We start from the raw sequence: 69,841 nt of genomic DNA on the forward strand, positions 1-69,841 counted from the left end.
TCCCCATCAACAAAGTAATGGGTTTTATTTTTAGACAAAGAAAAGTTCTGAGCAAATTTGAACTGAACATAAAAATTAAGCTTTTTTTAAATTAAAAAAGTTTTTTGGGGTAGATTTGTTATTATCCCTAACTTTCCTATCCTATGGAGGTTTTATTTTGGAGAATTTCGACAATTTTTATTTTGTTTGATTTGTTATCGAAGTGGCAATGCGACTGTACTGATCGCCCTATTACTTTGCTGATGTGGATTTGTTATGACGTGGAAGTGCCACGTCAAGTTGGGACTAGATCACGAAGGTATATTTTTGAAATAAATTAAAATTTGCTGATTTTTTCTTATATAAAATAAAGTTCGGGGCAGATTTGGGACTGAATGTAAAATTTAGAGTTTTTTTCGAGACAAAAAAAAGTTCATGGCAGATTTGGGACTAAACCTAAAGTTTGGAATTTTTTTCGAGACAAAAAAAATTTGTGACAGATTTGAGATTTGACCTAAAATTTATGATTTTTCGGGGAATTCACCCAAAATTTACCTGCTTTTTTTTATTATTATTGGGGCCCACTCCGCTTCACGGGGAGAGGGGCCCTTTTACTTTTTTAACCCCCCTTCCCAACACAAGATCAGGACCGTCGGATCTTCGACCTCTCTCCCGTCTCCGATTTTCACTGCCGCTTTTACTCCCGTATCCCCGCTCCAACCCCGCGAAATCCCCAATCCGCCCCCGTCGATCCACGCACGTCGCCCGCTTACGCCCCCGCCCCCTCACGTCAGGGGTGGTTTCGTCCTTTCACAGGGGAGAGAGAGAGAGAGAGAGAGAGAGATTCAAAGCGGGGAGGAAAAAATATCCAGTGTCTCCCCTCCCTCCCGAGAGCTGAAACGCCCTTCCTTCTTTCCTTCCAGTTCCATCGACGCCGAGGCTATTGGACTCTTCCCCAAGGAAACCCTAATCGATCGGGACCGCCGATCTCCCCAGATCCAACGGCCTGGATCAGTCGGCGATGTTGCCGTGCTGCTTCGATCGCAGTTTCGTCCCCCATAAACCCTAGCCCCGTAGATAGATAGAGACACCTATACACATCTCTCTCTCTCTCTCTCTCTCTCTCTCTCTCTCTCTCCATCTCGATCTCGACGAGATTTACGTCAATCGCTCTGCGTCGCCGATCTCCAACCCCTCCCTCTCTCTCTCTCTCTTCTCTCTCTGTGTGTGTGTCTCTCTCTCTGTGTCTGGCGTTGTGTAGGTGGGTGGAGGAAGGAGAATAAGGGGGGAAAAGGTTGGATCTTTACTTGTCTGTTTCTTGGGCGATCGCCGTGTTTTTTTTTCGTGGGTCGGGGGATCGATCGGCTCGATTTGGGCGGTTCACTGTGCTCGTTCAGTCGATGTGGGGTCACGTGCCCTTTTCCTTAAAACCGACCGAGGAGGCGTAGTCTCAGTCTCAGTCTCAGTCTCGTCGTCGTGCGATTGACTGTAGTTTTCTTGGGGTGGGGTCTTCTGGTTTTTTTGGCCCGTGCATGGTCCTGACTGGGTGTTGGTCGGAAGGGGGCACCGAGCGTCTCGTTCCGTTAAGTGGGTCGTCGTCGTCCTCGTCGCCGTCGCGGGAGGGATCGGCTTAGTCGACCGGGTGATCCGGCGAACCGGGTGGGGAGCGGGGGCGGGGGGGGGGGGGGGGGGATAGGAGATTGAGCGGTCGGGTGGTGGGGTGTCCGATTTTTTGGGAGCGCGGCGGCGATGCCATCGGTTGGCATGCGACGGACCACGAGGGTGTTCGGAGTGGTGAAGGGCGTCGACGGGGCGCGGGTGTTGCGCTCCGGCCGGCGCCTGTGGCCGGAGTCGGGCGACGGCAAGCTCAGGAAGGGCGGCGAGAGGGATGAGTGGTATAGCATCATAGACAGCAGAGGTGGTAGCGGGAATGGAGCTGTTGGTGGTCTCAAGTCCAAGCAGGTTGGGTTGGCCAAGATTGTGAGTCCAAAGCGCGAGGTTGCTGTTTTTGAAATGGAGGATGATGAATTCGAGAAGCCTGATGTAAAAACTGAGTCTTTGATCGGTAGGGACAATGTGGATAGGATGTCTGGGATTGTCTATAGCAGGAAAAGGAAGAGAGAGGCGGTGCCAAGCTCGGAGATCGGTGATGGTAAGAAGTATGGGATTCACTTCTTTAGGAGACAGAAAAGGAAGAGTGGTGGTGCTCTCCAGGGTTTTCGGGCGCTTTCTGTGGTTTTGGAGCTGCCACATGGAGAAAATTCTGCGGTTGTTGGCCTTTTGTGTTCTGTTCTGCAGTACATGAAGAGGGCCTGCATAAGATTGTCTGCACTTTCAAAGTTTATCATGTCAGAGCCGCTTCAAGGTGTCTATGCATTGCATGGAATTCATTTTTCACGGGTAGGCTTGATTTTCTTTAGTCTGCCAAGCTATTTTCTGATTTGTATCTTCCATTATGTATAGCAAATTGGGGAGATTGGATGTAAGCAGAGGACTTCTTTTTTAGATCGGTGTAGTTCCGTTTAGTATCTGGTGGAATTTTTCTACATAGATGCCCAGTACACAAGCTTTTGATGAAATTAAGGTGTAGAAGAGTTTACAGTTTCTTGTCTGTCATGCTATCGGTGTGTTTTGCCATTAGTGCAAAGGATAGGGTCAGGGGTTTCTGCATAGCTTTCCTTTTTAACAAGTACAATGTCATTTACAATTTAGGTAGCGCCTCCATGATATCTATTTTGATCGGTGAGGCTTCTGGATGGATGGTTATTGTGTGAGGGTATCTGTTCGGGTAGTTTCTTCTCTGCAAGTTATGTTATAGCTAGTGTTGTGGGTGTGTTTTCACTGGATCCTTTTTTCAATGGACTTGCTTCATCCTAGTGTGTTGCTTTCGTTGCTGTATTTGAATGTTCTTTCTTCCTTTTTCCCTTTCAGGAGTGTCCTTCCATTTTCAGCTCCGGGACATGCAAGTTCTTTGGATCTAGGCAGTTTACACCTATTTTTTGTGTGGATTTTTCTGCAGTTCCCTTTTGTTTCATGTACATGCATTTTAGTATGCTTCTCCAACATCGATTTGTGCCATTGGCTCCTGTAAATAATTCAGCGTTGGTGCATACAAACAATGGTTCGGTGACTGCGGAAGAGGAGGAGCTCTCGGACGAAGATTATTCTTTTTTGCCTTCAGAAAGCAAATCAGCAGGTGACGTTGAAGTTCCAGGGAGTGAGTTGCTGCTGCACGTGTCTTCTAGAGGCGCTAAGGTTGATAATCGATCTCCACAACATAGATATGGGTCGAATTCTCGTGGCATAAGGAAAAGGAGGAGTTCACTGAGGTCAAGGAGGAGAGCTAGAAATCCTTCGCTAGCATGTGTGAGGAAATGTAATGGAGCATTAGCCTCAGACTTAGTCAGTGCTAAGAAGAATGGATTCCCATTTTCCTCAATAATATCTGGCAACAAGAGAAGATCTGTTCGGACTAGGTCTGCTGGAAATATTGATGAGATGAGTGCTACTACGACCAGACTTCAACCGGATACAGATATATTATCCTGTAATGCAAATGTACTGATTACTGATTCAGACAAGTGTTTCAGGGAAGAAGGTGGAAATGTTATGTTGGAGCTTTTAGACTCTGGAGAGTGGTCTCTTGTTGTCAAAAGAGGGGGACTGATAAGATATGCCCACAAGGCACAAGAAGCTATGAAGCCTTGTTTCTCCAACCGTTTCACCCATGCAATGGTTTGGGCGGGGGATGGTGATTGGAAACTGGAATTTCCTGACCGAGATGATTGGTTGAAATTTAAGGATCTTTACAAGGAATGTTTTGACCGAAATAAGCAGGTTGTATCTCCTAAGGCTCCTCCTGTTAAGATAATACCTGTTCCGGGGGTATATGAAGTATTAGGATATGAAGAAGAAAATTCTGTACCCTTTACAAGACCAGAATTTTATATTACCTTGAGTGCTGATGAGGTGTCAAGAGCCATGGCCAGTAAGACTGCAAGTTATGACATGGACTGTGAAGATGAGGAGTGGCTTCATAAATTCAATAACGAGTTCTTTGCTGAAAATGATCCACCTGAGCGTGTGTCAGAGGACACCTTCGAGCTTATGATTGATGCATTTGAGAAGGCTTTCTATTGCAATCCTCATGATTTCTTGAATGAGAAACCAGACCCTGATCTTAGACTGGACATAGAGAGAAAGGATGTTGTGGAAGCTGTGTACCGTTATTGGATGAAGAAACGGAAGCAGAGACGAATGGCATTGGTCAGAGTATTTCAGGTAAATTAATGCTTATGGACCTTTGTGCTGCCATATTTTCTTTTGAGTGATGACCAACGCACTGTTAACATGCTTGATAGGGTGGATTGGTATTTTGTGTTCCCCTTTCTGGTAAGGATGTGCACTCATTGAAAGTAAAATGTGTATACTTTCTTTGCAGCTGAGCAGTTTTATTAATCCTTTTATTTGAGAGATGGTCTTTCAGAAAATATTTTCGGATTAATGCTTTTCTTGCCATTAGTCTTTTCCTTCTTGAAATCCTCTTTTCAGAAAATGGGTTACTATCATCTAACTTTATAGTATCACTCTCTTGTATCTCTTAAGTGTTCTTTTTAAGATAATCCACTTCCTACTTGTAGTGATTTTTGCTCTCTGGGTTTGGAATTCTTTTGAAGTATGATTTGGATGTAGAAGAGCTTTGGATCTTACGTTAGCACCTTACTTGTTGTCATTTAAGAAAATGGTCTGGTGTGCATTTATGGTTGAATGAAAAAAGTGCATTCATATTACGCGCTGTGAATGCGAGTGCGAGTTTGATTTTGTGAGGTTCATTTCTTCTGCTTCAAACGGTTCTCCTCAACATAAACAAATGTTGTTACAGGGTCATCAATCGAGAAAAGCTCCCCTGGTTCCCAAGCCTGCCCTGCGTAAGCGGAGATCATTTAAAAGGCAGGGAAGCCAGCACGGACGAGGCAAGCAACCGGGTCTCTTGCAAGGTAAACGTCACCCTCTTAACTGGGTAATTGGAATGATACATGTACAGTTGTAGGTAGATTATAGGTGTGAATGGATGTTCCGTCTGTGCAATGTTTGGTCAGTTTCTATGTGGCATGAACGAAGTTATTTGAAAAATCGACCCTCGGTTTTGGAGTTTTGGCTTATTATCCATCTCTTTTCAGCATTGGCAGCAGAAAGAGATGCGCTGGAGGAACAGAGCGCCTTGCGGAAAGTCGAGGAAGCTCAAGCATCAGCTAACAGATCCTTGGAACTCGCGATGGTGAAACGTCAGAGGGCTCAGTCGCTCATGGGAAACGCTGACTTGGCTGCCTACAGAGCCACCATGGCTCTCAGAATTGCCGAAGCAGCTCAAGTCGTGGAGTCCCCTGATGTAGCGGCTGCCCATTTTCTCGACTAACAATGACAGAGAGTGGGGTATGGTCGTGGCGGGCGAATCGGAACTGCCTGTGTTATTTCTTTTCCTCCTCTCTAAATTCAAGAAGAGTTTTTATCTTCTGGAGTTGTCGGAGGCAATTGTGAGCCACGGTTTTTCCAAGAGCCTTTTGGGGGGATTGTAATTTTTGTACAGTATTGGTTGAATGTGTACATGCTGTATCACTATGACCTCACATCGCAGCAGCAGCAGCAGATGTGTACCCAGGAAATTTCTTTGGAGTTCGTCGGAGGAGCCAAAAAAGAAAAAAAAAAAAAGGAGGGAAATACAGGAAATATTTAAGTCAATATTCTGTGGACTCTTATATTCTTGTACACTATAGTCATAAACCCGTGCGTATGATTATTACATACAAACTTTTTCTAAGATTAATAGTGATGATATAAACAATATTTAGTGAGCAATTAGAAAGGATAAGATGATAGAATTATAATGTATTCCGATTATGTTGTTTTTGTATGGAATATGTTCAATATTTTGTATCATTTATACGTGCTTTTTATGTGTATTAGCCTAGAATTTTAGAATAATTTAGACATTGGCGAAAAGTTAGAGACTACTCATTTAAATTCACAAATTAAATGTCGGACGAAGCTGGTAAAGACTGAAAAAAAGAACACTTTTCTTTATCTGATGAGTTTAGAATACGTCAATGAACATAGGATCAATACATCAGATTTTCATAACATACATATTTTGTTAATTTCACGTCAAGAATGAACAATAAATTGTAATATTAACATGAATCGAAACACGTGACTGGATCAACGTATATTCTCATGTAATGCATTACGTTGTACCATGTTTGCCATGTCAATCATTTCTTTTCAAGCACATATAAAGATTTATTTTTAGGCAACTGCATAAAGCAAGAGAAAAAATTTAACTAAAAGTGATGAAAAAAACCTTGAAAATGGGAATAAAAGAGTAGGTGAACCAATTATTAACCTTCCCATTTTAACATACGGACTAGATGATCACACACGTTATAGCGGACCACGATCTCATGATTGGAGCAATTCAACCTATAAATTTTAGCATAGTCCAATGAATAAATGACTTAATTGGCAAATGATCAGAAAGTATGTCACTAAATTGATAAATAGTCAGAAGGTTTAGGATTGAATTGACAAATTGTCAAAATGCTTAGGATTGAATTGACTAAATTAAAGGTTTAAAGTTAAATTGACACAAGTACAATAAGTTTAGGATTTTTTTTTTAATAATTTTTCCAACTTTGCATCTTTGTCATCATAGACATATACTCTGCCCCATCCTGTTTTAATTTAGGGAAAATTGTCCAAAAAGTCATATTCTTATTGCAGTTTTATCAGTTCAGTTCTAAACATTTCAATTTTGCCAATTAAGTCTATCCGACCAAAATTGGCCGAAAATTACTAATGTGGGCATCAACCATCCTACGCGACATGATTAGCGCTGATGTAGATAATTTTTAATAATATTTTAATACTTTTTCAATTTTTTTATGATTGTTTCTTCTTCTTCCTTTTACTGCCGGGCGGGCTAACCTTGCCTGGGCGAGGGTCACCGTTGCTCACCACAGGTGAGACCTGATCGGGTGAGGGCGAGCCCTAGCGAGGGCTCCCCCAACCAGATCAGGAGAGGGGAGGCGACACCTTGGCCTAGGTGCCGCCCTTGCCAGATTTGGCGACGCAAGTCCTCGCCTAGCTGATGGTGAGTCTCGCTCAGGCGAGCCCAACTCTGGCCATGTCACGTAGGATGGCTGGGGTCCACGTCAGCAATTCCAGCCAAAATTGGTCGGATAGACTCAATTGGCAAAAGCTGAAAATGTTTATGACTCAATTGAAAAAAAATTTTGACAAAAAAAATTAGTAAAATTGAGAGGTTTAAAATTGAATTGATAAATTTGCAGTAAGTTTATGACTTTTTGGATAATTTTCGCCTACAATTTACATCCTTTGCATGCTATATTTTATGTAAAGGGTAGGGCTCATGAAATTTTATTGCACAAAGTGTATATTTAAAATGCTCCAGATGTAAACTATATGATGAGACAAAAAAATTTAGAAGGGCTTATATTATTTTTCAAAATACCCAGATTATTAATAAATAAAAAAAGACAAGTTCACAGACAAATGCGTGATTGGCTGATTGGGAGAAGATTAAAAGTCGAAAAAAAAGAAGAACAAAGATGCTTGAAAGTGAGAGTGCGTGTAGACGAGAGAGTAGCATTGAAAGCCACTCTCTCTCGTGTATAATCAACAGATTGTCAATCTACCCAGTTTAATGTATAGAGATTTGCGTGTAAGCAAATGCGTCGAACTCGAGCGAATGGCGTAGATTCAGCTTGCTAAATAACAAGTTATGAAAAATATGTATGAATTTTGTAGAAACTTTTCTGTTTGACTCCATCTTGGTAGGATGGGGAAATGAAAAGTCTCCTCATTATCAGATTAGAGTTTGCACTTCTGCATCATAAACATTCGCAATCTTTAAAAGAAACCTCTCTGGTTTGTTATCTCGCTGTAGAAGTTTAGCAGAGATCAATGAATACATAATAGGTTAGTTTAAAGGTATTCGGTGGTTTCATCTTTCTGTATGAAACTTCCATTTATTTGCATCATGTTGGTGGCATCTTCTGCGCTAGGTTTTCTATCCCATGACTGCAAAATTTTGCAGTTTGCAGTTCTTTTGATGAGTTTAACAACTGCAAATTGAAACTGAGAGAAGTCGCGGCAGTTCTCATCTCATGGGTTTAAGCTCATGAGATTATTCATTCAATTTGATGGTGTTGGTATTTGATCAGATCAACAAGCCACATGATCTGCGCATCCCCTAAACTCCCCTAGCAACTAGCAGCATTGTGACAAGTTGGATCGCGAGCTGAGGACGATGATTGACGAGTCGGGTCGATTTTTCGAGTAGCTTCTTGTTCGGTTTTTTTTGTTTTCTCGGCATAGGTAATCATATATTAAACTTGGTCAGACCTCAAGTTCCACAAGAAGACTCGGCTCAATTTGGGATGTAATATTTGGATAAAAAACTCCTCTATATTATCAACAACTTGAATACGCTTTTTCGATTTAATCTGCATAATGAAAAAACGGACGATGTTGGAAGTGTTTACCTGAAGATTTAAAATGAATTTGAGTAATTCACAATCTTTTTTAATCTGGGTTCTTCCTAGCAATAGCTCTGCTTTATTACTTTTTAACTGTAGGCTAGGCTTGCATAGTTCAGATTAATATTGGAGTCTGAATTTGATTATTACATCTTTTCAATCTGCGGTGACTACTCGAGTAAGATAAAGTCAAGCTCGGTCCGGTTCATGATCAGACGACGAGTTTCAAATTATTTCAACATCTGCTCATACTCTTTTTTTCTGAAGAAAATTCCTTTTTCCAAATAAACAGATTCCAGTAATGTGGCTGCAGTTTCCTTACAAAGCACTGGCACTCCAATAACGGTGGACTCTGAACTGTTAACTTCTATCGATTCAAAAGTCCAAGAATCCGAATAAACATGTAATTGCATTTTACAAGTGCAAAGACAAACAGTATTGTGATTGCCGATGAATATCTGATGATGCTGATCTTTGTTTCTTGTCCTGTCTGACCATCCTTTGTTCAATGCCTCGTAAAGAACGATCAGGCATTCTTCGAATACTAATAATCTCCAACATGATCATGTAGTTGACAAAAATCAGAATCATCCGTTTAGTCCTTGCTATGACACCACCTCTGCAAATTCTCATTCCTGTCTCTGCTCCCACACTCTTCCTCAATCACAAACCTTATTTATAAACAGCCAATGATGCCACAATACATTCCACAAACATCTCACCATTGAAGAAAATCTCTTCAAATGTCACTTAACTGTATGCACTAACATTAACCCTTCAAGACCGCCATTTCTTCACCAAAGGAAGCGAAACGAATACGTGTTAAGTGACAGGAGTTCACGTGGCAAATGGCGGCGGCATTTGCCGAGAATGACCTTGCGCGGACGACGAGCCAGAGGTCGCTCAGCAGCAGCCGCTCGATGAGCCGGAGGATGAGCCTCTCGGCAAGCGGCAAGAGCTGGGCCTCGGCAAGCATTCGTGAGGTGTGGAACACACAGGGCGACGTGTTCCAGAAGAGCGGGAGGGAGGATGACGAGGAGGAGCTGAAGTGGGCGGCGATCGAGCGGCTCCCAACGTACGACCGGCTGAGGAAGGGGATGCTGAAGCAGGCGTTGGATGACGGGAGAGTCGGGTACGAAGAGGTCGATGTCACGAACCTTGGGACACATGACAAGCAGCATCTCATGGAGAGCATATTGAAGATCGTTGAAGAGGACAATGAGAGGTTCCTTCTCAGGCTGAGAGAGAGGACTGACAGGTCAGTGAGCACAGCACCTTATAATCTCTCCCTCTAGTATCCTGATGATCTCTATGGTATTAGTAGACTCATTCAATGACTAACGTCTTGAAATAAAGGTTCGCTTTGAAGGCGTTTTCGGGTATCATGGAATGGTACCGAGCTGAAGATTTCGAGTTGATTTTCTTATTCTTAGGTTGATTCTGATGTTTATAACAGGGTTGGGATTGAAATCCCCAAAATCGAAGTCCGCTTCGAGCATTTATCAGTGGAAGGAGATGCCTATGTTGGCACCCGGGCACTTCCTACTCTGCTGAATTCTTCCTTGAATGCTATAGAGGTATGCTCATACCATTTCTTTTTCTCCTACCTTCACTTTTTAACTGATTGGGCAAGGATTAAATTTGTTGTTTCCTAGTGTCACTCGATTCATTATTAACTTCCATGTCTCCATCCTTTTTGCCTCCGTTTTTTTCCATAGTTCTCTGCAATTTTGGCCCCACATTCTAAATTTATATCGGTTATCGAACATGCAACGGCCACATTTTAGTGGAAACCTTGTGCTGATATGAAGCTGCACCTTGATGTGATGAACAGGGAGTTCTTAGCATGGTTAAGCTACTCCCATCCAACAAGAGAGAAGTTAAGATACTGCACGACGTGAGCGGGATTGTAAAACCATCAAGGTATAGTTCTCGCAATTTACAAAACTTATTTTAGGTTGGATGCATTCTTTACCCAAAGGAGAACGTAGTATGCGTGTTTCTACATTCAATCTCTAGATGCGACATTATGAATTTATTTTCTTAGGCTCATCCAAAGACACTTGACAAAATGGATGATTTTCATTATGTAAGTTGAGGCTTTTCTCTTGGTTTTTAACCTATGAGAGCTTTCCTATTTCAGAATGACATTGCTCCTGGGACCACCTGGATCGGGGAAAACCACCTTGCTACAAGCACTTTCGGCGAAGCCCGACAAGGACCTAAGGGTGTGTTTATATTGGATGATCACTTTGATATTGTTAACTACCTAGCTAAAGAGAAGTATATATTTCAATTCATCTGATATCTGACAAATAACAAGCAGAGCTTACACCACTTTTGCCGTCATTTAACATTCGCATTAGTCTTAGTTCGGTTAAGGGTACAGATATTATGTCCCATCTCAATTTAACGTACAATTGCTTCCCCTCATGGAGCTTGCTCTTGTTTTGGCAACTATTTACAGTACGTTTCAGAATTCACTGTTGAATATTTTGTTACATAAGTAGTCAAACTCAGAATCTAAAGTTACTTCATCATACTAACATGTTCAGATATCTGGAAAAGTCACTTACTGCGGTCATGAACTGTCAGAATTCGTTCCCCAAAGAACATGCGCTTACATTAGCCAACATGATCTTCACCATGGAGAGATGACGGTGAGAGAGACGCTAGATTTCTCGGGCCGTTGCTTAGGAGTTGGAATGAGATATGAAATGCTTGCCGAGCTGTCGAGAAGAGAGAAGGAATCAGGAATTAAACCAGATCCTGAAATAGATGCCTTCATGAAAGCCACTGCAGTGGCAGGCCAAGAAATGAGTATCGTGACGGATTATGTTCTCAAGGTTTGCGCTCGATCTCGTAGTTGCTATCTGACCTTTTTCGTTATTTAAAGAATTCATACTCATGTTTCAATAAAACCAACAGATTCTCGGATTGGATATCTGTGCTGACATTATGGTGGGTGATGACATGAGAAGAGGCATATCAGGGGGCCAGAAGAAGCGCGTTACCACCGGTATGTGAAACAGAAACCTAAGTGACTAAATTTTCTTTTGGGAAAACTTGGCTCTGGTTTATTCTTGCCATTCTTAACTTAGCTGGGAATAACACATGAGCTTGCAATTGGCAGGGGAAATGCTTGTTGGACCAGCCAAAGCTCTCTTCATGGATGAGATATCAACCGGGCTGGACAGTTCTACTACCTTCCAAATTGTTAGGTTCATGAGACAGATGGTTCACATCATGGATGTCACCATGATAATTTCCCTTCTGCAACCGGCTCCCGAAACATTCGAACTTTTTGATGATATCATCTTACTTTCAGAAGGACAGATTGTTTACCAAGGGCCAAGAGAAAACGTGCTCGAGTTTTTCAAAAGCGTCGGCTTCAGATGCCCAGAAAGGAAAGGCATAGCCGATTTCTTGCAAGAAGTGACTTCCAAGAAAGACCAAGGACAGTATTGGTGCAAGAAGAACGAGCCCCACAGATACGTCAGTGTACCCGATTTTGTCAACCACTTCTGTAACTTTCATATCGGTCAGAAACTCCATCAGGAGATTGCGGTTCCTTTTGATAGGACTAAAGCCCATCCGGCTGCACTAGTGAAGGAAAAGTATGGACTCTCGAATTGGGAACTCTTTAAGGCATGCTTCGCGAGAGAGTGGCTGCTAATGAAGCGCAGCGCTTTCTTGTATATATTCAAGACGGTCCAAATCACCATCATGTCAATAATTGCCATGACAGTGTTCATAAGATCGGAAATGAAGCCCGGTACAGTCAAGGGTGGTGGGAAATTCTACGGTGCACTATTCTTCAGTCTCATTAATGTCATGTTCAATGGGATGGCGGAGCTCGCAATGACCATCTTTAGGCTTCCGGTATTTTTCAAGCAAAGGGATTTCTTGTTTTATCCTGCTTGGGCTTTTGGCTTACCGATTTGGCTTCTTCGGATTCCGATTTCGTTGATGGAGTCCGCAATATGGATAATTCTGACATACTACCCCATTGGTTTTGCCCCATCAGCTAGTAGGTGAGTTTAGTACCCTCTCCTAGTTTTTAAAAGCGATGAGCAATGCTCGAATTCTGAAGTTTCTTGCATGACGTTATCTCAGATGAACCAATTTTTTTACTACATCAATCTTGATTCAAACTTGTTCACAATTTTTCAGGTTTTTCCGTCAACTACTGGCATTCTTTGGTGTGCACCAGATGGCTCTTGCGCTCTTCCGGTTTATTGCTGTGCTTGGAAGGACACAAGTGGTAGCAAATACTCTCGGTACCTTCACATTGCTTCTCGTTTTTGTCCTTGGTGGATTCATCGTCGCCAAAGGTAAGTTATCCGATTTTACCGAACACTTCAGCGTCCACAATACATCTCTGTCGTCTTATTTTTCTCATTCACAAGGAGCATGTTATGACCTCTAGCTGCTAAAACTGGTATACTATTTCCCTCTTGCCCTGTAGATGACATACAGCCATGGATGATATGGGGCTATTATGTTTCTCCGATGATGTACGGGCAGAATGCCTTAGTCATAAATGAATTCCTTGACGAGAGATGGAGCATTGTAAGATACTTTCATAATTTATTCATGTCGGTCTTCTCATCTATTGAACAACAATGCTTCAATTTTCACTTCTCATATCAATTAAATTTGTCCATTTTAGCCCACTACTGAAAAAATTTCTGAACCAACAATCGGGAGAGTTCTTCTGAAGTACAGAGGAATGTTCGTCGAGGACTACTGGTATTGGATTTGCATTGGGGCACTCCTTGGCTTTTCTCTTCTTTTCAACGTTTGCTTCATCCTGGCTCTCACTTACTTGAATCGTAAGCTCCACTGCATTCCTAACATCGACTTCAACTATGCATCCATGATTGTCCAACTCTGAAATTCGCTGTCAAACTGCAATCACGCAGCTCTGGGAGATTCCAAATCAATTACTTTGGATGAAGATGATGAGAACAAGGATAAGAAGCAGTCTACTTCAAAGGGACAGAATAAGATTGTGCCTTCAGATATGACTTCAGCATCTACAACCACCTTCTTTGAAGGTATGAGAACTCACCATACCATGTCCTTATAAATAAGCTCAGACTTTTCCTCAATTAGCAACTATTTTATGTGAGCGTCAAATTGACATGAAGTTAAACTAACACCAGTAGGTGTTTTCTTATGATGCGTAAGCCATATGTGCTCAAACTGTCAGGAAGCAACACGTGATAAAGAGATCACTTTTTCTGCGCTGACCTCTTTAGCAATTTGCAGGCATAGATATGGCCGTGATGAACACTTCGGACGATGCTAAGTCTGGCGTTGGTGCTCCAGCGCAAATGAATGCTAAAAGAGGAATGGTTTTGCCATTTCAGCCCTTGTCGCTGGCATTTAGTCATGTGAATTACTATGTGGATATGCCCGCCGTAAGTCTCTTCCTCGTGCGACTGTAATAATTGTTTTTTTGGCTTTTCTTCATGCAGAAAGATTAATTGAAGTTCAATATTTGTTCATAACCATGCATAGTTGCTAATTATTATTTGGACTAATCAGGAAATGAAGAGCCAAGGAATTGAAGAGAGTCGTCTTCAATTGTTAAGGGATGTTAGTGGGGCATTTAGGCCGGGAGTTTTGACAGCACTAGTTGGTGTTAGCGGTGCTGGGAAGACCACTTTGATGGACGTTTTAGCAGGAAGGAAGACTGGAGGCTATATTGAAGGAAGCATAAGTATATCTGGCTACCCAAAGAACCAAGAAACTTTTGCTCGGGTCAGTGGTTACTGCGAGCAAAACGACATCCATTCACCGAATGTCACAGTCTACGAATCACTGGTGTACTCAGCATGGTTGCGTCTCCCTAAGGATGTGAAGAAGGAAACCCGGCAGGCATGTTTTTCATTCTTGTCATCTGAATTTGCATTGCCTCCTAAGTTCAGTCTATGCCCACATATTGTGATTTCCGAAGCTCCTGAAAGATTTTTGATCTATGTAGCATTCCAAAACCGTAATTTTCTTTTGTTAGAGTTGAATGAATTATATTTCTTACTCCACAATTAAGTTTCTTTCAACACGTACGCTAACATCCTGTAATGCCTTTATTCCCCTTCAGCAATTTGTTGAAGAAATCATGGAATTGGTTGAGCTAAATACTCTTAGGAACTCGCGAGTTGGACTGCCAGGAGTAGATGGCCTCTCAACCGAGCAACGAAAGAGACTCACGATTGCCGTGGAACTTGTGGCCAATCCCTCCATCATCTTCATGGATGAGCCAACATCTGGCCTTGATGCTCGAGCCGCTGCCATCGTGATGCGTACCGTAAGAAACACGGTTGATACAGGGAGAACTGTTGTTTGCACAATTCACCAACCAAGCATAGACATTTTTGAAGCTTTTGATGAGGTACCTCATATATAACTACAATTAGATTAATATCGGATGACCTTTTTCTCCCTTTTCTTAGTGATCTAAGCTTGCTTTGTGTTTTTCCTATTTTCAGTTGTTCTTGATGAAAAGAGGAGGACAAGTTATTTACGCTGGACCCCTTGGTCAACACTCACACAAGCTCGTGGAGTATTTTGAGGTGGGTCTTGATCATACTTCAAGAATTGGATCGGAAGCTTCTGATCATTTTGAGCCTGATGTACCATTGGTCCCAAAGTTGTACATTGATTGCTCAAATCTGTACATAGCTCTAAGATTTATATGATTTTTACAGGCTATCCCAGGTGTTCCCAGGAACAAAATTGGTTATAATCCAGCAACATGGATGCTCGACGTCTCTTCTACGGCTGCCGAAGCTCAACTTGGAGTAGATTTTGCAGAGATTTTTGCCAACTCTGAACTTTACAAGTATGTCACTTTAAAGCAACTACATAGTTCTTTCATGTGACCCTTTTTTTCCCTTAATAACTCTAGATTGAAATATTGGGACTATTCACTAGGAACAATGAGGAACTCATCAAACAGTTGAGCACTCCAGAACCCGGATCCAAAGACCTTTACTTCCCAACTAAGTATTCTCAAACCTTCGTGACGCAATGCAAGGCTTGCTTCTGGAAGCAGCACTGGTCCTACTGGAGGAACCCTCAGTATAATGCAATCCGATACTTCATGACAATGGTTGTTGGGGTCATGTTCGGACTAATCTTTTGGAATAAGGGCAACCAAACGTAAGCTCGCATCTTTTTACTCTCCTTTTCCCTGACACGTTGTTCTACGACATGTTCAATACGCTTCCTAAAGCCAAGGGAATAGATGATTCTTGAGCCAGTTTGAATTTTTCAGATCACGATTCAAAAATAATTTTCTTTTCCTTTCCTTTCCTTTCCATTTACCTTTGTTTTTTCCTTTTGGTTAACAGATATAAAGAGCAAGACTTATTGAATCTTTTGGGAGCTATGTATTCGGCTGTTCTTTTCCTGGGTGCCACCAACACTTCATCAGTTCAGCCAATCGTTGCCATAGAGAGAACAGTTTTTTACCGAGAAAGAGCAGCAGGAATGTACTCAGCTTTGCCTTATGCATTCGCACAGGTATAAGAACTACACATTTTTAACTCGATGGATTGTTAACAAATAAACTATCCCTTAATTTATTTTCATTTGCGTAATATTGTTCCAATGCATTGCAGGTAGCCATAGAGGCAATATACGTGGCTATCCAAACTTTGGTCTACAGTCTCCTCCTTTATTCCATGATCGGATTTCACTGGAGAGTTGACAAGTTCCTGTGGTTCTACTACTACATTCTAATGTGCTTCATCTATTTCACGTTGTATGGTATGATGACTGTTGCCCTCACCCCAAATCACCAAATTGCGGCAATCGTCATGTCCTTCTTTCTTAGCTTCTGGAACCTGTTCTCTGGCTTCCTCATCCCCAGAATGGTATGTATACTCACAGATCGCAAGGGAATTACGCATCATTTATGTATGCTGTATCTGAACACCAACCGAATGCTCCCATTACTAGCATGAAGAAAACAAGAAAAATTGTGGGTGTATATGCATGACATAATTAGCCGGAATGACTTAGAAATATGAATCTGAACAACACTTAGAGCCAACATTTTCATCATTCTTAGATCACTCAATGGGGTACATAATTTGACTTCATGCCAACCAAGTTCTTACTCACAATACATTGAAGTGTTCGAGTTTGCTCATGACTTTTGATAGCTGATGTCTTCTTCTTACTTGATCATTGCAGCTCATTCCGGTGTGGTGGAGGTGGTACTATTGGGCATCGCCAGTGGCCTGGACAATCTATGGACTCGTGACATCTCAAATAGGCGACAAAGAAAATCAAGTCTTGGTTCCTGAAGAAGGAACCATGTCGGTGAAGGACTACCTCAAACAGACCAAAGGTTTCGACTACGATTTCCTTGGAGTTGTTGCGGTGGCTCACATTGGTTGGGTTCTGCTCTTCTTCTTCGTCTTCGCCTATGGCATCAGATACCTCAACTTCCAAAGGAGATGATGAGGACTGTACTGAAAACGAGACTCTGTTCTCTGCAAAGACGAAACATCACAATAAGTGTGAACTTCTGCATTAGAAGGTTCTTTCATTCTTATTGAGACACTCTACTTTGGAAGTTCACTAGTATTGAAAAGAAGGGAAACATCCCAGCTGTGTAGTACATGCTCTACTTTCTTTTGGCAAACATGTTCATGGCAACTTCTTTGAAGAAAAATCGTCTTCGCACCAAAAATGAGATACTTGAATTTGGGTCCCTTGCTCGGGATTTTCAGTAAGATATTTTGAGGAGGGAAAGAAGCAGTGCATGGTTGGAAAAAAAGAAAAAGATATGCTCCGGCCAAAAGGCATCTTCGATTTGCTTTTAGTTTGACGGACGTTATTTGACTCCATGAGAAAAGTTTAGAGACAATTAAAGAGCGACACGGGAAAACGGAAGCACAACTGTACATCGGAGTTTGACAGAAAAACATAACTCCTCTTCCCAATTATCCTTTCCAAGCTTGTCTTAAAAAATCGAATACAGATTGCCAACAGACGAAAATTAAACCATGCTCAAAGAAACTTAGGTTTGATCGGTGGCCACAGCTCGTTAATTGTGGATCACATTGCTAATCGTCGAGCATCGCATTGAGCATTGCATTGCAGTTTTCCTTGAGAAGCTCATCATTGATCATTGAGCATTGAGCATTGAGCATTGCATGGTACTTTTCCTTGAGAAGCTCATCAATGAGCATTGCATTGCACGCATGGTCGGAGAACCAGAGAAGAAGCGAATCCAGGGAAAGGACATCAGAAGCAGCATGTGCACATTGAAGCATAGACCAAAAATCCCTTCTGGTTCATCAACATGTAACAGGTTTTTGCTCTAGCATCTACTGCGTTGACCGCTCTGGAATGATTAGATGATTTCAAGTCTTTATGTCATGATATTATTGGCCATTTTGTCACCTTCTATGTGCTTAAGTTGCCTTGCTGGACAATTCTTATTAAACTCTTATCATTCCCTTCAGTTCTGCATTAACCATCAATACTTACCATTAACAAAATGAATTAGCTTTTTATTTCCTGGCCCCAAATCACTCCCTGGCTCAGTTACCCCCTCCTGTCTAAAACTGATAACTAATGTGCTGAACAGTATCCTGGAGTATCTGGAGAGGCATGCTTTAAATTACATTCAGCCGGAGGCATGCCGCGATGCTTTGAACTCGTCTTCAGTATCAGAGGCAACCGAAGCACATTAGAAAAAGCCTCTCAGATAGTGCCAACCACTTCTGCAAGTTCCAACATCGACTGATGCTGAAGCCATTGCCAAGCACAATTTTGTTTTCGTCATCATCGACATAGTCCATCATTAGTAATTACACAGCAACCAATTCTCGTAGATTCCACCATATCGACCTCCTTTGCTTGACATCATGCAACCACTTGCCTCATCCACCAACCTATCCAAAAACTGCTGCCTCAACTGGCACTGTGACTTGATCAGTGTGTCGGGATAGTGCCTGCAATCAAATTATCTGGAAACACCTAAGCCAGGGCTTCACCGTCACCTCAAATCTCTCCATCGCTCGAAGGAGAAGATGATAAGTCTCAAGTTATCTCACGGTCAGTGAAAAAGGAAAGAAGAAACGAAACGGGTATTCCCAAAGCATTATTAAGGAACTGTAAGATAAAAAAAATTTACTGAGCCAAATTCTGAGGCACTACGACATGCTCGACATAAAAAGGCGTAGCAGAAGACTGAGACCAAAAAGTTAAATCTTACTTAAGCAGCCATTTTTTTTTTGTTTTTTTGACCAGAAGTAGCTGGTGTTGGAAAATGTCTTCAGTACACAACTAATGAACCCATGTATAGGCATTGTAGAACAGTATCAATCCCCTGTAGCTCACACATATCGACTATGCAAACTTTTTTCTTCACAATATGAAGATGGACAAACTCTTTGATGAGCATGCTTGTGAGTAATTTTTTGTCTCGCAAAATCTGCAGATCACGTTCAGCCCGGTAGGAGTTTCTGGTACTCTGCCAGCAATTTTGGAATATCATCCATACGCAACTGAAGGCAACACAAACCATCAAAAAGAGAGATTTAATATAACAAAGTGGATGCTGAAAAGACTAACACTCATAAATTACGTGACTTCTCAGAAATAAACAGTTCCGCAAGTAAAAGCCCTTTGGTAGACAGCTATGTACACAAACAAAATCAAGAAACTAAGCCATATCTAGCAACTGAAAATAGCACGTGAATACACGGAATAAATCAAAAACTATTTCAAGTACATTTGAGGATACAAGTTCATACATCACCAACAGATGCTGAATGTAATTGCTATATACACCATAAATCAAAAACTATTTCGAGTACATTTGAGGATACAAGTTCATACATCACCAACAGATGCTGAATGTAATAGCTATATACACCATGATCTTATTCATTGAATCTGAGAATTGGTTTGCTAATGCTGACCTTTCATTTTCTATAAAAATCCATGAAAGTCGAAACTAGCATCACTTGCTAACCTCTTGAATAAACCAGACAAACGCTTTATTGAAAGAACATACCAAATCTTTAAAACTTTCATGATTTGATTTGCAGAACAGAAAAAACAGAGCTGGAAGGCAAAGCCATGCATCATTAGTACCTGAGTTGCATTCCTCAAATGGTAAAATCGATATGCCTCCTTCCCCAGCAGACCAGTCTCAATCGATTGTACATCAGATCCACTTTTTTCTCTGCAACAGAGAGCCAATTGCCAACAAGAAGACCATTACATGGACAAATAAAAAGAACATGAGAAGATAACAAGAATAATTTGAGAACCCAAATGAAAAACACGATATCTTCACCATTTGGCCAGTAGTGCATTAACCGCTATAATCACAATCCAGAAAACAATATGATACGCCAATCAGCAATGGACAGATAATGGATTCATTATCATTTCTGTGATTGTCTAGATTTCCATGTTAGACTTGGGATGATGGTATTGTGAATGATAAAATCTATTACATCGGTGCAAAACCCAGTATACTTCATTGGAAACTTAGTCTGTAATTTTAAGTCACAAAACTGAAAGCATGCAAATCCTCTTGTTGGATACACTCATTCCATAAGGAAAACCATCATTCATTTATTTGTAGAACAACGAGTAAATGAATTTATCTGATATATGGCAAGACTCATATTGTGATATTGAAATTAAATGGGAAGTCAAAGATGTCATGAAGGCAAAACCAAATCTATGGAGCAACAAAAATGCTTCTAAAAGGTTCCATCAGTTCACAAATTTGTTCATCATAGAAGATTCAACTCAATTTTTTATGCATGCAAGGAGTACATGTATTGGTTTTTGCAAACATTAAATTAAACCTCAAGGAACTGTGTACAACATTTCATTATAGATGATAATCGAGATAAAGGGCCAGTCTTACATATGGTGCGTGATCAAGCGCTGGTAATCATGAAGCAAAGGACCAAGCTCCTTGAGTGTCATGGCCTTGGGGTCCACTGTCTTCCAGTGGTCACGAAGAACCCCAATTGCATCCTTAGGAAATAAGAATAATGTCAATGTTCAATTTCTGCCGGTTGACATGGAATTAAAATGCCGAATGAAATGCTGATGAAGTGTATGGTAGGTATTAGATATGGAAGAAGTTAAACCTTTCCACCACTTGAAATCTTATCTCCAGTGATTCTTGAAGCCAGTTCACAAAATTCCTTGTCCTCTGACACATCTATAATTTCCCGCCCCGCATTAGATAGTGAGACAGAAATCTCTAATCTCTTCTGCAGCTCTGAAATTGAATCTTCTTCCTTCTCCCTTTCCTATTAAAGCAAGGCACAATTCTGAACTACATGCTTACAAGAATAGAATCAAGATACTGAGAGTGAAAGTAAATGAAGAGATTGAATCTATGCTGCTAATTGCAAAACTACAAAATTTTCATCATGCACCATCACACAAATCATTTTTGGATACATTCATACCAACAGAACACAACCAACAATGTGAAGCAGCAGGCCTCAAGATGGAGATGCAAGCATCAAGAGATAATTTCAGAAGCCATATCAGTCTTGCAGAGGAAGCTATATCAGTTCATGACGCCAATACCTCTACTGCTGATAGGTCGCTATCATTTGACACTATGGAACCCTGATCTTCACGAAAATTTCTAGGAGGAGAGGCTGTCAGTCGCTTTGCAATGGGATCCCCTGCAAGGAGAACAAAAGGGAATTAAACCTTAGCGGTTAGTTCCCATTTACAATTTATGTCTCCACTATGATTCTTCAAGTATTGGCAAAAAAGTAAAAGCAGCTCATGCCAGTTCTACATCACGAGATGCAAGTTTTGCAAAATATAAGATGTACTAAATGGTATATTCTACAATAATAGATCTCCAAAATACATCGAAGTCTCTCCACAACTATGATGTCATGATACTAAGGTTTAAATATCCTAGACATTCATACGAGATAATAATTACTCAAAAGAGCAATGATGCACAAGGCAACAGAAGGGAATTAAAATAAAGAAAAACTAAAACAGTGCAGCAGTTCAAAAGACACATTCTCCATAAAGGTTCCTAAGGCTTTGCTGCTACCAGATACACCACTTCAAGGCTACATCCCTGGGGGATCAATGGAGGACCGACCATCCAATATGCGAAGCACTAACCCTATTATAGGCAACCTATTTCCATGACATGACCTTGTGACTTCGACGGCACAATGGAACAACCATTTTTCACCAAGGCTCACCCCATTAGATTGGTGTGAATAGTTAATAGCAATCATATGGCACATTAGGTGGTATGACAATTAAGATTACTGGGCATATGGCTCGCTAACATGTGGAATGCCTTATTAAAATATAAAACTGACTTGACGAATCAGTTTATCACCTTCTGGAACTAACCACCAGAAATCGCCAAAAGTCACTTTTCCATCGTAACCACCAAATAACAGATGACGTGAGCCAATAGATGTCATGGAATGGTAAGCACGAGCTGGAGGTGATTCATTAGTAGTAGGCAAGCGCTTCCACTGTGCTGAAACTTCAGTTATGCAAAAGAGAAGTAAAGGAAATTGGTACGCATGAATAACACATGAACAAGATATACAGACCCAGGATCGCAAGAGATAAGATTTGATTTGACAAAAACCTGTAAAAAAAAATTACTCAAATTTCTTCCATTATCGTATAAAAAGGTAGAGTTATTAACCTAGCTGTCATGTTAACATTTACAATCTCATCTCAATAGCTGCATTCTGTCTTGAAGATGAAATCTGTTTTCCACTTGGGCATTGGCAATATCGAGAATAATTTAAAGGAAGAAAAAAAGAGCCCCAAGCCATTAAAGCAACAATCTCTATTTCTTGGAAATAACTGTGATAGGTTCCTATAGTTGAAGTATATTTATATCCTTTCTTGAAATTGAGGATTTAAGTTACAAAAACCCAAGCATTCACTAGAGCCATCTTATTCTCATAATACCAGGTATTTCCATCAACCTGACAATTTAATGTCAAGACGACAACGGAAAGGTCATGTACTTCATTTACACCATAATAACATATTGGATGGACCTCTACATATAGTCTGCAAAAAAACTTAGAAGCCCAGACCTCTGTCCAAAATAATACAGTCATTGTAGTAAATATCATAGCGACTCAGCCAGCCACCAGTTCCGTGCCCTCCAAACAACAAGAGCTGCAGAAACGTATACCATCAGAAGGAAAGCAATCCGTTAAATTTAAGATGATTATTTTCTGGACCCTAGCCTGAACAAAACAATGAACTGCATGTATCTTGGACATATGAAAGTGCACTCATTTGCTTGCGGTATGTGCAGGTGGGCGAGTGGAGAGAGAGAGAGAGAGATAGATTTTCATCTAAACAGCCTGAGCAGCTGACTTTTCTTGCCATTTGGACAAAATTTATATTAGCAAAATCCAATAAGTATGGAAAATGGAGTGCATGAACTTTTTTCCGGTAAAAACTGGTACAAAGAAGCTGATAAATAACAAGCAACGTATTTCAAGGGATGTAATAAAAAGGAATGGGATTCAGAAAGATGTGATTACATAGAGCCCTCCAGATGTAACAGTGTGACCACAGCGAGGTGAAGGAGCTTGACCGGGAAGCTTTAATTGTGTCCATCCTGGTGTTTCATTCTCTTCCTTCCATCAAGACGTGGTTACAAGTTAGTACGCTTTCACATACAAGCAATCACTTTAAACGAAAAAGATTCAAGGATAGAAACCACTCACTAAAAATAGAGAAAAAAAATCTCTCTAAAGGAAATATAAGATTACGGGTAGTTTGCCCTTATTCTTGGCATAAAAAAAGTCAGCCCAAAAGTTTAAGTCATTACAAATTACTTTGGGTACCATGTATATAAGGTGCAACTAAACCTTGAAACAAACACCTTCTTTCACATGCAAACTGGACATGTGGAATTGATGAAAACTAGACATGTTGAATTGACATATGGGGAAGAAGTGACACAATAACCACTTGCTGAATACAATATTAAACAGCGCACGAAGATCCAACGGTTGGCTCTAGTACCATGTAGAAGAGTCTCAACCGAAAATCCGAGCTGTTAGGTGAAGGAAGATAACAAATATATAAAGCCAGACAAAACCTCCCTAATAAGCGAGGTGGGATTTTTTAACACCATGAGATCTACTTAAACAAACTACTTTTGCTTTCTTACTTCTTACTATCACAAAAGTTTGCATAATAGAAGAGTTATACATTAAAACAACCAAATAACTTCTGATGGGTTTTTGAATAGTACTCCTCTAACTTCTTTGCAAGTCTTTCAAATTATTGTACAGCTTCTTGAAAAATAAGCAAAGCTTGAAAACGACAAATCATTGACTTTCCATTTTAATTTCAAATGGACAGAGACTGTAAGAGTCCAGAGTGAATCTAAGATATAGTTAGTTGATCTTAAGAACTTGTAAGTCTGAGTAAGTCCCACAATATTTCAAGAACACAAAATAGATGCAGCACTGTACTTTACTTCTGCCAAAATTAGATGCAAGAGCTTCATCGGGGTTAACAGTTCAGATAGCATTCTGAACGATAACAATTGGCCCAACCCTGGCATGAAAAGGAAAAAAAAAACAGAGATACCTCCCCCTTGCATTTGTAGTATTTAATTTTTTTTATAAATATTTTCTTGGGGGGTCGGGGATCTCCTTTTCTACAAGGAACTGTGATATCCACCAGTATACTAAAGATGGGGATTCCAATGATAAACAACTAATGCAGTATATAAGTATGTTACAACTACTGCAGAAGTAAAACGAAGAGGATATGTAAACAGTGTTATGTTACAAAACAGTATTTAACAGCATAGCTAGCTCAATTGCAAAAAAATAACTAGTAGTGCATTCATGAAACTGTAAACACAAGGAAAGTAAACTGAACCAACCTCCTTCAATTAGTCCCTTCAGAGCCCACAAGTCGCCCATGATTGGCCCACCACCTCCTGTCAAAGCCAAAAAGAACTAAAGTCAGCTAGGATTACCAAAGGAGGTACAGAAATTCACAACAACTACAGACTGTGGGACAATCACCCACCATTTTTTAAGGAACTTTCCCAGAGCCATCTCTAGAGACAGAATTCATAACTTTCCCCTTCCCCTGAACCTGAGATGACACTACTAAGACAATGGGCTCCGGGCACTGACAATTTGGGGGCTGAACTTTGACATGGCATGACTATAGATAAGGTCAACATGGTGTCTTTATTGGAAAATTTATTATCCTTTCTGCTGTTAACAATTTTCATCATATTGTGACGGAAAAAACCACTGATCATAATGTGATGGACAAGCTACAAACTAAACAGAGATGCTAGTGTGCAGCAGACATCAAATAATTAACTTCCACTTCTACAGGATCCCTTAATGAAGCTCAAACAACTCTCTTAATTTCTTTTATAGAAGAAGAAAGAGGGAGAAATCCTCATTGTCTAATAAATAGATATTACAGATTACAGGACCATGATTACTGCTACATAGACTGGTCATGTAAATGAAAACCATATGTTATTCACCTCTGCCACCATAGACAAGTAAGCGCTTCTCAACCATGGTAGCTGTATGACCACATCGAGGAGGCGGTGAAGATCCAGAAACTGATAGCTCCATCCACTCAAGTGATACTGTTCAGGAACAACACCTAATATGAGCATTTAGCTCTATTGAAAATTAGTTGAATACACAATTTAATCATTCAGAAATTCACAGAGCCACTAAGAGATTACTTGTGTCCAATAAATACACATCTGATAACCACTTTTTACTATCCCAGCCACCAAACCTGCAAATAATAGAAGATTAATTTATCCTTAAATGCAATAATGGATGAAATATCTCCAATTTTGGAGAGATTTTTTTTTTTTCCTGACACTCACATAACTATTTTCTGGTTTCCAATAGCCGAAGCTCCAGCAAAATCCCGTGCAGAAGGCAAGTCACCGAAGCCAGTAAGCTCTGACCATTGCCATATATCTGCAGATGGCAGAGGCTCAATTCAATGAATACATTCTATAATGTCTAATCATGACCATCAATCATACAAATCAACGCACACTGTACTCCTACATATCATGAAGTACTACTACAAAAGGATGCCTACCGGTATCAAGGACCCAAAAGTCACCCAATCTGAAAATTCAATGCCATCAACAACGACGTGAGCATATAGGATACTGCATTTGATCAAACTCAAAGCAACTGTATGATAAACAAGTGTCGAAGAACACACACCTCTTGCTACTGGAACGACCGCCGAAGACAAACATATGACAATCAATCGCAGCAGCAACATGAAATGCTCTGGGGCAGGGACCCACCTGCCCATCAGACCCGCTTCCAGTGCACTCCGGCTGAAACCACAATTTGTTCTCTACGCCAAAACAACCCCACCAACATCAAGAAAACACTATTCAGAGGCATTCTCAACTCGAACGACCGACCGGCACAAAATCATCATCTCCCCAATTCGAATCAAAGGGTGCACGCGGAGACGAAGGCTTTACCGATGTCGTAAACATATGTGTCGCTGAGGAACTTCTTGTCGACGAGACCGCCGAAGAAGATCACCTTTGACTTGCCGATGTTGACCGCAGTGTGCCCGCTGCAAAAACAGAGGAAGGGGGAATCACCCACCAACCCGAGAAAGCGTAGGTACACAAGGCCACAGCAGGAGATCCATGCGTTGCATCGCAGGTGACCCCACGTCTTTCGTCTAGAGAGAGAGAGAGAAAGAGAGAAACATGCCTGCGAGGTTGAGGAAGAGAACCGGCGAAATCAGAGGAAGAAGCTCGGACCCAGTAATGCATTTTGGGTGATGATGATGGGTATGGCGGTTCTTGATCATCCAGCTTGCGAGCGATTCAGTTCTTGCTCGAATCGCAGCTCGAGCACGAGCACAGTAGTTCTCTTCTTGCAAAATATACCTGCGCTGCCGCTGTGAACAGTCGGGCAAATATATATATATGTTTTTTTTTCTCCTTTTTTTTCTTTTATGTTTTCAGATTTTTGTTTCAAGAATGTTCGAAGCGCAATTTCTTAAATTGGAACAATTCTACAGTAGAGTTGACAAACGAGTTTGCAAATATATTAGGGAAAATTCCAAAAAGAGGTTCGAAATGGAGTTATTTTCTTAAATAAAGACAAAAAGTGGACCTTGTCTCAAATAAGGATATGAAGTATCCTCATTTTTTCAAATAAGGAATAAAATGAATCTTGTCTTAAATAAGGGTCTGAAGTGGTCATATCAGTCTCAAATAAGGACTTGACTTCATCGGCTAAACGATGTTTTCGTCTTTTTACTTTTTTGAATTTATTTCTTTCTTTTTTCCTTTTCCTGTTTTTTTATTTTTCTTTTCCTTGTCTTTTCCTTCTTTTTTTTCCCTCTCTTCCCTCCGTCGGCCATCACCGAGGCCGGCAGAGGTCGCCGGCCTCGGGCGGAGGCCACCCTCGCCTGGCCTAGCGAGGGTCGCCCTCGCCAGATCCGGCGAAGGCAACCCTCACCTGATGCCGGCGAGGGCAACCCAAGCGAGGCGACCCTTGCCCAACACTAGCGAGGGCGGCTCTCACCTGAGGCCATCGTCGACCAGGCGCAGTGACGGTTGAGGAAGAAGAAAAAAGGGAAAAGAAAAAGAAAGTGAAAAAAAATATAAAAAAAACATACTTATAAAAATTTTTTGATCAAAATACCCTTTCTCTGATGACGGAATAGTCACCGGCTAGCCAAAGGTCCTTATTTGAGACGATTTGACCACTTCAGGCCCTTATTTGAGACAATGTTCCCTTCAAGTCCTTATTTGAGAAAATAACTCCACTTCGGGCCCTTTTTTGGAATTTTCCCAAAATATTATAGATTAGTCGGATGATCATCTCGGTCTGGGGAAACAAAAATATATATTTAACAAATAAATTACATAATTGAATCGATCTTCAAATCGAGCCAATAAATATTTCCCTTTAGGAAGTTTAGAAATCGGGTGATTTTTGGTATTATCGATAATAATCGACGTACTAAATTGTAGGTAAAAGCATATGATTCAAGACTCAAAGTAGAGAAAAGTCTGTAAAAGCCACTCTTTGCATGATTTTCCCTTTTTTTTTAATTTCTGAACACCTTAAATATATCTTATTTTGTCAATATATTTTCTTCGAAAATTTTTATTCTGTTAGATTCTATTTGTTTCTCAGAAAATGAATAATCTTAAAAATATTTTTAAAAAATGATTGCTTATATCATTTAAAATAAAAAAATGTTTTAATTATCGACAATGATTTATGTTCAAATATTTTCGTGGATGATAAAGCTACTTTTCGTTCGTTCATTCATTTTTGTAAGTGATGAAAGCGATCATTTTTAGCACACAAAAATGTTTTTCACGTGCACCCTCAATGATTACAAGTTGAATAGAAAAGTACACTTACACATATTAATAGCAACTTTTTTTTTTGTTTTTGTTTTAGCAAAATAAAACATTTTACTTTTTGTCCTTGGCATTAGAGGTGAGCAAGATGGACTGCCCGAATCGGGACTGACCCGGACTGACCTATTTGGTCTGGTTCTTGGGAATATCAGTCATGTTCCCGGTTCCTAAAAGTGGAACTGGTTTCTAAGCGATCTGGTTCCCGGTTCTAGGATGAGAACCGGACCGACCGGACCGGATTGATAAATATATATTTTTCTAATTTTTTCATATACATATTTATTTACTTTTTAAAATTTTTGAAAAAAAATAGAAAGCATAATCTAATTTCCTCAATTTCCTCTCGCCTTTGTCAATAAGTGATTGGTCCCATTGGAACAGGATCGGACCGGACCGGACCGGACCGATAGTCCAGTCCGGTCCACGATCCGAGGACTAGTCGGTCCGGTTCCCGTTTCTTGGATTGGACCGGATCAGATCAGGAACCGATCACCCCTACTTGGCATACAATAAGATGCTAATGATGTTCTTTCGGTTGTCATGACAATATGATTTTTTTTTTGTTTTTGTTTTAGCAAAATAAAACATTTTACTTTTTGTCCTTGCCATACAATAAGCTGTTAATGATGTTCTTTCGGTTGTCATGACAATATGATCATATATGTCAAAACGGTCCGGATTAAGCTCTTTTTAATCATATCAAGGCCATAATCATAACTTGCTTAGTAATATTCCTACGTAACATTAGAAAGAAAAATCCTTGAAGGGCCCCCAATCTTTAATCATTTCGGTCGTCCTATAAGAAATCATAGGTTTATCTCGTTGCATTTAGTTATAGACAATGGAAATATGGAAAATGAAATCACATTCTAATGTCATGAAAACTAAATCATAATATTCACGACGAAAAAACATCTAAAATCTTTATAACCTGGTCGATTAGTTTCGAATTTTCAATTCCTTGAATAGGTTACCGTCTTTTATTCATATAATTCATCTATAATTTATGATTATTGACTCTGGCGTACATTTGCAAATTCTATATTTCAAATCCAAGAAGAAGGAAAAAAAAAGAAACTTCTTAGAAGTAATAATCATCCCTATCAACAAGGAAAAACCAGAAAGAAAGGGAAAAGACAAACGAGAACGTCTAAAGCTCAACGGCATTAGAGGTGATCGGTTCCGGATCCGATTCCCAATTTGGGAACCGGGGATTGGGATCAATTGGTCCTAGGATCGAGAACCGGACCAGTTCAATGGAACTTGTCACTTAGGGTTTAGTTCTCATTTTACTAATTTTTGTCAATGAAATTCACTTAGAATTTAGACCACATTTTATTAATTTTTTTAAAAAAAATTAAAAAATATATGTAGTCAATCCAATTCGGTCCAGTTTTCCCTTGAAATCGGGAATCGGACTGTCCGAACACCGATTTTACTTTTAAGAATTAGGAACCGGACCCAACCGGCCGGTTTGGTTCGATCCGAGTGCGATTCCCAATTCGGACGACCCATTTTTTTTTTTTTCTTGATAGGTGGACAGCCCGTTTTGCACGCCCTAAACGGGCATCATCATCGTCGCTGCCTTGGTTGGCCCCATCTCCGCTGGCCTCCACCACCACAAAGAAGCTTCGTGTCGTGTTCTTCCTTCCCACCCCCGACCAATCAATCGATTCCACACGCACGCACACAACCCTTTTGATAAAAACCAAGAAAACAGTGGAGGCAAGTGCAGTGAAAGTCTTCCTCTTCAAGCCCTCCATTGATTTCCGTGAAAGGGCCCCCGCCCCCTCCCCTCCCCTCCCCTCCGTTTTTCATCGTTCTTGCTTGTCCCCCCACCTCTCCCTCCGCCCCCTCCATCGCTTTTCGTGCGGATCGATCTCGGTGATGATAACGAAGTCCACCGTCGCCCCGGAGCCGTTCTTGGGTCGTCGTCGCCGCCGAAGGTAAATGAATTCGTCGCTTGGTGTCGTTCGAGCGGAGGTTCTTTTCTGGTCGTTTCTTGATTGCTGGGACTGACCTTGTCGGGTAGTTCCGTCGAAAGCGTGTCTGAGAGCTGAAAGAACTGGGATTTGAGGCGGTTTCGGTTGTCTTGATGGTACAGGAACTGAGCTCGAGGTCCAAGTGTTTGTGGGGTTGGGGCCTTTTTTTCCGGCTGTCGATGCAGAATCTTGATCAAGATAAGCAAGATCAGAGGTAAAGTACCATTTGGGTCTTGCTGGTTCTTGATGTTCCGGTTATAGTCTCCGATGTCTTCGTGTTTACGGTACTGTCTTTTGCTGGCTCGTGATCACGAGTGCTGCTCAAGTGATCTCGTGGTTTCCTCTTATATATTTAGAAAGTGGATCTCTGTTGATATACAGTGACCCTTTACAGATATAGTGTCCTGGTATTCCTCAAGATATCGGTTCTTCACAACAAATCTTGAACAATAGGAGTCTGTCTAGTTGAGCTGAAGTTCTCGTCTTTGTAATCACTCACTCTGCTGCACCCTGAACGATGCGATTGTATCAAGTGAGATGTATTTCCTTCCTATCATGTAAAATTGACTAATGACTAGATCTTGAGTGCCATTTTCTGTCTTAAGAAGAAGTGATAGTTGGGAATTCTTCGGCTTTTCGTTTTAGACTAGGCTCTCTAGGCGGTGATATCTGGACACTGATGCCATTTTTGGGGCCCAACTGTTTTCTTGATTAGACTGGGAGTATGAAAAATGCATCTGATTGAGTTCATTCACGGTCTAATTGGTGGCGTAAAATGGTTCATTGCTTTGCCTTGCCCTCACAAATTGGGAATGTCCTAATTGCTTTGTGATTCAAACTTAATTCTTTCATCAATAGTGGGGAAAGGGAGAAGGGAAGGAAGAGGATGATTCTCAGCAGGAATTATCCATAGCCTGAAATGGGAAGATTTTGGGGTAAATGAGGACATCCATCTAGGGGCATGTGTCTTAGAATTTGAGAGGATGATTGGTACATTTGTAAAGTTTTAATCTTTCAAATTCTATGCTCTATAGAGGAAAAGGTACTGAGACAACCGAATAAGTTGATCTTGTTCACTTGCAAATTCATTTTTTGTGACATTAAAACGAAGAAAGAAGCTTTCCTTCCTGTATTGGACTATATGACATCTAGCATTAAGTGTGACCATGGTAACTTGATACTTCTTATCTATGATTGAATCTAATTATTAGTTACAATTTCTTTTTAATCAGGGTAAGTTCTGACATGGAAGATTCAAATGCAATGACCATCGAGTTCCTTAGAGCACGATTACTGTCTGAGAGATCAGTCTCTAAAACTGCAAGGCAAAGAGCTAACGAATTGGCAAACAGGGTATGTTTATTCTCCGCAGTGCAGTCTGCCTAGTTTTCCTTTTCCTACAACTTCTCTCTCTCTCTCTCTCACCTGTATCTCTTCAAATGAAATCAGGTAGCAGAGCTGGAGGAGCAGTTGAGGTTTGTGGCTCTGCAAAGGAAGAAGGCTGAGAAGGCTACAGCTGATGTTCTTGCTATATTGGAAACTCATGGCATTAGTGATGTTTCTGAGTCATATTACTCAAGTTCGGATCAGGAAGTGACACCGCGTAAGCTGAAAGTCTGTAATGATTCAAACAAAGGAGGAGAGAGCTCTGTTAATTCAAAACAACTAGGGAATGAATCAGAGGAATTTTCAGGTTCCGAGTTTGATTCTGCAGCGTCTGGTAGAAACTTGTCCTGGAAAGGCCGAAAGGATTCCTCACGATTTCATGGGAAATATAAGGATACTTCTATGAGAAAGCGAACCAGTCTTGCAACGATGTCCTCATCTTCAAAACATCGCCCGGGAAAATCATGCCGTCAAATAAGACATAAGGATCAAAGGTTTGTGAGCTTCCTTTTCCTTTTTGATAATCACGAGTTAGTAGTGAGACCTTGTGTGTGTGCGTGTGTTGCGTGTCATACTTCATGAGTCGTTCATTGACATCCTTGTGCAAGCATAGTATTCTATTGTCTAAGCTGGAGAGTCAGACAGGTCATAGGTTCAGAGCTTTATATCCAAGAGGAAGAATAAGTGTATAGGCCGTCCGTCTATTCCAGCAAAGTTCATTTCATTATACTCAGCACCTGTGAGACTAGAGTGAGCAACCGAGATTATCTCGGCATGTTTTGGCAGATTCTGCTCTAAGTCACCGAGATCGCTTAGTCACTTGAATGCTCTGCAGAATCCGGCACGTGCATGATATGATGCTTCCTCTGCACTGTTGCTTGGAAGAATATATTCAAAAGGTCTTAATGGAAGATTGATTTCTCAGCTTTCTTTTGTTGCAGACTAGAATCCACTGAGGTGATGAATGGGTCTGCTAAAGTTGATACTCAAGAAAATGAAGATGCCAAATCTTCCGAGACTTGCCAGGGTTTATCTGAAATAGGGTGTGTGGTCTTTAGAGACGATCCTGAATTGCACTTAGAAAAAGTAGTGAGCAACAGTCCAGTTTCGGGACGGGTAGAAAATGAAGGAAATGTAGTCAATGGTATCCTCGAGAGCAATGACGACGGAGGAGAGAGAGACATGGAAAGGGCACTGGAACATCAAGCACAACTCATTGGCCAATATGAAGCAATGGAAAAGGCACAAAGAGATTGGGAAGAGAAATTCAGAGAAAATAATAGCAGTACACCGGTATGCTTCCTCTGGAACCTGCTTGTAGAGAACATGCACTTCTCTGCTCTCCAATTTACATGAAGTTTTAAAAATTACGAAAAAAAAAGAAAAAAGATGTCTTCGTTGCTGTGTAGAAAAATGAAAATGAGAAGTAACTATTGCAGTCTGAATTGCTACTTGAAGGCTCTATAGCATGAGGTCGTGCATATAGGTTTTCGTAGGCTCATAAATAATGTCGTAGTCTTTATTTTATATTTAGCCCATGCAATTAACATACTTCTCATCGGTCATCATCTTTAGGATTCGTGCGATCCGGGTAACCACTCAGATATTACTGAGGAGAGGGATGAAATAAAGCAGCAAGCTCCATATCCTCTACTGACAGTTGCAATGCAAACCGTCGAATGTAAACTTGGAGCTGAGGATACTTCTACCGATAGCAAATTGTCGGGAACTCAATCAGAAAGCTTCCATCAAGGTCCACAGCTCGGAGTGGAATCCGCACAAAGTCAGAAAAACTCTATCCCAGTTGATAAGTCCCCCAATCAAGAACATGTACATTCAATGTCAAGTAGAAAAGGTAAACAAGAGAGCCTGGCAAGCAACTATTCACCGGCACAAAACCCCCACAATATGGGTTATGGTGATTCTCAAGGGCAGCAGTCAGCACATGGTTCTTCGCCTTCTGCGAGTGACACGTCTCATAAAGTTGAAACTTTCGGAAACCAAGCTGAACACTATGCCTTAATTCCACATGCAACGGCCGGTGCACATGGTGTACTCGATTCGCTCAAACAGGCTAAATTACTGCTGCAAAACAAAATGACGAGAATGCCAGTTTCAAATTGTGGACCTCTTGAAAAAACAATTGGACTGTCTTTCCGCAATATTGATAATGGGGGCAAGATGGATATTCCCGGTCGATGTCCTGGCCTTTTCAGAGTCCCAACAGATTTTTCGCTTGATGCTGCAAAAGCCAATTTGCTGGGTTCAGGTTCTCGGTTGGGTTTGGCAGGTACTTACCCAGAAACTGGAGCTGCGCTGTCTACCAATGACCGATCTTTGAGCACTCGCTGCTTGGAAAGCAGGCCAAGTGTTTTCGGCGATGATAGATATATCTCCAGCCCATTCAGGGAGGATGGGTCAAGAATGATTTTCCCTAGACCATCATTCAACCCCTACTTGGACCACCATGTGCCCAGTTCCTACGCAACGTATCCTCCTTATAGTTTCCATCCAGAAACGATGTCGGGAATGCCCTCGAGTGAAGGGTTTCCACGAACTCTTTCGGGTACAACTGGTGCGTCTTCTCACATGGATCCATTTTTGCTTCATGGCAGTCCTAGCAGTCCTTATATGTATAGATAGCTTGTCATGTGTAGCAGAAAAGGAATTCCTCTAGTTGAGCTTGTTAACTGCGGTTCCTGAAAGTCCATAAATTATATGCTTGTTTCTTGGGAGTGCGTATGGCTGTTGAACGAGAAACAGGCTCCGAGAACAGATATAGGCGCGAGTGCTTTGGAGCATTTGATGATGTTATTTATCTGTCGTGGTTCTTTTGGAACCCGTCTGACGTCATATCGATACTCTGAATGGTTCGTCTTGTGCTTATGAGCCATTGGTAGATAGCCCGGGTTGCACATACGGTCGGTTGGGTCGCGGCTTTGGTGTTGGCCAAACATTACATACGAGGTATCCTTGTGGAACGTTCTTCTTTCGTTCTGCCAGTAACGTCGGCAGTTTGCTATGGGCATCGCGTGCGATCCATGATTACGAGGTCAGCCATGAATCACCGTCACGATCCATATAGGAACTGAGTCAAAAAGAGTTGGATTTGGATGAGGAGGCGAGGTGTTTGTTTTGATGGAAGACCGGATCGATGACTTGACCACCACAACGCCTAGCTCAAAACTACCACAAAACTACCAGTCGTTGATCAAGGAAACGCGGTCGACCATCAGCCAACGCGATTGCGATCCCAGAAAAGTCATAATATTTACAAATTCTTGATTCAGTCCTTTCAATAGTTTGTGTTTGGCCAAACCCCAAAAAATGGTCAGCATCCTGGGTCACGGCCCATGATGAGATTTCGTCACGCTGAAAATTACATCGAAATCGAGGAAATACGTACCGTTGGAACATGATAGGGATCGAACGAAGCGCGTGTCGGATTGGTCCATGCTTCGAACTCGATTTTTTTAATGGGATAATGACACAAATGGTCCTTGAAATTTGGCCCGATGTGCAATGTGGTCCCTGAACTATAACCGAATGCGCAATATATCCTTAAACTCTTATATTGTTCAATGTGATCCCTAAACTATATAAAAATGTTCAATGCCGTCCTTCTATTAATTCAAGTTTAGGGACAACATCGAACATGTTTATATAATTCAATGACTAAATTGAACATGTATAAAAAGTTTAGGGATCACATGGAACAAATCAAAAGTTCAGGGATCTCATTGCACATCGAGCTATAGTTCGGAGATCACATGGCACATCGAGTTGAAGTTCGGGAACCATTTACGTCATTTTTACTTCCTTAACCAACGGTCAATCTTCTTATTATGTTACTATGCTCAAATCCGACAGCATTACACGGCAACTGGGAATGAACTTGAGGTGGTCGTCGCGCGTGTAGATCGATGCGCAAGAAAGACCAAGCCGTACGTTTGAAAAGTCCCTCTTTCTCTCTCTAGAAATCTCAACTGCTCCACTCTCTCTCATCGCCTATATATACTCGAGCTTGCACCACCATCCTCAGCTTCGATCCACAACCCACTAGCGCATTCGATCCTTCATCCTCAAAATCTTCCGACTTTCGACTTTTCGATCACCCGGTTCGGCATCACCGTCTTCGCTTTCGTCGGCGGCGGATCGGCGATCCCTTGGTTTTCCTCGAATGAATCATCACGGTTCTTCGCTGCTGTGGCCGGAGTCCCTCGGACCCAGGCCGGATGGAGTCGGGTACGCGGGCGGTGAGCCGGTGGTGCCCAGCGCCGCCGGACCGCCTCCTTTCCCGTGCTCCGACTACGCCCCCTACGCCTTCGGAAGCGGCAGCCCGTGCGGGGAGAACTACGGCTTCGGCGACGCGGACAGCCAGTTCTACTACCACGGATGCCGCCCCTGCGACGGGGACCAGTCCATCGACCCGTGGCTGCTCGCGCTGATGGAGGACCTGCGGGAGCTCTACGTGCGGCGCCGGCACCAGTTCCAAGAGCTGTTCCCGAAGCTGCACGACGAGATCGATCGGAAGCTCGAGGACGCCCTCCGGTCGAAGAGGACGAGGGAGGTGAGGGCGCTCCAGAGGAGCTTGAGCGTGGGATCGCCCCGGCTGCCGGGCAGGGACGGAGGGGTAGGGGACGAGCCGGCGTTGAGGCTCGACAGGTTTAAGGTGCGGACGGTTGATTTGGAGGAAGACGATTTTGTTGAGGGCGGCGGTCAGGGTGGTAAGGGCGGCGTGGCCTCCGGCGGCGGCGGAAAGAAGGGAGGCAAATGACGGAGATGAACAACGAAAAAAGGAAGAAGCATCTGAATCGGGCGGATATCTCAGAATAGTTTGCTAAACAGGAATTATCTGAGAAATAATTTCTTCGATTGATTGATTCATTTATTCATTCATTCTTTTTCTAACAGCTTTGCTATGTCTTTAACAACAGACTCTCCCATATTCATGCGAACTCTCGCGTAAAAATGAATGAACGAAAAAAGATTTTATCATCCATCAAAGCCAAAATGCACTAGCTGTGAAGAACAAGTGAGACAAGTATGCTATCCCCCAAGTATCGGCCCCTTTGCCATCCGAGGGAACTGCCTTTTTAAGTCTCCAGACTTGCTTCTATAACTCGACATATAAATTTCAGATTTTCCGATCCATAGGTTTTACATGTCGCAATTGAAGAGTATACTTAATCATATCACCTTACCGAACCAATAACAAGATCCTAATCAGAAAAGTCATTCTAGGAGAAGTTTGAGAAGAATTTAGAAGAACATGGCTTTAGAACACAACACGATTTTATTTCTGGGGTTAGATCTGCCTTCTCATTACACAACACATTGCCTTATATAGGCCCAAACTGATGTGGTTACCACTTACATAGTACGGGCATCTTTTAAAGTAGATGCATCGTCACAAATATAATTCACGCCACTGACTCAGCACACACTTCTCACATGCCTACTTTATTGCGGAAGCCTCCTTCTGTGTTGTCAACAGAGTTGTCCGAGCTGTCTCCATCCTTTTGCTGCCGATAAGGTCGAATGAGACTGTCAATTTCCCACTGGGACAAAAGTTGGTCAGCAACTGGGTCATCATGTTATCGCTAAATTGGTTATTTCAATCAATATAAATGATCATCATGACTCCAAATGCTCCATCTCAGGCTAGGCTAATGTTGTTCACTCATGTTCATAGAAGGTGAAAACGCGTATCTAGGTTTTGCATAGGCTCTGTGCAGAAACATCCTGATATACTTGAAATCAGTTGGCTACACTTCTATCCAACGTATCATTCAAAACAATCAGGTTTTTCTATCCTTTTTACGTCGACGTCCCAATCTCTTTGAGCACCCGATTAGTCTCCATCGAGTGCGGCGATCTTCTTTCTCAAACGTGTCGAGTACTTACCGGAGACATACGGATCTGTGCTTCTGGGGGTGGCCCGCCTATGAAAATTGAAATCGCTGCATTTGGGTTCACGCGTTACATTTGGGCCTGTAGGCAAATTGCCAATGGACCTGATGCATCATCAGATTGGGCTAAACATATCCATTCACTATGTCAAGGTGCCCCAATTTAGGAAAGCTTAGCTTGTACTTCCAGGATGCCAAGCCCATTTCGTACATTTAGCTATTTACAACATGAGGTATCTGAACCTTTCGACTCGACTAATCTCTACGGATGTATACTAACTCATGCCTGTCCACGCGTATCGGGTGAGATCTAGATCCGTCAAACGGATGGGTCGGGTTGGGTTTGAGTCGGATCGAAACTAGTCCGACCCAAATTAACCCATTTAACTTGTTTTCGACCTATTTTTCATGCAATGCAAATCTAATAACCCATATCCGACTCAACCCATATTGTTAAAATACTTAAATATTTAATCCGATCTAGGAAAATTCACACCCAAACTAAGTTAAGAGCGAGGAGGGAGTGAGCACGAGATCGAATGAGGGCGACAAAGACGGAAGAGAGAGTTATAAAGGTGAATTGTGTAACCCAACTCAAAGAATGGTGGGCATGGCCCTCGGGGATTACTTTGAGTGAGGCGACGCTCTTGACCAATCCCTCGAGAGTTTGAGGGGGCATTTTGAAGGGAAAAAAGAAGAGAAAAGACTTGTGCATTATTAGGCATCTCTATATATTTAGAGATTAGTTGAGTTGTCACAGCAATCGAAATTACTTGTCTCAAAGGCTTGAATTTCGAGTATGAATTCTGCATGGCACGATCTCTCAACAAACTACCATACGAAATCGTGAATCCTTATCCTAGCGCATAGTTGTTACATCAATTGAAATTGCACTAGAAAGGACATAGGAGCGATAAACTTAGTATTATACACTAAAGGTCTCATAATATTCCATAAAATCACGGCTATATATATATAACTATCGCAGACACCCCTTTAACCAATAGTTTAGAGCATAAATCAAGAACACCAATAACATTGGAGGCAGTTATTGTGAAATTGAAGCCCTGTTTATCTCGCGGAAAATGAATGGCATAGAAAAAAATTCCTAAAAACAATCGTTTGTATTGCTCGAAACAGTTAGTCAATAAAAAAAAATGTTTTCATTATCGATAATAAGTTTCGTCTAAGTATTTTCACAAATAATGAAAATATCTTTCATTTTTTATTTTTCTATGATCGATGCGGGCGATATTTTGGCTGAGGCGGGGAGGTGCTTGTTTCGATGGAAGGCCGGATGAATGACTTGACCACCAAAGTAACTCCGAAGAAGCCCAACGTCTCAGAAATTCCGTCTCTCCTTATCGCGCAGACATTGGACCGGCCACACCACCACCCGCCACTCAAAAAGTCAAAACCATCAGTCATTGTTCAAAGAAGCAACCCTCAACCATCGGTCAACGCGATTTGTGATCCGAGAAAAGTCAACGAGCTTCCGCTTCCAAGCTTCCCTCCCCTATCGTTATCTTTACAAATTCTCAATTCAGTCCTTTCTACAATTTGTGTTGGCCAAACCCGAAAAGTAACCGCATTCCGGGTCATGACCTATCGATCGTGTCGAGATACACGCGTGGGTTGAATTAGAAAAGTCTCGTATCGAAAATTTTGTAGGTTATAAAACAGTGAATAGATCGTTCGTGACTCATTGATTTAGGCTTTTCGAATGAAGTTCAATCGAGATCATTGCATCTCACGAATCGTTTTAGAACTACACGCCATACTCAGCCTCACAAAAAAACACACGGTCTCCAAATACGTCCGAAGCTAAAAATGTACAACCGTTCATTCGACAGGCCGTCGTAAAAACACGACCCCAACGTGGGTCGTAATCCACATCTCGATGTCTCTGCTTGCAAGACAGCGGGCAACTATCTCAGGATTTGATCTTTAATATTTACTATTATTAGCAGCCGCCGAAGCACGCGTCCGGACTGTTACAAACTTTGAAGCTGAACAGTTAAAAATCAACAGTCAACCGAAAATTAACTATCTATTAATATTATTATACAGCAACTAGGATAGGAATGAAGTCGAGGTTCATGCACAAGAAAAGAAAGACCAGGTCGTACCTTTTGAAAAGTCTCTCTCCCTCTTTCTCTCTCTCTAGAAATCTCGACAGCTCCGCTCTCTCTCATCGCCTGTACGTATATATATATATATACTCGAGCTTGCACCATCCTCAGCTTCAATCCACAACCCACCCACAACCCACCACCGCATTCGATTCTTCGTTCTGCCTGCATCGTATTCGGTTTCTTCGGCGCGCGATCGGCGATCCCGTTTTCCTCCCCCCCCCCCCCCCGATGAATCCTCGGCCTCACGGCGCGCTGCTGTGGCCGGAGTCTCTCGGGCCCAGGCCGGATGGGCTCGGGCGTGAACCGGCGTCGGAAGCCGCCGGAGCTCCTCCTTTCCCGAGCCCCGACCACGCCCCCGACGCCTTCGGGAGCGGCAGCCCGTGCGGGGAGAGCTACAGCTTCGGCGACGCGGAAGGCCAGTTCTACTACCACGGACGCCGCCCCTGCGACGGGGACCAGTCCATCGACCCCTGGCTGCTCGCGCTGATGGAGGACCTGCGTGAGCTCTACGTGCGGCGCCGGCACACGTTCCGGGAGCTGTTCCCGAAGCTGCACGACGAGATCGATCGGAAGCTCGAGGACGCCCTCCGGTCGAAGAGGACGAAGGAGGTGAGGGCGTTCCCGAGGAGCTTGAGCGTGGGATCGCCCCGGCTGCCGGGCAGGGACGGAGGGGTAGGGGACGAGCCGGTGTTGAGGCTCGACAGGTTCAAGGTGCGGACGGTCGATTTGGAGGACGACGTGGCCGAGGGCGGCAGTCAACAGGGCTGTCAAGGTGGTAAGGGCGGCGGGGCCTCCGCCGCCGGCAGTGGCGGCCGAAGGAATGGTGGCAAATGACGGAGACGAACAACGAGAAAGGAAGCGATCGGAAAAGAGAACACAAGAAGACCATTTGAATGGGGGCGAATATCTCAAAATAATTTGCTAAAGAGGAATTATTTGAGAAACCCGTGTAATAATTCATTCGATTGATTCATTCATTCATTTATTTGTTAATTTATCTTGAGTTTATTAAAATCTTCGATAAGAGACCTTTCGGATGCAAATAATTGCAGACTAATCATCGTCGCACTCGGCATATACCGATTCTAATTTGGTTACTCTTGATCGCTAATCAATGGACAGGTATCGCCAATCACGACTCCTAATGAGCTTACTTGAGACGATAACGTCCGCCCGTGTACACATAAGCTGAGGATGCATATTCATGTCTTATACAGACTTTGCGTCGCAACCATTTGTTAATCGTATACACTAAAATCAGTCGACCGTGTTCTTGTCCGGTGTGGCACGACATTTGCAATAATTTAGTGATCATATGTTTGTCTATCGACGAGATGATCCGGGTCTCTTTGAGCACTCAACTGCTCCTCGTCGGGTACGACAGCCCCCCTTCCCAAACACGTCGAGCGATGACCGGAGACATGCAGATCTGTGCTCGTGTGGAGGCGGTCCCAACAGGATGCGCGAGCGTGGTTTCTCTTTGGGGGTCACCTAGCCCCATGTCTGCAAGCTGTTGATCCTCCTATTTGGGTTCGTGAGTTACATGTGGGCCTTTAGGCGATTGTCAATGGGCCTGATGCATCGTGAAATTGGACCAACGTATCCATTCACCAGATCGAGCCGGCCCAGTTTAGGAAAGCCTGGGTCGCGCTCGTAGGACGGCGGGCGTGTATCGGGTAAGACCCCGCTCATAGGACGGCGGGCGTGGCCCTCGGGATTACTCTCGAGTAGGGCGATGCTCTCGACCGATCTCTCAACAGTTTGAGGGGGCATTTTGAGGGGAAAAAGAAGAAGAAGAAGAAAAGACTTTCGCATTAATAGGCATGACTCTATATACTTAGAAATTGTATTAGAGATGTCGCAGCGATTGAAATTCCGTGCTTCAAAGGCTCGAGTTTCGAGTATGAATCATGCTTCGTGCGATCTCTCAACAAATCAATGTTGCGAGACCCTGAATCCTTATCGTAGCACATAGCTGTTATATCAATTGAAAGTACGCTGGAAAGGACATGGGAGAGATAAACTCAGGATGATACATTAAAGTTCCGTTTGTTTCGCAGAAAATGAATGATTTGGAAAATATTTTCCTAAAAGTAATCGCTTGTATCGATTACAAAAAATGAATGAATGGAAAATAGTTTTATCGTCCACAAAAACGTTTCAACATAAATTGTTGTCGGTACTAAAGATATTTTTCACTGACATTATATTTCAAGCGATACATGCAATAATTTTTAGGAAAATATTTTTCAAATCATTTATTTTTTCACGAAATAAATGGAGTCTAAAGTTCATATAATATTTCATGAAATCACGACAAAAAAATATATTTATCTTTAACCATGTTTCTTTAACCTCGAGATCTTAATGGTGCCATGCAGCACCAAATGCATGTGGCATGAAAAGAAAAGCGACTGCTATGCACAACTTTCTGACCTTCTAAGTCTACGGCATCAACAATAAAGGCAAATTATTATGAAAATTGAATTCCCAATTCCAAAGGTATCTGCGGCAAAGCGATCATTGGGAATTTCTGTCGCCACTTCAAAATTTCAAATCGAGCTGCTTAGCCCCCCAAGAAGTTGATAAGATCAAAATTCAGAGTTTGAGCTGAGCTATTAGTCCACTGGTCCATCATAATTTTTTCGTTACTTCTAAATTTCGGGACTTTTATAATCTTGTTACGTAACAGTTCGCTGTGACGGCGGTCTTAATGCACAAATTGCAAAATACGACATCCCAACCCGATAATGTTTAAGCATTAGCTTTCACACGTCGAAAACTAAAACTTATGCTGCGGCCTAATCGAAGGCACGCCGGTTAGGTTGAGGCTTATATAATTCGAAAAAGCATTAGCGGGTCTCGTAATCCGGTCTTAATAAAAAATGTACGATGGAGAGTCCTCGGCCATCACATTTTCATCACGTATCGCGCGGGTCTCGATACCCATATGAAATCAACAACATCGAAAGATTTGCTTTTCATTTAATTGAATTCGTCGGATCTGTGAAGAGACTTCGCGGAGTTCTCCCCAAAAAACCGTAAAATTGGGCGAATTGAATATTTCCATGACGCTCCATCCAACTCTTCATTAGACATATCAAAGTAAAGGGTCTGCAGATGTAGTACCGAGCAATCTCATGCCATCTCTTTCTTTTCCCTTTATTTTTTTCTGTTTACTTTTTAACTTCTAAGGTATGTCCGTTAGATATACAGGGACGGCGGGCTCCACGGACGCATTCCTTACTTTAACGTGCCGATACCCGCACACCTCGCATCCTCAATTCCCCTCTATAAATTTGTCTTCCCTAAAAAAAGAAGGAATACCTTCTTCATGCTTTACATTCGGGGAATTTCGAGACCCGAGACCCTGAACAAAGCCCTTTCATTCAAGGACTAAGGTCCACGCCATCTCTTTCTTTTCCGTTCATGTTTTTCCGTTTTAGATGGAACAGATAAAGAGAAAGGGCACCTGGTATTTGCCTCCCAAGGGGTCTAGATTCAAAAAAGGGTCAAGTTGTGCAGACAAGATTAATGGAAGAGGAAGAAAGTACCAAGTAAGTGCAGGCAGAGAGAAGCACTCAAATTCAACCCCATCCGAGGCATATCCTAATAGGAAAATCGCATCATTGCTCCCCACGAATGACACTTTCTTGAATGTGACAAGTGATTTCATCCCAACTCTGGAGATATTTTATAGAGATGATGAAGCTACAACTTTTGCTTTGCTTCCGTCGTATCGATAAATATCTCATGCTCTAAAATGACATCTTTGTGTGTTTGTGGGAGAGAGAGAGATCATGCCTCAATGTAGACATGGATGGAACCTCAGCTTTACCTTTTCCTCTTCCATTTGTAGTTTTTGGAGCGTTCTAGGGCCAAGATTCTTAAAAAGGGGAGGAAAGAATCGACGGCACACTACCCACTCTATCTTGTAACGACCGAATCGGATCTATGGGACCGAGCTTTCAAAAGAAATGATACGATGTGGCCATGAATCGTTGCAAACATTCACGTTGATGTCTACCCATTTGGTCTAGTAATACTCTCTCGACTCGAAGTGTTATAAGACTTGTCTTACCCCCAAGAAGCCTGTAAGGAGTCCCGCATCATTCGACCATCTTGCTTCGACGATCAAATCGCTACCTTCATCGGAGTAGGGCCCTTCATTAGCTCGTTTCGTTGCGAAATTATCTTAATAAAAAAAGAGGGGAATAACTATAGACTCTTAAATTATGGATCATCGGGGAAAGTCTCTCCTAGCTAGATTACTTTATTCTCTATTGCTTGTTTTAAGGAAATTTTGGAATGAAAGGCTTACTTCTAGTCTATCCTAGAGTTGTTTACCTACTAGAGAGGGTCTTCATATGACACCGTCTGCAACGGCGTGGATAGATCCACATGGGTCAAACCGGCCACAAAAAACGAAGTATTAAGTTTGATTCACTATGCTTACGATTTAGTGGTGGGTCTTACTTATGAATCACTTTGCAAAACTTCTCACATGCAATGACTCCGGGGTATTAGTTACTTGTTTTACCCTGCTACCTTATAATTTTGTGGTGAGAAATGTCGCGTGTGATTTAAATTTAGTGAAATATGCCCGGTAAATTGCTTCGACAATAAGGAAATTAGCGGTCGGTCTAATACGGCATGCACATGAGATATCTACTGCTGAAAATTTTTGGCCAAAAGATAAGATCAGGTCTAAGTGGATCAGACCTGATTGTATAGACATTTGGATCGACATATTGTGTTCTTCAAACGGGAGATTCTAAAATTGACCTAAAAGCACAGTACGTTTTCCAATTCCACTTGCTTCGGAAAAGCAATTTCTTCTCTTCGAAAGCCGTGGGTAAATGCTGGGTCCATTGTTTTGACTTGACTCATTGATGGTTCATATAAAAAAAATTCCTAAGGTCCAAACTCATAATTGTGTTTCTTTCTTTTAGCCATCAGGTACATCTATCATGGGAATCTAAGTAATTTTCAAGTTGATATGGGATTAGAGATATGATTCCTATATTAGTTTGATAAAATTATTATATACCCCCAACAAAAAAAGGGGATTATGTGCTAATTTTGAGGAGGTGATCGTGGATGGATTATGTATAAATAAAATGGAGTGATTATTTAACTAAGTGCATGAAAATCAGTGAATCGGTTGGTTGTTTTATCAAGAGAAAGTAGTGGATAATCTTATGTAGATTAATTCAAAGGATAAAAATGGAACATCCAATGGATTTAAATGTTACTTTTGACTTTAATATATAGATAGGTAAATATGTTAAGACTGGCCTACCAAATTGATATATTAACGGTGTGTTTGTTTCACCGAAAAGTAACGATCTGAAAAATATTTTTAGATCATGGGAAAATTTAGTCGATGAAAAGTTTTTTCATCATCAACGAAAATGTCGAGACATAACAATTTTTGTTGACTAATTTTTCCCAACAATATAAATAATTATTGTTAGGAAAATATTTTTAAAATTGTTACTTTTTTCGCAAAACAAATGCACCATAAGTGATATCAATAAATACCTCATTCTCTAAAACGATGTGTGTGCCTCAATGTAGACATGGATGGAATCTTAGCTTTTACCTTTTCCTCTTCCATTTGCAATTTTTGGAGCATTCTCGGGCCAAGATTCTAAAAGGGGGAGGAAAGAATCGAATGCCCCCCCCACTCGAGGGTGCTAGCCTAACTTTTCTCGTGTACCTTTCTTGTAATTACCGAATCAGATCCACAAGATCGAGCTCTCAAAGAAAATGATACCAAGTGACCATGAATCATTTTAAACATTATTGTCAATGTCTGCCCGTTTGGGCTAGTGATACTCTCTCGGCCTCGAAGTGTTATAGGACATGTTACTAACCCCCAAGATGCCTGTGAGGAACCCCGCATCAATCGGACCGCCTTGCTTTGACGATCAAATCCCCGCCCTCGTCGGATTAGGGCTTGGGACATAGTCCATCCTAGAGCCTTTTCCCTTGTAGAGGAGGTCTTAATATGATATAATTTGCAACGAGCCAAGTAGTTTCCCATGGGTCCAATCAGCCCCAAAAAAACTATTCATGCGTGACTCGAGATGCTTACCATTTAGAGGTGGGTCTTAATTATGAATCACTTCACATAACTTCTTCCATCCAACCTAAGACTTTGAGGTGTTAGTGTCGTATTACTCTGCTACCTCATTGATCATAATGCTTTGGCGAGTAATGTCACGTATGATTAAAATTCGCTGATATTTATCTAGTAAATTGGTTCAAGAATAAGAAAATTAGCAGCTAGTGTAATACGGCATACATGAGATATCTAGTGCCGAAAGTTGTGGCCAGAATATTGTTGGGGTGTGGTTCATACTCTTTATCGATAGGAAGGCACGAGGGCCCCATGATGCTAAAGGATTTTTATAATTTGAGCTTGTATTTTATTAGTAGTTTTGGATTGGGCTTTTAGATCGTTACCGAGTATATATAATTTCTTTCTTTAGGATTGTAACAGAGAGGTGGGAGTAGCTAATTATTTATAATTGAATCCTATGATGGATGTAGCCCTAATTTAAGGGTGAACCAGGATAAACCTTGTGTTTCGATTTCTCTTTCTCGTTTTTATACTCTATTTTGTTGTGTTTATGTGTCTAATCCTAACAAAGATTAGATGTAACGGATCAAATCTAATTATATAGACATGACAATTGTGCATTGTTGATGTGTTGTGTTCTTCAAACATGTGATTTTAAAAAGGTTAATACCACGAAAAACGCAAAATTAGTACATTTGTGATAATTTTACCCCGAACTATTTTTTTGATCACAAAAAACCCCAAACTGATACACCTGTGACAAATTTACCCCGAACTATTTTTTTTACTACCAAAAATCCAAAACCAGTACACTTGTGATAATTTTATCCCGAATTAATTTTTTGACCACCAAAAATTTCAAACCGGTACACCTGTGATAATTTTACCTTAAACTAATTTTTTGATCACTAAAAACCCCAAATTGGTACACATGTGACAAATTTATCCTCCATTAGTGTCCGTTAAATTGGATTAATATCACGAAAAATCACAAATTTGTAAACTTGTGACAAACAGAGGGATAAAACCCAAAATCGGTACACCTGTTAATTATCACGTGTCATTAAACTTAGCAATTTGGCTAAAAAATTTAATGGAAACTAACGGATGGTAAATTTGTCACAAGTATACCAGTTTGGGGTTTTTGGTGGTCAAAAAATTAGTTCGGGGATAAAATTATCACAGGTGTACCAGTGTGGGATTTTTTATGGTAAAAAAAATAGTTCGGGATAAAATTGTCACAGGTGTACCAGTTTAGGGTTTTTTATGATCAAAAAAATAGTTTGGGGTAAATTTATTACAAATATATCATTTTGGGATTTTTCGTGGTATTAACTCATTCTAAAATGGACCCTCAAAATAGTAAATCTTTGACGTGAAAACATGGTGCTAAATTATCCAATTCCGCTTGCTTCACAAAAGCATTTCCCTGCTCGGTCTCCTGTTTTGATTCCTGGGGGCCAACCTCGTGATTGTGTTTCTTTCTTTTAGCCATCACCCATCAAGTACATCTCCAATGGGAATCTAAGTAAATTTTCGAGTTGATGGGTTTGGAGATATAATTCCTTATATTTAGTTTATTGAATGATCCTATACTCATCTTGAGGCAGTGATCGTGGACGAATTATGTATGAAGAACTCGAGCGATCGTTGAACTGAGTGGATGTAGTAGGTACTTACTCACGTCTGTGAATCGGGCGGTTGCTTCACGAAGAGAAAGTAGGGGGTAATTTCATATATTTTGACAACAAAACATCCAAAAAAACGAGACGAGCCTCGCATTTTAATTTAAATATTCAGATAAGTAGATGTATTAAGGTTGATCTACCCGATTGGTGTATTAAGTTACAGGGGTTGATCGGTTCCAAAGTGGATTTTCTACCTTGGAATCAGAAACCGCCCACTGATTCCTAGATCCACCACCCGAGAACTGAACCACCGATCCGGTCCGGTTCCCGAGTGAGTTCATGGAACCGGCCATTACATTGAGGTGAGACTGAGAGGAGGCGAGTCCAGTTGATCAATTTGCCCGCAATTGGGACGAAACGCCCATTGGTCAAACCAAAAGTAAGCAAGAAAATGCCCCCCATCTTCTTCAACCACCACCAATCGAACCCCTCCTTGCCTAGAAACCATCTCGAGCTCTAAACCTTCCATTGGGCAAGCAAAGATGGAGGACGAGAGCGAGTCCATCTCCCGCCTCATCTCTCCTTTCGAGCTCATCCGCAATTGCGATCTCCCTCCGCTGAGAAGTTCTTCCTCGGGATCAATGAGCTGGCGGCAATGCCGGCGCTGGTGGGGCTAGGAGACAAAAAGCAATGCCTCCAATCTTATGCGGTGGCTGGCGGTGGGGGTGGGGACAAGAAGCCGGAGCTCCTCAGGGTGTTGCGGCTATTGTAAACGCAGGTGAGGGAGGCGGAGGAGAGCATATATACACACACACACACACTAGTTTGGTCCGGATGGACGGTTCCACACTGAAACCGACACTTACCAATTTCTATTTGATTCGGATCAAGAGCCATCCAAAACCGGTCGGTTCAATCCGATTAGGGTGATTTCCGATTTTTTTTGCATGCCCTTATTAAGTAATATGCCGTAGTTATATTGGACACGGAATGCTGAAAAGGCCGCCCATGACACGTTGCGCTATTTAGTACATGAATTCAACGAAGGGGTTTTGATTTCAAGTTGTTCCTAAGAACATAGCAAAATTTGTCGGTTAATAACGAAAAGCTCCCCGAGTCTTCAAACCGTGGATATTCCATCCATGGTAGAAAAAGCGGTAGAAAAAAGAAACTCCGAATCTGCTGCTGCATTTTTTGTTTCTCCCTCCTCTCTCATTTAATTTTGTTTGGAATAATGATACAAACAATCTATAAACTTTGATTTAATGTGCAATATGGTCCTTGAACTTTTAATTTGTTCAATATAGTCTCTAAACTTTAGTCTAATATTCAATATGATCCCTGAACTTTTAATTTGTTCAATGCCGTCCCTAAACTTTTAGTACATGTTCAATGCAGTCCCTGAACACTATGAAAATTTTCAATGTGGTCTCTAAGCTTGAATTAATGGAAGGACTACATTGAACATTTTCATATAGCTCATGGACTAAATTAAACATGGACTAAAAGTTTAGGGACGGCATTGAACAAATTAAAAGTTTAGGGACAACATTACACGTTGGGATAAAGTTCAGGGACCGCATTGAATAAATTAAAAGTTTAGATACCACATTGCACATTAAACCAAAGTTGATGGACTATTTGTGTCATTATCCCATTTAGTTTTAATTACGAAATTTACTTTTCTTTTCAAATTGAAATTTGAATTTCATAGGCGGGAATTCGCAGAACATAAAGTCACACGCATTTGAATTTTCTCACCAAAAAATGGAGAAAGCAATTTGAAATGCATGAACGGGCCTTTTTGACCGATGATAAACACAAACCCACTTTCCACGACCGGACGAGTTCCCAATCTCAGTTTGCGATCGCCATCGGGTGAGAACACCCGATCTATCTCCTTCCAATGGCGACGCCCACGATTTCTTAATTTTCAAAGTAATTAATTTCGCGAGATCTCGCGAATAATCGGAATCCATCGAGGGAGCGCTTTCGCGCCGATTGACCCAAAAAAATAAAAGAGAGTTGCTTAAAACGATGCGATTCCCAAAACCTTGGAAACCTCCTAGATTTGAGCCAACATGAGATGATGTCACGTTCCAAATCGTCAGGGCCAATGTGCGCTTGGTGCAGTGACAATTCGTATAGTTTACATTTGTGTGAGAAATTAAAAAGTTTAGTCATTTGTACCTTGTATATATATATATAGAAGCCGAAGTACAAGACGTTGTGGTCCTGGCTTAGCTAAGATAATTGTGGGTAAATTAAAATTGAAAAATGAAAAAATGAAAAGTACTTTTAATTACCCCTAGGTTTGATAACTTATAAGCAGACGACACGGTATCTTCTCTTGCGGGGGCTACAAAAAGCGCCAAAGAAATTTCATCGGGTCCCGACTGAAGATAAATTTCGACAGAGAGATGCACGATTATTGTCGGACGTGTCGCCCCACGTAACTTTCCCCGTCCGTCCCAACCGCGACCGCACACCTGCCTCGATGTTTATGGAGGATTGAAGACGGAAATTTCAAAGAAATTCTAGAGATCTTTATTGGCGTAGCAGCACGTGCCGTTTCGAATAATTTGTGTTTTACCCTGTAACTTTTTCTCGTGGGATCGAACATATAATCCCACTTAGCGATTTGCAATCATGACAACCTCTTTAGTATACCCCCTTTAATCGGTCCGATTCGGGGGCGGTTTGAAACTAAAACCACCTCGACGATCTTGATCTCCTTCCTTGAGATACGGCCAAGGCACGGACACGCAACGCCACTAATTAACAATCACTCCACTAATTAAAGTGCTCTAATTAAAGGTTCAAACTAATCCTTTTTCCAGCCGCCAAACAACTTTTTTCAGATATTGAACCAAAAAAAAAAAAAAGAACCTTTTTTTATTTTTGCTAAAAGAAGAAAAAAAAAAGGAACTTGGCACTATCTATCGTTTGTACTTTGTCATGTGCTCTGAGTGGTCGGGACTCGGGAGTTTGACGTGTCACTAAGGGTAAATTAGTCTTTTCAAGACCGTGCGCACTTTATCCCCCTTTTTTTTTTGCCCTTTCTTAAGAACGTAACAAATATATTATAAAAAAGAAAAATGGCACAAATGATTTTTGAATGTCGGGAAAATGACACAAAGTGTCCCTGAATTTTAGCTCAATATGCAATGTGGTCCACAAAATTTTAATTGTTCAATGTGGCTCATGAAATTTTTAATTTGTTTAATGTCGTTACTGACTTTTAGTACATGTTCAATTTCGTCGCTTAACTATGTGAAAACTTTTAGTATATCGAACATTTTCACATAGTTCAGGGAATACATTGAACATGTACAAAAAATTCAGTGACCATATTGAACAAATTAAAGGTTCATGGATCATATTGAACATCAGGTTAAAGTTCAGGGACTATATTGAACAAATTAAAAGTTCAGAAACCACATTGTAGATTGAGCTAAAGTCCATGGACTGTTTATGTCATTATCCCTTGAATGTTGATTCAATTTATAATATCGTCTCTGGACTTTTAATTTATCTAGTGCGGTCTCTAAACTATTGATAAATGTTCAATATAACACCTACATTATTTGAAAAATGTTCAATGATGTTCTTCTATTGATCCAAGTTAACAGAATCTACTGATGTGATTTCCAATCCGTTAAGGTCGAACGGCGGACAACAGAAAAAAGCTATACGTGGATTATCCAAGTAAGATATTCATCTTAAATTGGGATATAGTAATCCGCGTCAATAGATAGCGTTGGACATGTTAATGCCCTAATTTTTTTTAATTTTCTAAAGTAGACGGATAAAAAGATGGACATGTTAACTTATCATTTTAAAAATCCAACTCAGTCATCAAATAATGTCCCGGAGGGACTAGATTGAATTTTACCAATAGCTCAAGGATAACATCGAACAAATTAAAGGTTCATGGATGAAATTAGACACGAGGTAAAAGATCAGGGACCATTCGCGTCGTTTTCTCGTTATAATAAAAAAACCACCTTTGATTTTTTCCAAAATTATTTGAGTTGCAGATTGAGACGTACAAGACAAAATTTGTGTCGTTGAGGAAAGGCAGCATTTAATAAGAAAATACAAAAAAATAAACAAACGGAGCCCTCACTTATATATCAATGCTTATCCATAATCATAATTTATTTAGAGTAAGCAGCCTATATTATCTTCAAAATACATGATAATCCACTAACCTTTTGCAATGTAATTACTAAAATGCCACGCGATCGCATCATCCATGACGCCACTATTTGACTTTTTTTTTCCCCTATACTTTTTCGTCTGCCCTTTTTAATGCATGTCTTATTTATTCCCCTCATATTTTTGTTGCAAAATATTTTTTGTCTCTTTCCTTCTTGGAAATTAAAATAGTTTTTCCCAATTGACTAAACTATCAGTGACGTCATGCAAAGCTAGACTTCGTATTTGAGGGGGAGTGAGCAAATTTTGTGGAATCTCACATTAGAGGAGGTGAATCACAGGAAATTTGCACGATATTTAAATAAATTATAGCACGTAATTACTGAAAATTGAACTGAGCACCTGACGACATCGGCGATCACTATCGGCTCTCGAGTCTGCGTTGATAACGGGTAAAAATTCATCATTGACATCACCTTATTTACCGTGAAAACACACGTCGTGTAGTGTTTCGATGACGCAGGTTTCTCCCGAAAGAAATCAAAATTAGTATTAAAGTAGTAATTATAGATAAAAATCGAAATATGCTGGAGGAAATGATGAGTGTCTACTGTTTAACATTAGAAAAAAGGGACAAGTGGTGCTTCTATGTGGAGAGAAGTCAACATTGAATTTTATTAATTTTTTCCTCAAGTGGTCGAATATGCCAAGGTCACTATAAAAATGCAACTAGTGATGCACTAATATTTTCTTAAGTCTCCTTCTACTATATTTTTCTTCGTTTGGGGTGCAAGCTAAGTACAAATTGCTTACTTGGGTCATGTCACCAAATTAAGAAACTAATTACATGCTAGTGATTTTTATTTCATAAAGTTACTCTCACCTTCTACTTTTTCAAAAACTAAACATATATGTAGCTCTCATCTTGCGTGTACCCCTTCCGGAATATTATTGGATAATCAATAAAAGAACAGATGCCGCTGTAATTCCAATAGTTTAAGGTTCCGTGTGTTTCGCAAAAAAACGAATGATTTTGAAAACATTTCCCCCGAAAACGATCGCTTACATCGCTCTTATAAAAAATGACCGAACGTAAAAACATTTCCATCTCGATTCACTAAATCTTTTAGACAAAAGTTGTAATAGATAATATTTCTACCGACTTGCGAAAATATATTTCAAATCATTCACTATTCGCAAAGCAGAGGTAACCTTTCTTTGCTCATTTCAAATTGGGAAGAAAAGAACCTTAGGGAGGGAGAGAGAGAGAGGGGGAGTGGGACGACCTCGAAGAGTGAAGAAGGGTACATTGTGTTTAAATAATCTCGCCAAAGCCAAAGTGGTCCATCATCAATCCTTGCATGACTTTGCGAAGCTGACCCGCACTTAGATTATGTACATCAGTTTCAGTAGGTGCGCATTGTTGCATTGATTAGTTTCGGATAAGCACTCGTCTCAAAGTCCCACGAGGTGAGAGGATTCATCATGGTCATTGATTATATACATCAGTTTTAGCGGCATGCTCCACACACCTTTGGTTTCCAAAAGAATATATATAAAATACAAAAAAAATCGAGCAGAACTCACAAAAAAAAAATGGTCATTGATTGGAGTCGATCCTTGTAAGTTTAGGAAATGCTGCACAAAACTCATCAGATGCTGAATTTTGCTGCATGGAGATCAAGCACACTTAGATTCATTCTTTCTTCAGAAGTTTTGTTGTTCGGGTAAAAGACTACTTAAAAGAGCCGATCGCCTGTCGGTCTAGCTTAAAATCTTCCCGCATGTCAATCGAGCAATCGATCGTGCACAGGGATGTAAAAACGTCCTAAGCCAATTGTACAGCGGCCACTTCAGTTCTAAAACTTTTATTTATGTTAACTTAGTTTTAAACCTTTTGACAATATGCCAATGTAGTCCTTAAAGCTAATTTTGTCCGGAAATCGCCAACATGGATGTTGGCTGTCATACGTGGCATAGCTGATGCTGACATTGGCAATTTAGTCTTAATTTTTTTTTCTCATTACCCACGTGACCCAAAAAGAAAAGAAAAGGAGTAACTCAATTTAAGAACCTAGGCAAAACCCAAAACCCTAGTATTCTACTGGTGTCATCAGATCAACCACTCCTTTGATTTTCCTGTTTAAAACCCAGAAGCAATCTTGGCTGGCTGCTTGCTTGCATTAAACCTAATATTCAAAGAGCAGTAACCCAACCCTTCTCCTTCCACATGGGCCGGCCACTTACCACAAAGATCACATGCTGCTCCCAATAGTCAATTCCATCACATCTCTCCGCTCTCAGCTCTGACCATTTTCTGTTCCCCTCTCAACTCTTTCAAAAGTGTATCACATGCTTGAAACTTTTGATAATCAAGGGAAGAGATTGATTTGGCTCAGAACAAATCATGCAGCCTAGGATAATCAATTCGATTTAACCCGGGATCACTCGGTCTCCTCGTCCACACGGATCGCGAGACATGAATGAACAGCTTATCACGCCTCCACCAATCATCCTGATTTAATTGACAGCAGCACTGATGACTATAGATACAATAAGTCTTGCCTCTCGCATTTCAACCCATGTCTTACAAGTTCGATCTTTACTTGTTTGAGCGAGCATGGGCCCGTGAATTACTCGACATTAACGAGCAGCTTATCAGGCCACCGCCAATCGTCCCGATCTAATCGACAGCAGCACCGATCACTACAGATACGATGACTCCCGCCTCTCGAATTCCCGACCCGTGTCTTGCAAATTCGATCTTTACCCCGTGTGAACGAGCTCGGCAAAGGAAGCCAAAAAAAAAAAAAAGGCCTGAAACAGGACTATTGCCAAAGTGCCAGACCGAGGAAAGGGGCCCAAAAAAAAGAAGAAAGAAAAGCTGCAAAAATGATAATGAGAAAAAATAAATAAATAAAAACGAATTTTTAATAATCCCCCCCATTAATCGGTAATCATCACGGATTAACGAAATGGACCCTCCACGGCCCGTTTTAAAGGCTCGCCTTAATCCCGGATCCGAGAGTAGAACCCCCCCATCTCTCTCTCTCTCTCTCTCAGCCACGCTCTGCAACTGCCGAATTCCACCGGCCGTCCCAAACTCCTCCCGAGCTCCTCCTCCCCCCGCCCCGCCGCAGCTTCTCCGCCTCCTTCCTCCGAATCTCGCCGCCGGCGTCGAGCCTCCCCGCCCCGCCCCGTCCCGGCCTCCTTCCTCCTCCTCCTCCCCGCGAATCATGCTGAGCACCGGCGGCCGCGGCCTCCCCCACGCCGACCGAATCGCGAGGCAGGCGGCGGCGGCGGAGGCGGTGGCGGCGGCGGCGGCGTCGCGATGCGCGTCCGCCCGCCGGGTGTGAAGTACGTACGCGAGAAGAGGAGGCGGAGGGGGAAAAACCGATGATGTACGGGTGGTGCTGAAATCGTGGATAGAGCTTTCGAGGTTTGTCTTTGTCTTTTTGTTTTTTTTTTTTGCGGGAGAGAGGGAAGAGATGATATCTTCGGGGATAAACCTGGTGATGACGGTGATTGGGTTCGCGGTGAGCACCATGTTCATCGTCTTCGTCTGCACGCGGCTCATCTGCGCTCGGATTCAGCTCAACGCTTCCCGCCGCTCCTTCGCTCTCGCCGGCCGATCCGATCTTGGCATTGTACGCGTCCGTCTCTCTCTCTCTTCCCTTCCCGCTAGCTCCGTTTGAATTCGGTGGCGTTCGATCTTTCCGTAGAGTTCGTCATGATGTATATCACGTACTCCGCCGATTTGATGGTGCTCTTTTGCTTTTTGAGTCTGACTCGGTTTCTGTACTTCACTGGCTTTTTCGCTGGCTTTTGATTACGCAAGAGAGGCCTTTCATACTGCTTTTTCGAATAAATTTTTGTTGCATAAGGCTTTTCTTTCCAAGTGGTGATTTTTAGTGCTTTTGTGATTTGGTAATTTTCTTATACTATGCTAATGTTTCTGAGGTGGATTCTTGAATTGTTCTCATACATTGGTCCTGGGCAATTCATTTGGGCCGACTTGCAGAATGTAGAGCTTCAACATGATCTTCTCTGTTTTTCTTTTCTTCTTTTTCTCTTTTCAGTCGTTCTTTCTCAATTTTCGTTCGCCGCCGTGTTGCTTTTTAAGCATTTCGCACTGATTTGAATTTTCATCTTGAAATTCCGGTTGTTGTTGTCTTTTTCAGCTACTTTTGCTTCTTTCTGACAAAAAATTATCTGTCTTTTTGGTTTTCCTGCATCTGGGTACCTTGATTTGTATGTAATGAGGCTATAAATGACAAAATTCAGCCCTGTATTTGTTGATGGATGAAAAATCTACTCTTTTGATAGAGAGCTGAAAACTGATGTCTGTAACTAAAGCCTCATCTCCTTCTCTGAACAGCTAGAGCGGGGTTTACATGGTCTTGAACCTGTAGTGGTGTCTAACTTCCCGACAAAGAAATACAGCGACGAGTTTTTCTCTGAGGTCGACGATTCTCAGTATGTTACTTTCTTGATTATTTGATTTGTTCTCTTCTTGGGTAGTAGATAAACTTTTATGGATCTTGAGTCTTCAAAGCTCGTCTCTTTCACCTACAGTAAATATGTTGCGAAGTTTGCTCGGTTCATGATTGGGGTACAACCACTTCCTTTTGGATGAGGCATCATGAACATTTTGCTGGGATCGTCATGATGCTATTACCATGTAGAGGATGATTCCTCTTCTGAGGAGCTTTACCAGTTCTGAGGGACAGAACTACGTGGGACCTTGAGAATATCGTACCTGATGTTACCCCCTTTTCAGAGTGTCTGGAAAGTAAAGTTCCATAATCTTGCTTCAGGACAAACCTTTAGTATAAAGTCCCTTCCATAGCAGACTCATTTATATGGATCTTATGGTTCTGCCAATCTCTGCTTGCCGACTACTTTTTTCAATAGATAGGTTTCTCTTGTCGGAAATCACTTGTATTCGCCGAGTCTGGGCTCCCCAACTTCTCAACCACGTTGTCAGTTTAGAAAGGTCCCCGCAGCAGCTAGCTCTGCAGCAACAGCATGCTGTTATGCCCCTAAGCAGACCATGGACTCGGACAGTTTCTTGCATTTTTTCGGACCGTGTCATCATTCTCTATGCATTCTTGATTGGGCTCAAATTTAGTTTAGACGTTTTGAATCAGCTTTCATTGCAAGTAAATTTGAATCTCTCAAAAAATATACCGAGTACTAAAGCAAGAGCAAATCTATTGATCCACACCATTGAATCTACGACTGAATTAACTATAAATGTTTTATGATAGTTCACTTATTGTGGATTCTGTCTTTCCCAATTGCTGTTGTTCATTTCAGGTCACTTCAAACTTTTTGAGCATCATAGATATGATGATGCTCATCACATACTAAGGCTTTCTTTAGGTTTGAAATTAACGTCTCTATTGGTTGTGAAGTATATCTAGTAGGAAGCCATTGTTAATGTTAGTTTGGCTAAGTATTATGAGGTTGAAATAACAATTACTGAAAAACATGAATGGGATTGTGAATCAGATAAATAGGAAAATGAAAAATACATTACTTCAAAATATCAACTCAAGAATTTAATAGTTTGGCCATATGAAGAATTTAAACCTCGAACTCCTCTTTATAAATTGAGCGAGGACTAATAGAGTTTTGTGGAGATTAAACCAACTTTTTCCTTTGCCAGATGAAAGCCAAATGTAATATGTTATCATTCTAGTAAATTTATTCAAATATTGAGTATAATTGCAACAAATAGAATTAATTTATCACAAACAGTTAAGTGAATGGTAAAGAAAACAAATCAATTAATGCTTCTTTGGTACAACATATTGATATAATTGCCCTGTTCAAGAGCCAGGCTCGTTTATGACTTTTATGTAGTTACATATTGGTTTATAAAGCCAAGATTTACTTCACAATACTCATTTAGTTTGGCAAACCATGAAATTGCAAGATGATATGATTTGCTTCTTTGTTACAGCATACTGTTCTAATTGCCCTTTTCAAGAGCCAGGCTCGTTTATGGCTTTAATGTAGTTACATACTGGTTTATAAAGCCCAAGATTTTCTTCACAATAGTCATTTAGTTTGGCAAACCATGATATGATATTTACTTCATTAGAAGGTATATATTTGATAAGAGAGGCATTTGTATAACTTGATACCAAAGCTATTTGAAAAGATCTGTGGAAAAAACATGAGATGTCAAGAGATTTTGTCTGCAAGTTTAAGCTGGCTGTCATGTAGCATCTTTCTGACCCTTTTTCTCTTTGTTTGGACGGATGTAGCTTATACTCACACCTTCTCCTTTCAGCTGCTAAACGATTGGATTTAGTTGGCCTTTACTGGTGACATGTGGGTCAAAAGGCCACATGAAGTTATGCCTTAGATCTGTGAGTGTGGTCGTTCTTGTAGCCAGGTAGATGATGTTAGTATTGTAAGTAGTATGTCGTGACAACTGTGGTGATTGGATTGCAATAGTGATTCTTACAGTGTCATAGGTGTCATTGTGGTAGCTGATCATGTTGTTGGTATAGCCCACTGCTTTGTAGTTTGCTTGTAGCATGTGAGGAATTGATGTTGTCACCCTGTAAACCTCTTCTAAGTTTTGAGGTCATTAACAAGTTGATGAGATGTGAATTGCTTGAGGTAATTGCTAAATATTTGGCAAGCAAGCGGCCGGCCCCCTTTCTTTTGCTGCACATAGACAAGTGGTTAAATTCTTCAGATTTATATCTATGTCGAAGTATAGCATCAGCTTCTATTACATGTTTAAATTTTTCTTCGCTTTTACTGTATTATCATTAGTATGAACCATTCTTTCCAGTCACACATCAGAACCCTTCTCAAGATAAATACTGCAGTTTGAATTTAAATTTCAGCTGTTTGTTCTCTCTTTCCTTGCTAACCACTGACATTCCTGATGTTTATATGGTTGCATGAATGTGTTCTCACTTTTGCATGTGTTTGTTCAAAATTGTGACTTAGATGCACCGTTTGTTTGGCCGAATACCATCGGGAAGACATTCTGCGTATCCTCCCAAGTTGTGGGCATTCCTTCCATGCTACATGCATAGACATATGGCTTCAGCAGCATTCCACATGTCCGGTCTGCCGAATATCATTACGAGAGTTTTCGGAGAAGAAGCGTTCAATGCAACCTTTATTTAGTTCAGCTCTTCGACCTCATCGAGGCATGGAGACCGTACGTGTGCACTCCCCTCATTGTCCATTGGCTGCTCACAACTTCACGTCGAGAGCCAACTACGCCCACAGGATGGACCCTATACGAGAGGATCGCTTTGCAACCATGGAGGGTAGATCAGAACCGGGAGAGAGCATCCACACATTGGATGAGCCTGGTCAGTTTTCAAAAGATAAAGGAAATGTGCACACAGAAAGCCAACAATCTAATGCATAAGAATCTTGGCATGAAGAGCTAGCCGGACTCTCTCAGACCGACAGCTATAAGATATAGGTTCAACCAAGAAAGGTGTATCCTTGAAACTTCGCTGCTGCTGTCTCTCGAGGGTTTACATTTGCTGTAAATATGGTGAAAAGTCTTTTTCCTAATACTTGTTGATCTCCCTTAGCATTAGTTAATTGGTGGGGCAGTTTTGTTCAGCTCAGTTGTAGAATTGTAGTTTCTATCAGTGGTGAACTGGTGGTTTTCTTTCCACTCATTGGGCCCAACTTTTCTGACTTTCCTAGTTGCCTCTGATTTACTCCACATTCTCCAACAGCTGTATCATTTAGTGGGCCTTGCTCTTTACTCGACAAGAGCGCTGGATCTTCACCTCTCTTTTGGTTGTACGAAATCTCGATGTTTTCCGCGACTTGCTACTTTCAGTATTTTCTATCCATGTAAATCTTGTGTGGCTCCACTCAACGCATGATTAAGATCTTCAGAGAATTCGGATTCTGTTTTTTAGGTGCACCTAGTGGCCTTTTCTCTTTACCTGAAAGAGAAAGCAGACACTGTGATGATTGATTCTTATGTCTCTTCTATTAGTAAAGCAGTATCATTGTTTCTATCTCCAGGTTGAGCTTTTGTTTGTGTGGATTCTGATCTACGTAATTTGACATATTTCACGACAGTTCTCGGTTGTAAGCTTATCTATGTCGAGGGCACTGGGAATGAATGTCAATTGATTTTTCAGGAAACAAGTGCTTATATGGGCATACTCTGCCTGGCTATCGGTATCCGACCTGACTGAATCAGGCCAGGCTCTATGACCAAATAAAAACCAAAGACGGAGTAGTTGCTAAAACTGCCTCATGCATTTGATTTCATGTTTCCATTCCAGTGTCTTCATGCACAATGCAAGCTCACACAGATGGCAACTCTTTCTTCCCTATAGAAGAACCGAGCCATTGAACATATCATCTCATATCCTGGAATAATACTACTTGAGGACGGACAATAACGATAGCGGGTGTTCATTACCTCAGCCCGATAAAATTCTCAACTACCCGCAAAATGGGGAGCTGCAATATCTCTTTAGGAAGGAGTTGACGATAAGTGACTCTGCGGGAGGGTTAATCTTCACGCTAATGTCGAGCTGCCACCTAAGAGATCTTCTGAGGCCACTGCTTGATGCCGTGGCTGGGGATGGACTGATGGTTTGGTGTTACACACTAGCGATCGGCTTTAAAGAAGGAGAGTCGCGTATCAACTCTCGGTCCTTCCACTCCCATTTGAATGAGACAGAGACCGCTCTTTGAGTGAGAATGATACTAGGTAGAAAAGCCGATAAGAAAGCCCTTTCTTCTCGAGTTTGGACATCAAGGAATGACTTACATATGCCATATTGTCACTTGCCCTCGCTGCTGATATAAAATTCAATGTGTAGGTCGAAGGTACGAAGGATTGCCAAGCTTAGTTAAAAGTGCGAGTTGGGTCGAAAGGTGTAGTTTAAATCCTAATCTTTGAAACGCGAAGCACGATTTTGGAAGGCAAAACAAGTGTAACTTGAGGATTCGGGCCCAAGATCTGCTTCTTTGACACAGCATAGATTCCATGTGAGACCTGTTAATACACACAAGCTTTGAGCCACAAAAGATGATGTCTTGATAATCAAATACTCCAACAAAAATAAGTATTGACATTCTCTTGATGTGTTTCGACCTTTCTGCTTTTCCCATACGCCCTAGCTCAGGCATTCCAAAGACCGACAGAATGAATGAGGTAGAAAGAAGTTGCAAACCCAGAAAGGATTGAAGTTGAGCTCGCCATTATAACTCTTCCATCGTTTTACAAGAAAAGTGACAGCAGAAAACAAGAAAATATGCATCTACTCTTCATCAAACCTGATCTTATTATTTTGTTCTCCGCAAGACAAAGCTTCATAGACATCCTATTTGATTTATATTAATATTCTAGATAATAATTTCACAATCAGTATTTTCTTTGGACAGGGTAGCATATCCTACACCAACTAATCAAGAATGGAAATCAAGATTTGCCTCAAAATTATAGCAAACTGTGCTTGAAAGTGGAATCAATAGAAGGTTACGATATACCTATAACAGATCAAACTAACATTTGACATGAGGCCACCAACTATTTTAATTAAGGCATAAGTGCGTTGAAAGTCCTAAAACTTGTCATGAAAGTGCAATTGAATCCTAAAACTTTCAAAAAGTGCAATCAAGTCCTAAAACTTGTCATTAAAGTGCGCTTGAGTCCTAAAATTTCAAAAAATGCAATCAAGTCCTAAATCTTGTCACGAAAGTGTAATCGGGGTCCTAAAAATTTCAAAAAGTGCAATCAATGGAAGGACTTGATTGGACCAATTTGACAAGATTTAGGATTTGGTTACACTTTTCGAAAGTTTTAGAGCTCAATCGCACTTTGGTGACAAGTTTTAGGACTTAATTGCACTTTTTGAAAGTTTTATGATCCATTTGCACTTTCGTGACAAATTTTAGGACTTTCATTGCATTTATCTCTTTAATCAATTTACAACATCTCTTTCACAAAGGACAACCCCAAGACCAAATGTATGACCCTGCTAAACGTTTGAAGCTCATGTAAACTTACGAAAATAAGCAACTAAGAGTGAAATCTCTTGCAGTATATACAGCTCTAGGAAACATTTCTCTATACTTGTATATGTGAAGTTATCATGAAAGTCACTAGGGCCACTCTGCCTGGCAAGGCCAATGCTACTGGGATCCGCCCCGACTCGATCAGGCCCGCTCTATGACAAAATATAAACCAAACACATTTTTTTGATCAAGCGTATAGACCAAAGATAGAGAGTAGTTGCTAAAACTGCATCTCATGCATTTGCTTCTGAGTCGGTCCACCTTCTCATGCATTCTAATTTCGTGTTTCCACTCCACTGTCTTCATGCACAATGCAAGCTCACACAGATGGCAACTCTTTCTTCTTTTAGAAGAGCCGAGCCCCGCAACATATCATCTCATATTCCGAAATAATACTACTTGAGATCAGAGGATAACGATGGCGGGTGTTTCAGACCCTCAGCCTGATAAGATCCTCAACGACCCACAAAATGGGCCACTGACATTTCTCTTTAGGAAGAAGTTGACAAGAAGTGACTTTATAAGAGGGTTAGTCCTCACGGTATATTCGAACTACCACCTAAGAAATCTTCCGAGGCCGCTGCTCGATCTCATTGCTGAGGATGGACTGGCGGTCTGGTGTTACACACCAGCTATACACCACGATGGCATCATACTAAAAACCAATCCAGATATGACCAATTTCCGGTTCCAGAAATCTGGTTGGGACCAAATTGTTGTCGCAAATCGATTCCTCATTGGACAAGAAATCGATTGCTGGTCTCTATATGATGCAGAGGATGGTCTGCATGGCAATTTGAGCTTTCTGATCCAATCGGTAAGAATCGAGTTATTTTTCATGCGAATATACCATAAGACCTTGACTAGGGTGGTTTTTGTGCTGAGTTTAATGCACTTAAATAAGAATGAGGCTGAGTCATAATTTGCTCTGCATGCAGGTTGGCGACTATGTGGTACCTCATGAAGCTGCTTCAGGAGAAGAAACGGAAACATCAAGTGGAAGTTAAAGAGGATCAGGATTCCGAACATAGTTAGAAAATATTTGACGCTAAATGATAGATTGCTAGTTTTCTTTCTGTTCTTTCAGTTTGTGGGTCTTGGCTTTAGAAGTTGATGATAAATTAAGCGATGATTATCTGAAGAATAGGATAACTGACTGGCACTCCTGAGTTTCCTGCTTCATAACTTGCTTCAAGCATGCAAAGCATTGGTGTTGCATCCCTGAGTTTTCCGTCTTCTTTTTATCACGTTTCATAATTGCTTCCTAGGGTGGTTTTTGTGCTGTGTTTAATGCACTTAAATAAGAATGAGGCTGAGTCATAATTTGCTCTGCATGCAGGTTGGCGACTATGCGGTACCTCATGAAGATGTTCTTCCAGTGTTGTTTCCTGCACATATATAACCGACGATGGAATCACCAATGGAACTTACTTTCAATTGTAAAGAAGAAAACACCACAACTTTTAACTATCCTTCCAGTTACCTTGTTGCGCTTTTTCCGCTGAACTTGGACCCGATCCAGTGGTTTGTACGAGTAATTAAAACCTTTCCATCTGAGAAAACAGGAAAACAGTTGATCAACAAATCAATCATGAAAAAACAATAGAAAAGAATACTCATCATCAACATTATTCCAAAAAAGATGGGCATGTCCTTTTCTTCACTACTGAGCATTTACCAACAATACAAGGGGAAAAAGAGGAATCCGGAATGAACTGGTACCTTGAGAATATTGTACCTGGTGCTACACCCTTTTCAGATTGTCTGGAAAGTAAAGTTCCATAATTATTTGACTTCAGGACAAACCTTTAGTATAAAGTCCCTTCCACAGCATACTTAATTTAGGATTAAATGGATCTTATGGTTCTTCCAAGCTCCGCTTGCCCACTACTTTGTTACTACAGATAGGTTTCTCTTGTCAGAACACACTTTTAATACCCAATCTAGCTCCCCGACTTCTCAACAATGTCGTTAGTTTAGAAAGGTCCCCTTACTTGTGCAGCAGCTAGCTCTGGAGCAACAGCATGCTGTTATGCCCCTATGCAGACAGTTTCTTGGATTTGTTCGGATCGTGTCATACTTTGTACATTCTTGATTTGGCTCCAATTCAGTTTAGACGTTTTCGATCAACCTTAATTGTAAGTAAATCTAAATCTCTCAAAAAGATACAGAAGACCAAAGCAAGAGCAAATCTGTTGATCTGAACCATTGAATCTACTGACAGAAACAACTAAATTGTTTCATTACAGTTTACTTTTTGTGGATTTACTCTTTCCGATTTGCTATTGTTCATTTCAGACCACTTCTCATACTTCTGAGCATTATATGTATGATGATGCTCGTCACATACTAATGCTGTCTTTAGGTTTGAAAATAATGGCTCTATGGGTTGTGAAGTATAGGCAGTAGGAAGCCATTGTTAATGCTAGTTTGGCTAAGTATTATGAGGTTGAAATAACAACTACTGTAAAACTTGAATGGGACTGTGAATGGGAAAATTAGGAAATTGAACAACTACATTATCTCAAAGAATCCAGTCGAGAATTATAGTCTAGTTTTATCACGTGAAAAATTTAAAACTCGAACTCCTCTCTTGTTACAATTGAGTGAGGACTAATAGAATTTTGAGGAGATTAAGGTAATATGATAACACAATATCAATTATAATTAATCAGGGAAGATAAGTAAAATTTCTTGATATTTTCCAATTATCTCTAATAGGGTTTGTCTTGGTGAAGACATCAACAGTTTGGTCAACGGACGAAATGGAGACGAAGTCGAACAGTACCACGGACAAAGTGATATTGGATGAAATGACAATCTATTTTAATGTGCTTGATGTGTTCGTAGAAAACATCATTATGTGCTATTTGGATAGCACCGCGGTTGTCGCTATGAATGACTGTTGTGCTATTATGATGCTCTCCCGTCTTTCAGTAAACATTTATGTAGGATTCTCATCTACCTAATTTGACATGCTTCATGACAGTTCTCGATTGTATGCGAATCTATGTCGAGGGCACTGGGAATTGAAGGAATCAGATTCCTAAACATAATGCAAAAACGCGGAAAACGTGCCCATTCTATACTTGAATCACCGATCGAACGAAGCATATTACGTAAACGAACATACCTCTTTGCCACAGATTAAGTGCACCTATTGCAGCCTCGAGAAAGAAAGCGATCCTTCGATCGTCGAACGAGAGCCCTTTTTCCTTTTTGAGTGAGAGAGTTTCTTGTTTTCTCTTAAAATGAACCCACTCCAATTTTTGACAGAATGTACGTAACATGTCTGCCTCACAAATAACTGCCTCGGCGGTTATTTCTCTCTCATGGGCTCTTTCAAGATTAATGGGCTGGGTTTGGCCCAACATGGGCGGCCCAATGATCACAAAACCCATTATCTCCCACTCGCACATGGTGGGCTAAACATAATTCTCTCTTCTTTGCAATATTCATACTAGCAAATAATCCGTGCGACCAGCATACTTCGAGAGCTCGTTGCGATGCATCTGTTAGGAATACATAGCAGCTCAGATTGGGCATAACGTTTTCGAGTAGATATAGTATGCAGTACCCTAGATCAATCTGTCACATTTATATCTCTTTTTGATCTCTTTTAGTATCTTGTGTATTGTATTCACAACTATGATTTACTCAAGATCATAATTGGTCGACCTGTGAATACAAAAATAGAATATGACATCATAAATAAATTGATCTTCCTCTTTTCTTAAACCTTTCTATTTCAGTCCAGCTCGCTTTTCTAGAAATGCCCCATTAGATCGAATCATTCATGACCATTGGCAACACCCTAAGATAGCGAACACTGAATATAAACTTTGAGAATAAGTTAGAGTCGTGAGGGCACTGAATGAGGAACTCATATCCTCAAGAGTCTCACACGGCATTAAGTTGAGATCAAAAACTTTTGCCACTCTTATCGGTCGTCTCATGCATACGTAGTATGAAATACGTATTACGGTATTAACTCCTTTCCCATGGAGCGTATGTCTTTATATTCAATACCGTACAGATGATAGTTCAGACATACTCAATGTCTAAATTTGAATTCACGTATCTACTCTTCTAAAGAATCCATTAGAACTCACATCTGGCATCAAAGACAGATAAAGTAAAATATGTGGGCTATTTTACTTTCGGACGTAGTAAATGTTATGTCCTCATCTTAGCACTTAGCTAAGGCGACATTTATATTTTAAGCTTGAGCTCTCAATTATCACTTAGATAATAAGCTTAAAATTGTCTCATCTCTATTTATCACACAGTAAATAGAGGCGATTACTCGTATGAGTGGGTTAATCTTATCTGTCCGACATACTTTCTTAACACAATACACTAAGTATTAAGATGCATAAAAAAAATTCATAGGCATTAACAATGATATAACAATTTCATTTAAATGTGAACATTAAGGGAAATTACAATATTCAGTACATCAGCATCAACGCAGTCCTAGAGATTTTTACATGACCATTGAAAACATCTCTAGGAATTGGCTTCGTCATAGGATCTGCGATCATTCTATGCGTAGATATGTACTGCAAGTTCACATCTTTTCGTGCTACCATATCTTTAACAAAATTGAACTTGGTATCTATATGTTTGGTCTTGCCATGATATTTCGGATCCTTGGTGTATGCTATCGCTGCTTGGCTATCACAATTGACTAACAATGAGCTTGCAGCATGCTCAACAACACCTAAATGATCCAAAAATCTCTTAAGCCAAACTCCCTATTGTACTGCTGCTGACAACGCCATAAACTCGGCTTCCATGGTGGATAATGCTATACATGTTTGTTTCTTACTGCTCCAAGATATGGCGCCATTATTCAGTAAGTAAACAAATCCAGAGGTAGATTTCGTTTCATCTAAATCTCCTCCCCAATCAGTATCTGAGTAGCCTTCAAGTCGCAGATCCTTTCCTTGATAACTCAGAGAATAATCAGCAGTACCTTTTAGATACCTCATGATTCTTTTGACGGCTTTTCAATGTGCTTGACTTGGATTGGATTGGTATCTACTTACCATTCCAACTGCAAAACATATGTCAGGTCTTGTACACATCATATCGTACATTAAACTCCCAACAGCACTAGCATAAGGAACACGTTTCATTTGTTCCTTTTCTTGTGGAGTCTTAGGACACAACCTACGGCTCAATCCGTCACTTTTTGCAATAGGAGTATCCATGGGTTTACAGTCATGCATACAAAATCGTTCAAGAACTTTGTTGATATAAGTCTCTTGCGAAAGAGACAATAATCTCTTGGAACGATCTCTTGAAATCTTAACTCCAAGAATATATGCAGCTTCACCCATATCTTTCATCTCAAAATTGGACGATAACCAGCTCTTAACAGTATTAACCAACTCCATATTGCTTCCGGCAATCAATATATCATCAACATATAATGATAAGATCACAAATTGATCTTTGGATCCTTTGATATATACACAATGATCTTCATCAATTATTGTAAAATCATACGCCACTATGGCATTATGAAAACGTATATACTATTGTCTCGAACACTGCTTAAGGCCATATATCGATCTTAGAAGTCGACATACCTTTTGTTCTTGGCCTTTCATAATGAAGCCAACGGGTTGCTCCATGTAAATTTCTTCTTCTAATTCTTCATTTAGAAAAGCAGTCTTTACATCCGTTTGATGTAATTCAAGATCCATACTTGCCACTATTGCCGGAATAAGGCGAATTGAGGTAAATCTCACTACAGGAGAAAAAGTTTCTTCATAATCAATTCCTTCCTGTTGATTATACCCTTTCGCCACGAGGCGAGCTTTATATCTTTCTATTGAGCCATCGGATTTACGTTTTATTTTGAGAACCCATTTGTTCCCAATAGCTTTGCGTTCTTTCGGAAGATCAACCAATTCCCAAACTTGATTGGATTTCATTGACTCCATTTCTTCTTCCATTGCATCTATCTATTTTTTCTTACTAGGGCAATTTGGAGCCTCATTTACATTCCTTGGCTCATCTTCATCTTGTGGAGCGACCATGAAAGTTTCCCCTTCAATGTCAAAACGTCGTCGGGGAACACTTTTGCGACTTGTTCGCCGTACGGGAGATTGTACACGTGGTACATCACTCTCCATTACGCTCCCACTTGGATTAGATAATGAGGGCATCGTCTCATCAAACGATTGCAATTGAGATTGAGACGAATTTAATTCCTCATTTCTCACATTGCTCCCACTTAGACGATCTTCATCAATTTCATTATCATGATCCAAGGTTTCAAAAAGTGATAGTTCTCACCTATTTCGCCTTTTTTAGGAAACTCATTCTCTAAGAATGTGACATCTCGTGATTCAAATTCAGTAATACTCCCACTTTCTTGCTCACCTATAAACACATACCCTTTCGAGTGCTCTGAGTATCTAATAAAAATACTCTTCTTGCCTCTAGGACTCAGTTTCCCATACTTGTGAGAGGGCTCGTGAGTATAAGCAGCACAACCCCAAGGTTTAAGAAAACTTAAATCGGGTTTTCTACCTGTCCATAACTCATACGGAGTGGAAGTAACTGATTTAGAAGGCACACGGTTAAGTACATAGGCAGCAGTTAACAAAACATCACCCCAAAAGGTGATAGGTAAGTTAGCTTGTGCCATCATAGACCTAACCATTTCCAATAGGGTTCTGTTTCTCCTCTCGGCAACACCATTTTGTTGAGGAGTATATGGAATAGACAACTGTCTTTCTATTCCTTTTTCATCACATAAATTTCTGAACTCATCAGATAAATATTCTCGACCTCGATCGGATCTAAACGTTTTTATTTTCTTGTCTAATTGATTTTCTACTAAGTTCATAAATTTCTTGAAGCAACTCAATGCCTCAGATTTATGAGAAATCAAATAGACATCAAATAGACATATCCAAATTGAGTACAATCATCTATGAATGTGATGAAATACACAGCCCCATGCCTTGCTCTTACATTCATTGGACCACAGATGTCAGAATGGATTAGTTGCAAAGGAAACTCAGCTCTTGTACCCTTTCCAAATGGTTTCCTTATTGTTTTTCCCGACAGGCAATGCTCGCAAATAGACAAATCAACTTTTTCAATATTGCATAATAAGCCCTCTTTGGCTAATCTTTGCATTCGTTGTTGGCCAATATGACCAAGTCTAGCATGCCACACATTCACATCATTTTCATAAGAGTTGGAAGATGTAAATAGGGAATAACAAACGTTAACATCACCACAGTCAACATCTAGTACAATAAAACCATTTAGAAAGTATCCACAACCATAGTAATTCGTATTCAAATACAAATCAACACCACTATTATGGAAGTTCAAATTAAAACCAAGTTTAACCAACACTAATACAGACACTAAATTCCGACGAATCTCCGGAGCATATAATACGTCATGTAGGAACAATGTGCGTCCACCATGCATCATCAACTGGCAGGTGCCAATTCCTTTAACTTCAGCTTTGGAGTTGTTCCCTACATAGATCCATTTCGTTCCGGTCGGAACCCGTCGGAACTCCACGAAGGCATCTCTGTCCTTCGCTACATGGTCTGTTGCTCCCGAATCTACAGTCCACAAAGGATTAGACTCAGTTAAAAATACAGAACTTGACACATAGGCAAAGTTCTCAAGAATGCAAGGGGAGTTTACCTTCTTTGGCTCGCCACAATCGCGAGCGAAATGGCCTTTCTTGCTACAGTTGTAGCATTTCACCCTCGACATCTTCTTAACAAAAGAACGCTTTCCTTTGTCATGTTGATTAAATTTAGGTTTCTTACCCGAAGAACTTGCTCTCTTGCCTTTCCACTTCATGAACCTTTCGATGCGCTTGCGCTTGGAGCCTGAAGCCCCATGTGAGCTAGAACCAGCATAATAGATGTCGGTTTCTGGTTTCGCCGCCATGAGGCGATCCTCTTCTAACTCAAGATGGCGCATGGCATCTTCAAAGGTCTTGATGTTTTCATTATGGGTCAGGTGCACCTTCATGTGCTCCCAGCTTTGAGGCAAGGAACGGATCACTGCTTGCACTTGCTGTTCATCAGTTATAATGTGTCCAGCATCCTTCAGCTCAATGATCATGTTCAACATCTTTCTCAGGTGTTGTTTCATGGACTGACTATGAGATTTCTTATACGAGTCAAACCTTATAGTGAGCTGTCTCAGCTTGGTCACCGACGTATGACCAAATCTTGCTGCTAATGCTTCCCACATTTCCTTGGCATTCTCAAACCGCCTGAACTCTCGCATGATATCATTCTCCATGCTACTCAGCAACGTGATGTGAGCAGGCGAGTTCTTCCTCTTCCATACAGCAAATACATCTCTGTCTCTCTTATGCTGTGCAGTGTTCCCATCCTCAGGTTCTTCCATAAGTTGATTAAGAGCTTCTAGTGCTTCTTGTTCTTCTAGCACATATTGGATTTTCATGTTCCATATTTCATAATTTTCACCGTTCAATTTCTCTCCTTTGTTCAATTCA

The 69,841-nt window shown here is 41.0% G+C and overlaps 7 protein-coding genes across 9 annotated transcripts; 6 read left to right on the plus strand and 1 right to left on the minus strand.

Annotated features, from left to right (window-relative positions):
- Positions 1-863: 863 nt before the first annotated feature.
- LOC115673099 (uncharacterized) lies at positions 864-5,718 on the plus strand. Its single transcript, XM_030595165.2, has 4 exons — positions 864-2,379; positions 2,911-4,260; positions 4,862-4,976; positions 5,160-5,718. The coding sequence occupies exons 1-4, from the start codon at positions 1,729-1,731 to the stop codon at positions 5,393-5,395; spliced, it is 2,352 nt and encodes a 783-aa protein (XP_030451025.1). The 5' UTR covers positions 864-1,728; the 3' UTR covers positions 5,396-5,718.
- A 3,219-nt stretch (positions 5,719-8,937) lies between these two features.
- Positions 8,938-17,154, plus strand: LOC115673233 (pleiotropic drug resistance protein 2-like). Its single transcript, XM_056308556.1, has 20 exons — positions 8,938-9,792; positions 9,991-10,111; positions 10,369-10,457; positions 10,678-10,762; positions 11,090-11,380; positions 11,463-11,553; positions 11,668-12,568; positions 12,708-12,868; positions 13,003-13,106; positions 13,207-13,369; positions 13,460-13,594; positions 13,809-13,960; positions 14,088-14,420; positions 14,644-14,934; positions 15,032-15,115; positions 15,251-15,384; positions 15,477-15,704; positions 15,896-16,067; positions 16,166-16,420; positions 16,743-17,154. Exons 1-20 carry the CDS (start codon positions 9,383-9,385, stop codon positions 17,010-17,012), a joined length of 4,470 nt encoding a protein of 1,489 aa, XP_056164531.1. The 5' UTR covers positions 8,938-9,382; the 3' UTR covers positions 17,013-17,154.
- Positions 17,155-18,637: 1,483 nt separating this feature from the next.
- LOC115673239 (protein GLUTELIN PRECURSOR ACCUMULATION 3) lies at positions 18,638-26,504 on the minus strand. 2 transcript variants are annotated; one of them, XM_056308555.1, is made up of 16 exons: positions 26,321-26,504; positions 26,080-26,177; positions 25,808-25,946; positions 25,677-25,705; positions 25,453-25,549; positions 25,303-25,358; positions 25,093-25,200; positions 24,466-24,522; positions 23,105-23,196; positions 22,646-22,730; positions 21,922-22,074; positions 21,132-21,232; positions 20,681-20,845; positions 20,452-20,564; positions 19,662-19,743; positions 18,638-19,069 (listed from the first exon to the last, which is right to left on the minus strand). In XM_056308555.1, the coding sequence occupies exons 1-16, from the start codon at positions 26,380-26,382 to the stop codon at positions 19,010-19,012; spliced, it is 1,497 nt and encodes a 498-aa protein (XP_056164530.1). In that variant the 5' UTR covers positions 26,383-26,504; the 3' UTR covers positions 18,638-19,009. The 2 variants fall into 2 exon arrangements, with proteins under 2 accessions (XP_056164530.1, XP_030451211.1); XM_030595351.2 differs by having other exon boundaries at positions 19,662-19,752.
- A 3,058-nt stretch (positions 26,505-29,562) lies between these two features.
- LOC115673210 (uncharacterized) lies at positions 29,563-34,239 on the plus strand. Of its 2 annotated transcripts, XM_030595305.2 has the most exons (6): positions 29,645-29,939; positions 30,098-30,189; positions 31,208-31,328; positions 31,425-31,855; positions 32,303-32,654; positions 32,937-34,239. In XM_030595305.2, the coding sequence occupies exons 2-6, from the start codon at positions 30,155-30,157 to the stop codon at positions 34,002-34,004; spliced, it is 2,007 nt and encodes a 668-aa protein (XP_030451165.1). In that variant the 5' UTR covers positions 29,645-29,939; positions 30,098-30,154; the 3' UTR covers positions 34,005-34,239. The 2 variants fall into 2 exon arrangements, with proteins under 2 accessions (XP_030451162.1, XP_030451165.1); XM_030595302.2 differs by lacking the exon at positions 30,098-30,189 and having other exon boundaries at positions 29,563-29,939.
- A 1,143-nt stretch (positions 34,240-35,382) lies between these two features.
- Positions 35,383-36,272, plus strand: LOC130135575 (uncharacterized). Its single transcript, XM_056305091.1, has one exon. The coding sequence runs from the start codon at positions 35,542-35,544 to the stop codon at positions 36,136-36,138; it is 597 nt and encodes a 198-aa protein (XP_056161066.1). The 5' UTR covers positions 35,383-35,541; the 3' UTR covers positions 36,139-36,272.
- Positions 36,273-54,626: 18,354 nt separating this feature from the next.
- Positions 54,627-59,106, plus strand: LOC115673255 (RING-H2 finger protein ATL32-like). Its single transcript, XM_030595368.2, has 3 exons — positions 54,627-54,932; positions 55,664-55,761; positions 58,261-59,106. Exons 1-3 carry the CDS (start codon positions 54,774-54,776, stop codon positions 58,691-58,693), a joined length of 690 nt encoding a protein of 229 aa, XP_030451228.1. The 5' UTR covers positions 54,627-54,773; the 3' UTR covers positions 58,694-59,106.
- Positions 59,107-61,712: 2,606 nt separating this feature from the next.
- LOC130137389 (uncharacterized) lies at positions 61,713-62,479 on the plus strand. The gene is made up of 2 exons (XM_056308408.1): positions 61,713-62,140; positions 62,262-62,479. Exons 1-2 carry the CDS (start codon positions 61,742-61,744, stop codon positions 62,328-62,330), a joined length of 468 nt encoding a protein of 155 aa, XP_056164383.1. The 5' UTR covers positions 61,713-61,741; the 3' UTR covers positions 62,331-62,479.
- Positions 62,480-69,841: the final 7,362 nt, after the last annotated feature.

The sequence above is a fragment of the Syzygium oleosum genome, unplaced genomic scaffold, assembly GCF_021117445.2.
Source record: "Syzygium oleosum isolate NSW1041296 unplaced genomic scaffold, Sole_v2.1 Sole_v2.02, whole genome shotgun sequence".
Classification (NCBI taxonomy): domain Eukaryota; kingdom Viridiplantae; phylum Streptophyta; class Magnoliopsida; order Myrtales; family Myrtaceae; genus Syzygium; species Syzygium oleosum.

What these genes read in the sequence shown, in the direction of transcription:
- LOC115673239 (XM_030595351.2), bottom strand. Translation starts at nt 26,382, where the DNA reads ATGCATTACTGGGTCCGAGCTTCTTCCTCTGATTTCGCCGGTTCTCTT. An exon ending in GCGACCTATCAGCAGTAGAG is followed by an intron (nt 20,846 to 21,131) that starts GTATTGGCGTCA and finishes TTGCTTTAATAG; the next exon opens with GAAAGGGAGAAGGAAGAAGA. An exon ending in CGCTTGATCACGCACCATAT is followed by an intron (nt 19,753 to 20,451) that starts GTAAGACTGGCC and finishes TCTCTGTTGCAG; the next exon opens with AGAAAAAAGTGGATCTGATG.
- LOC115673255 (XM_030595368.2), top strand. Translation starts at nt 54,774, where the DNA reads ATGATATCTTCGGGGATAAACCTGGTGATGACGGTGATTGGGTTCGCG. An exon ending in GCCGATCCGATCTTGGCATT is followed by an intron (nt 54,933 to 55,663) that starts GTACGCGTCCGT and finishes TTCTCTGAACAG; the next exon opens with CTAGAGCGGGGTTTACATGG. An exon ending in TCTGAGGTCGACGATTCTCA is followed by an intron (nt 55,762 to 58,260) that starts GTATGTTACTTT and finishes ATTGTGACTTAG; the next exon opens with ATGCACCGTTTGTTTGGCCG.
- LOC115673233 (XM_056308556.1), top strand. Translation starts at nt 9,383, where the DNA reads ATGGCGGCGGCATTTGCCGAGAATGACCTTGCGCGGACGACGAGCCAG. An exon ending in CTTCCTTGAATGCTATAGAG is followed by an intron (nt 10,112 to 10,368) that starts GTATGCTCATAC and finishes TGTGATGAACAG; the next exon opens with GGAGTTCTTAGCATGGTTAA. An exon ending in AGCCCGACAAGGACCTAAGG is followed by an intron (nt 10,763 to 11,089) that starts GTGTGTTTATAT and finishes TAACATGTTCAG; the next exon opens with ATATCTGGAAAAGTCACTTA.
- LOC130137389 (XM_056308408.1), top strand. Translation starts at nt 61,742, where the DNA reads ATGGCGGGTGTTTCAGACCCTCAGCCTGATAAGATCCTCAACGACCCA. An exon ending in TGAGCTTTCTGATCCAATCG is followed by an intron (nt 62,141 to 62,261) that starts GTAAGAATCGAG and finishes CTCTGCATGCAG; the next exon opens with GTTGGCGACTATGTGGTACC.
- LOC130135575 (XM_056305091.1), top strand. Translation starts at nt 35,542, where the DNA reads ATGAATCATCACGGTTCTTCGCTGCTGTGGCCGGAGTCCCTCGGACCC.
- LOC115673210 (XM_030595302.2), top strand. Translation starts at nt 29,881, where the DNA reads ATGATAACGAAGTCCACCGTCGCCCCGGAGCCGTTCTTGGGTCGTCGT. An exon ending in GGTCGTCGTCGCCGCCGAAG is followed by an intron (nt 29,940 to 31,207) that starts GTAAATGAATTC and finishes CTTTTTAATCAG; the next exon opens with GGTAAGTTCTGACATGGAAG. An exon ending in AAAATAATAGCAGTACACCG is followed by an intron (nt 32,655 to 32,936) that starts GTATGCTTCCTC and finishes CATCATCTTTAG; the next exon opens with GATTCGTGCGATCCGGGTAA.
- LOC115673099 (XM_030595165.2), top strand. Translation starts at nt 1,729, where the DNA reads ATGCCATCGGTTGGCATGCGACGGACCACGAGGGTGTTCGGAGTGGTG. An exon ending in ATGGAATTCATTTTTCACGG is followed by an intron (nt 2,380 to 2,910) that starts GTAGGCTTGATT and finishes TTTCCCTTTCAG; the next exon opens with GAGTGTCCTTCCATTTTCAG. An exon ending in GCAACCGGGTCTCTTGCAAG is followed by an intron (nt 4,977 to 5,159) that starts GTAAACGTCACC and finishes ATCTCTTTTCAG; the next exon opens with CATTGGCAGCAGAAAGAGAT.